At 38.5% G+C, this 72,089-nt stretch overlaps 1 protein-coding gene across 1 annotated transcript; it reads right to left on the bottom strand.

Moving 5' to 3' along the window:
• Positions 1–18,745: 18,745 nt before the first annotated feature.
• DHRS9 (dehydrogenase/reductase 9) lies at positions 18,746–49,878 on the bottom strand. The gene is made up of 5 exons (XM_069080807.1): positions 49,660–49,878; positions 40,433–40,784; positions 30,802–31,060; positions 24,210–24,373; positions 18,746–20,657 (listed from the first exon to the last, which is right to left on the bottom strand). Exons 2-5 carry the CDS (start codon positions 40,743–40,745, stop codon positions 20,434–20,436), a joined length of 960 nt encoding a protein of 319 aa, XP_068936908.1. The 5' UTR covers positions 40,746–40,784; positions 49,660–49,878; the 3' UTR covers positions 18,746–20,433.
• Positions 49,879–72,089: the final 22,211 nt, after the last annotated feature.

Below are 72,089 nucleotides of genomic sequence, written 5' to 3'. Positions count from 1 at the left end.
TGTGTGCAATATTCTACTCTCCCTATGGTTCCTCTACCTCTCTGCCAAGATGGCACAGGTATGTTTCATTATTCATTATCTAAGACCAAGATTGGTAATTACAATTTTGGTTCAACCTTCTTTTAGTATTCTTTTAATTTATGTTATTGTACTCACCCTGGGCAAGTCACTTAACCCCGATGGCCTCAGTTTCTCATCTGTAAAATGATCTGGAGAAGGAAATGGCAAGCCCCTCCAACATCTCTGTCAAGAAAAGCCCAAAAGGAGTCACAAAGAGTTAGACACAACTGAAAACAACTAAACAACAAGAACAAATCATCATGTATATTATTCTCCTGGTTTCGTTCATTTTACTTTGTATCAATTCATCCAAGTCTTTCTGTATTTCTTTGAATTCCTCATATTCATCATCTGTTAGAGGACAAAGTAGTTCATTATATTAACAAACCGCTCCTTAATCAGTAAGCATGAACTTTGTTTTCAGTCTTTTCCTCTATACTTAAACATTTTCACTTGACCCTACAATTAATTTCCTCAAGCTACTATATTATATCTCTCTTTTCTTTAATTGCCAAGTTCCTTTAAAAAGTTATTTACCAGGCAGCTAGGTGGCGCAGTGAATAGAGTACTGGCCCTGGAGTCAGGAAGACCTGAGCTCAAATTCAGCCTCAGACACTTGTTAAACTTACTGGCTGTGTCACCTTGGGCAAGTCACTTAACTTCAATAGCCTTGCTTTATCCCCTCAAAAATAAAAGTTACTTATAAATGATCATATGTGAATATGATGGAATACTTTTGTGCTAAAAGTAGATGATTTAAAAAAGACATGGAGAGATTTAAATTGACTTTGCACTATAACATCAAAATTATAAAAAGGAACAATTTTGGAGACTTCTATAAAATGATGAAGAATGAAATGGACAGAACCAACAGAACATTTTTATACAATAGCAAAACAATACTGTAAAACAATTTGAAAGCTATAAAAATGATGATGAAAACTCCAGAAGACTGATGATGAAAGAGTCTTTCTACTTCCTGACCAAGAGGTGATAGATTCAGGATGTAGAATGAGAAATGTTTTTTTCAAAGGTCAATGAAGGAATTTGTTTTGCTTGATTATGCATATTTATTGTGAGGATTTTTTTAGTAGAGTGGAGGGATAATAGGGAAAGAAAAGAGATTTCTGTTGATTAAAAAAATACTTTAAGACTATAAAACAAAGCTATCTATATTTGTTGCCTCTAGTCCCTTACCACCCACATACTTCTTAACCTATTATAATCTGTCTTTTGGCTCTCCTACTCAAGAGAAACTTCTCTCTACAATGACCTCTTAACTAGTAAATCCAATAGCTGTTGGATTTAGTCCCCAGTCTTCACCCTCCTTGATCTCCCTGTAGCTATTGATATGACTGTCTGGTTTTTCAGACAATATGCCCTCCTGCTTCTCCTACCTGTCTGGCCTCCTCTTCTTGGCTTTCTTATTGTTTTAGCATCAAAGTCCTAATGCCTTTGTATGGGTACCTTCTAGGGCTTTGCCCTGGGCCCTCTTCTGTCTTCATTCTCTCTGTGTCTTGTTATATCTTTCTTGACTATCTCAACAATTCCATGGATTTGGTTATTATCTTAATGAAGAAGATTGGCAAATTTCTATTTCCATTCCTGATCTAGGGTCTTACAACTCCAAACTGCCTCCTAAACATCTTCATTCCGATATCCCAAAGTCATCTCAAGCTTAAGTTGTACCAAACACTTTAGCTCTCTCTCCATCCTTCCCCTCCCCAGCTTTTCCTACATTCCCTGTTTCTGTCATGGGCATGACCATCTTTCTACTAACCCTAGTTTACAAGCCAGGAGGCTTTACTCTTCCTCACCCCTCCTCCCTCCCAGATCCAATCAATTGTTTAGTCTTTTCATTTCTACCTCTGTGATCTCTCTTGTATTTGTCCTACTCTCTCCAATTGAACAGTTACCATTCTAACTCAGGCCTTCATTCTCCTGGACTATTGCAACAGTCTCCTAGAAGGCCTCCCTATTTCCAGTCTCTCTCAAATCCACAGAACTGCCAAAGTGATATTCCTAAAGCACATATTTGACCATAGTATTACCACTTTTAAGAGGGATCAGTGACTTACTAATCCCTTTAATATCTAATACACACTCCTCTTTTCGACTTTTAAGAGACTTCACAGTTTTGTTCCAACCTACCTTTCTAGATTTATTTTATATGATTCTCCTTTACTCCTTTTATGTTCCAGTTAAACTGATCTATTTGCTGTTCACTGTATACAATATCCTTTGTATAGGCCTTTATCTGAAATGTTGTCCTGCCTCACATTAGAATCAGCACCCATAGTTTCCTTCAAAATACAGCTGAGGTGCCACCTCCTGTAGGAAGCCTTTCTAGATGGCACATTTTTATGTAGGTTGTTTTAACCACTTAAAGGTGTCATTGTTGACAGCTAACCTGGGTGGTGACAATATAGATTCCTCCTTTGTTATCAAAGGCATGTCTGACTTCATCCTAAATCTGTTCAGACTTCTTTGTGCTCCCCAACACTCTGTGTAGGTGTTGGTTGTTAAAATGTAAAATAAAAATATAAAATAAAATGTTAAAATATAAGCTCCTTGAGGGCAGGATCTGTTTCACTCATATTTACTTCTGTTGAAGATGCCATCATTCTTTTAATAATTCTGAGTCGTCCTTGATTCTTTCCCCTTCCTTACTGACCATAGTAGATCATTTGTCTTGTTGATTTGACATTTACATCATGACTTGTATCCATATCTTTCTCAAACCCAGATAATATTAGTCAGTGTGAGAAAAAAAAGAGCAAGAACGTAAATGAAACAGCGAATCTGACTGGCTAAGACTTGGTAACCTTAAATTATGGAGAAATAAGACAGCCGAAGCGAGTGTGCCCTCAAGGGAGAGGGAAAAGTCTCCATAGGAAACCGCAGACGAGGTGCAAATATAAGTTTCTACAGTCATCCATCTCATTACTGGCTCATTCTCCAGTGTCTGCTCTGCTCAAATGACCCTGCTGTTATGTTTCTGTGGTCCCAGAGAGATAAGACAAATGCTGCTCCTAAGACGATGTCCTGGGAAGTGAACACACATGAGGCATATCCTCTAGGACTCAAGGGTGGGGAATCTGGGACCTCGAGGTCACATGTGGCCCTCTAGGTCCTCAAGTATATGGCCTCGGGGCTGCAGGTTCCCCGCCCTTGCCATATACTCTTCACCGTTAGTATTCGTCAGGGAGTCGCAGAGAATTTAAAAAGAAGCAAGGCCAAGACCCTCCTAGTATAACCTTGATCTCACAGACTCCCTTACATTAGAGATCCTTACCAATTACCTCACAATTACATTGTAGTTCAGTCCGCCACTGAAGTCTAGATCACACCTAGGAGCTGAATTGAGGATGTTCATCCTTAAATAGAAAGGCCACAGTTAATTACCAACCCTGACACGAGAAATTAGCTCCTAGGATGTTTGAGAGTCCACACTTACCACCATCTTGCTCCCTTATCTCCAAAGTATTGGGAAGATCTGGGTTTAAATCCTGCCTTGTACATTCTCTAGCTGTGTGACCCTAAGCAAGTATTTGAATTTTCTGAATCTGTTACCCACTGTGTAAAATGGATATAATCCTAGTACCTGGCTCATATATTTTTGTGAGGATCAAATGATATTTTATACACACACACACACACACACACACAAACAAACAAATATAATACAGAGAACACCATACACACACATATATACATAATGCTGAGAACACCTTATTATATTATAAATGTGAATTGTTGTTATTTTGTTCTTATCTTTTATGATGGAGTTCTTATAGAAACATCCCTGGTACAACCCACTGGCCTATTATTCTTTTTTTTTTTTTTTGCTTTTTGGAGGGCAATTGGGGTTAAGTGACTTGCCCAAAGTCACACGGCTAGTAAGTGTGTCAAGTGTCTGAGGCCAGATTTGAACTCTGGTCCTCCTGACACCAGGGCTGGTGCTCTATTCACTGTGACACCTAGCCTCCCAGGCCTATTATTCTTTTATTCTTATTGTTCTTTGTACTGTGGCATAGGTGGATAAAAGATCCACTTTCTGTAACGGAACAAAAGTATACACATGTCAACTTCCCCTTTGAAGGCTCACTGAAAGCAGCTTCAGAATAACATTATAATGCTAGTAGAAATAGGATGATGGTGATGATGAGTTCCTCATCCTTTTCCCATGTGTTTTCATTTTTCTGCTAGGTCGTTATAATTTAGAAAACTATTTTTTGATAGCTTAGAGATTGAGTAGTTGGTATGGCAACCCATTAAAGTGCTCTTAAATCTTTATGGATTAATATTAAATCCATGAGATTGGGAGCGACAGTTCTGTTTGGTATAATAGTTTGGTTTCAGGTCAGTTTCTTGGTTAGATTCTCAGGAATATTTTGAGGTCTGTATTTTGAACATGTGGATTTGTTAGTTGTTAGTTCATGAAAGAAAGAGCCTTCTAATGTATAATTCTACCGTGTTTCCCCGATAATAAGACCTATCCCGAAAATAAGCCCTCCCCTTACTGTGTAAGATTCCTCTAAAATAAGCCCTCCCCCGAAAATAAGCCCTATTGAGATTGCTATTGTAGTGAAGGTGATCCCCTGCGCTACACGCTACATTACGGTACCTTCTGTATGCACCGTCTCCCCCCCCCCCCCCGGGTGAAACGCATGCCGCGCTCCGAGCTGCATCCAATCAGAGCTGCAGCAGTGAGCGCGTCATCCTGTTCTTCCCCAGAGATTTGCTTATTGAATAAAGGTACATTTTTTTGTTCACATTTACCTGTTTATTAAAATTGCTGTCAATGTTCATTAAAATAAGCCCTCCCCTGAAAATAAGCCCTCTGGCGTTTTTCTGTCCAAAAAAATTAATAAGACAGTGTCTTATTATCGGGGAAACACGGTAGCTACTGGTCATGTCTTGCTAGGTATTTGGTAGATGCTATTTCTTTTCTTTTCTTTTCTTTTTTTTAGGGATAGAGCAGTAGTGCAGTGAATGCAGTGGATAGAATGCCAGGGCTGGAGTCAGGAGAACCTGAGTTCAAATCCAACCTTAGATACTTACTAGCTGTGTGACCCTGGGCAAAGTTACTTAATCCTGTTTGTCTCAGTTTCCTTGTCTGTAAAATGAACAGAATAGGAAATGTCAAGCAACTCCACTATCTTTGCCAAGAAAACCCCAAATGGGGCCACAAAGAGTCGGACATGAATTTTTTTCTGTAGTCTGTAGTGATGTATTTCACAGTTATTCCTGTTCTCTTGTATAATTTGCAATGATCAATAAGCCTGGTCTCCTTGATGATCATCTGTTTGTAATTCTGGTACTGAATTGCTGTTATATTCTTTGCCTGCTACTGACACTGTGTTTACAGGAAATATTGATAATGAAAATTCTCCCAGTTCTCCTTCCAATCACTCCAAAAAGCAGATCAGCTGCAGTTGATGCTACAAGGTGTCTTTCAAAGTCAAAAGCTGATCAGTGTTTACTGAGGCATCAATGAAATTGTCTTAAATTGAGCTCTATTGTGCTATGTTGAAAAACCTCAAGGAGAAGATTGCAAGTACTTCACTGAGGTAAGGGAAAGAATTTGTAGGAACAAAAAGCAAGCCATGTTGGAGCTCGAATTCATGCTCTCTGGATTTATATGGCAAACATCTTGTTAATGTGATGATTATTATGATGGTGGTTGTTAGTAATGTAATGGAGATATGGACCCATGCTGGCAATGACTGCCAGTTACATCTTTCTCTATGTCTTCTTGAGGTTTGTCTGGTAGAATCAATTTGCATGTGGACACAAAGGGTGATAATGGGAGTTAGAAAAAGTAGCCTCAAAAAGACTCTTCAGGATGCACTAATTTTGTGTGAGGGAAGGTAGGGCACCCTGTCTATACTCTGAGGAAGGAAAGAGGTGAATGGAAAGTCAGGTGGCCTGATTCAGCCAGGGATAATGGATAAGGGCTGGGGACTATCTATTCAACTGAGATTATATACACACACACACACACACACACACACACACACACATATGAATGTATGTATGTATGTATATTAAATTCTTTGCAAACTTTTGTGTGCTATATAAATATAAGCTCTTGTTATCCTATCATGACTTCCCTGGCTTACTGTAGCAGCAAGCACCCCAAGCGTCCTCAGGGTTTGCAGCTACCACAGGTTCTTGGATCTGCTTTGTTAAAGGAAAGCAACTCAAAATGGGTTAACAAGCTTACTTTAATCAGTCAGACATATATCGTTTACCTTGTTCAGGAGAAAAGGTCAGCACCCTGAACCTCAAAGTATACAGGCATAATTATCAAGACAGAAACATCAAGTAGACAGATTTCCAAACTGTCCAACCATTACATCCATACCCAGTCAACATCTGGGTTTCCACATTCTGGGTTTTTCAAAGCCGGGGGACTCTCAACAACGGCTTCCCAGAATTCAGATCAAATCACAGAACACTTCTCAAAGTGAGTCCCAAAACAAAGCTACACATCAGGGCTTATATAGCCTTCTCCTGGCTCAGAGAATGTAACAACCTTATTGACCCACTGGCCAATCAAAAAGTATCTACTGAAAAACAAGCCTCCCTCCCCAGGCTTCTGGTGCACTTTAGCCTAGGGGCAGGGAAGATCTTTAAAATTTACATTCGCATTACACTTACTTCAAAGATTAGTTCAGATTTCATCTTCTATGAGAGGTCTTGTGCCTTTCTTCTATCTCTCCTAACCCCTCACTACTGGTACCTTCCCTTTAAAATTACCTTTTATCTACTCTGAATGTTGTTGTTCATCCCTCATTGCCAAAGAGGACCGATGACAGCACAATGTTGGGGTCAGGGTACGGTGTTTTCAGCTGTGGCTGACCAGTATGATATGAGTTCAGAAGGCTCTACCCCAGGTCAGGCACAGGCAGTCCATTGGAACGTCTGTCTCTGGATTTGTGCATCTCGTGTTTCCTTTGTGATTCTGCTTTGCCCATGGAGTACAGTGCGTTCCTTGATGCTCCTTGAGGATAGAAACCATGTTTTTGCCTTTCTTTGTATTCCTAGAATTTATCACATAGTAACAGCTAATAAATGCTTGTTGGCTGACTGATTGAAAGGTATTTTGTTGTGTCAGTTCAATGGGACAGTATGTTTTACTGTTAATCAGTGCTGGAAATACAGAGGCTGACCCCAAGGCATGGTGGCCCCTGTTGGGCCTTCTCACTAAAAGATAGGAAAACATAGCCTGTTGTCTTAGTTTATTCAAGAAGGATAGGATACTCTCAAAACTAAAATTCAAATGGCACAAGCAAAATCTATTCCTTTGTTAAAAAGGAGGGAGGGAGGATTTCCTTGAGAAGCAGATGTGATAATATCAATGAACTCAAAGTAAAAAAAATTAAATAAGATGAAAGCTAGGGGAAGTAATGACAAATTATTACAAAAGACTAAAAGGTCTCTGTAAGAAGAATAATGCCAGGAAGACTAAAGACCAGAATGAGCTGAGCCTTGCAATCAGTGCCAACGACAACAAAAGGGATCTTTTAAAAAGCTGTTTGGAAAGTTAGAGTAAGATCAAAGAAATGAAAGGGTTTCTGCTTGTAGTGAATAGAATGATGATAATGGATTAAAGTGCCAAAGAAGTAACTATGCAACTCTATTTTGCTTCTATGTTCTTTACCAGAGAGAATGTCTTCAGCAGGGGAAGCATAGAAGAAAAATAGTAATGTGAGAATTATAACCCAAGATAAGTAAAGAAGAGATGGTGAGAAAACATGTTGATGCCTTCAACAAGTTTGTTAATATAATCATACCTAGACAATCATTTGTTTGGGAAAAAACAAAACCAAAAAGCAAAATTAGGAATTTTAAGTAAACTGTAAGTTCATCATAAGCCCATATTGAGCAAAGTACTTTATTATATAATAGCTAGCATTCATTTATTTGGGGGGGGGGCTTTTTTTCTGCTTTTTTGGAAGGGGGAGGGCAGGGCAATTGAGATTAAGCGACTTACCCAAGGTCACACTGCTAGTAAGTAGTAAGTGTCTGGGGCTGGATTTGAACTCAGGTCCTCCTGACTCCAGGGCTGGTACTCAATTCACTGTGCCACCTAGCCTCCCCATAGCTAGCATTTATATAGCATATTTTGTGGTTAAGTCATTTTTCATCTGCGTCTGACTCTTGTGACCCTATTTGGGGTTTTCTTGGCAAAGATACTGGAGTGATTCGCCATTTCCTTCTCCAATTCAATTGCATAGATGAGGAAACTGAGGCAAACAGGGTTAAATGATTTTCCCAGGGTCACACAGCTAGTAAGTGTCTGAGGCTGGATCTAAAGTCAGGTCTTCCTGATGGCAAGCCCAATACTCTATCCACTGCACCTCCTTGCTGCCCTATGTAGCACATTAGGAAAGCTAATATTATCCAGTTTGACCAAATTAGGTAATATATGCATTAATCGTGGGGCATTTCAGTCACCATTGAGCTAATTACCAGCTAAAGTTATACCGAGTTAAAAAAAAGTCTTAGATTGTATTAATAAAAGAGACCCCCTGTTGCTTAGTAGATAGAGGGTAATCCTGGAGCCAAGTCCTACCAAGACATAAGTAACAAGTCAGGTAACATTTCAGAACTCTAGGCAACTCCCTAAACTGTAAGTTACAAGCCTGCATTGGTAGAGGGAGCTTTCTCACACGGGAGCTGCCTAGATTAATGAAATCATAGGTCCTGTCATTATCCGAGTACTGAATAAAAGAATAGTGCCTATAGCCCAGGAAGCTATAGAGCTTAGGACCGGAAGTGGGAATCACAAGACCATATTGCAAATACTGAATTCAATGCTGGTTACATATTTTAGGAAGACTGTTGAAAAACTGGACCCCAACCAGAGCAGGATGACTAGGTTTGGGGAAAGGACTTGAAACCATGTCATCTAACAACTGGTTGAAAGAATTGGAGGTATTTGGGTTAGAGAATACTTAAGAAGGAATGATGACCCTCTTAAGTATTTGAGGGATTGTCACATGGAATTGTTTGGCTTGGTCTCATAGGAAAGAACTGAGATCTCTGCACACAAGTTGCAACAACTTTTTTTTTTGCTTTTTGCGGGGGAGAGGGGAAGGTAGGGCAATTGAGGTTAAGTGACTTGCCCAAGGTCACACGAGTAGTAAGTTTTAAGTGTCTGAGGTCAGATTTGAACTCAAGTCCTGTTGACTCCAGGGTCAGTGCTCTGTTCACTGTGCCACCTAGTTGCCCTGCAACAACATTTTAATCTGATGAAGGAACAAATTTCTTAGTAATTTAGATCTGTGCCAAAGTAGAACAGGCTACTTCAGAAACCATCCGGTTTCCATTGAAACAGTAGACATTTATTAAGCATCAGGTATTATGGCACCAGGCATTCTGCTAGATGCCGAGGGCACAAATACAAAGAATGAACCAATCCCAGATCTTAAGGGACTTATTTTCTCATGAGAGGTTTTCCAAGCAGATTTTAGATTAAGGGCATTCATATTTCAGGAATAGTTTGATTGGGAAGATTTATGAGATTCTGTGATTTAACTTTTCCTACTGTTTAACAGGATTCTCTTCCTTCCTTTCTTTTTTCCTTCCTTCCTTCCATCCTTTCTTCTTTCTTTCCTCCATTTTTACCTTGCTTCTTTCCTTCTTTCTCCCTTCCTTCCAGCTTTCTCTTTCCTTTGTTCCTCCTTCCCTCCTTCCTTTTCTTCCTTCTTTCTTTCTTTTTTCCCTCCCTCCTTCCTTCTTTCTTTTTCCTTTCCTTTTTTCTTTCTTCCTTTATTTCTCTTTCTTCTTTTCTTCATCTCTCTGTCTCTCTTCAATATGAATTTATATCCTTTTGTTTGGTATTCTGTAAAGACAGAAAATGATTTTATTTAGCATACCTTATGAGTAGCCCTTTATATACTTAAAGATATTTAGTAAGTCACTTCTTTTATCTTTTCTCCTTGAAGTTTAATTTGGCCTGTCCCTTCTAATTTCTTTTTAATTCTACAGCACCTCAGTTCAGTGCTCTGCATACAGTAGGTGGTTCATAGATGTTTAATGACTAAACCTTTTCCCAGAATTTTTCAAAATATTTTCTTCATCACTTTTTGCTTTCTCTGGAGGCCCTTTTCAGCTCCGTGTCTCCCAAAATTGGTCACTCAGATCTGGTCCTCAGTCAATCTTGACAAACAATCAAATAGCAGATAGAGATGAGGGTTTTCTTAGCACCACTACTGTGAACTTAGCAATTGTGATAAGGCTCTGACAGAGGGAAAAATTTTCTGAGGGGTTCTTAAACCTTGGAAAAGATAACCAAGAGATAACAGCAAAACGATGATATTTTAATACCCTGAAATGTGTCCTTTTCTGTTTATCAGTAATAAACTAAACAACACTTTTTTTTCCTTATAGAATGTCATGTAGCTTGACTAACTACACCCACCAGAGGGTAGTGAAGCTATAGATTTCTGACTGACTGAACAGACACAGACTATCTATTTCTCTCTAAAAGACTTACAATATTTTAAAGCTCCATGGAAAGGTGGAGGGGCATGATTCCTTAGATAGGGTTGTGGCATACCTGGAGTAGTGGGCGGAGTGCTGGACCTGGGATTGAATCCTGCCTCTGACACTAAGTAGATATGGGACCATGGATATGCTCCTTAGACTCTCTAAGCCTCAGTTTTCTTAGCTACAAAAGGAGGGATTGGACTCAATGACCTGTAAGATTTTTTTCGATTCTAAATCTGTAATCCTATAATCCTAGTTGCAGTTAATGATGGATGCTGAAATTTGTGACAGTGTAAAATCTAACGGTATTATTTTTTTAGATGATATTTTATTCTCCCTCAATTACCTGTAAAAACAATTTTTAATATTCATTTTTTAAGCTTCGAGTTCCAAATTCTATTCCTCCATCCCTCCCTGAGATGGTAAGCAATTTGATATAAGTTATACACATGCAATCAAGTAAAACACTTCTATATTAGTCATTGTGCACAAGAAGATTTGAATAACAACAAAAAAGGAAGTGAAAAATAGTATGCTTCAGTCCGTATTCAGACATCAGTCCTTTCTCTGGAGGTGGATAGCATTTTTCATCATGAGTCACCATGAGTGACTAGATCACTACCTATCAGGGGTGAATGTTGCATTGGGTAGGACTACATGACACTCCAGACTGCACGAGTTATCAAAAATCAAGATTTCCTAAGGAATTTCCTGACGTCTTGTCATCTCATTCATATCATGAGACCTAGAACTACAAGGGGCTATAGAGATCCTTTAGTCCAACCCCCTCATTTTACAGATGAGGAAACTGAGGCCCAAGGAGGCTATATTCATCCAAGGGGGAAGATAAAGAAAGCTAATTTGGGATTTAGGACCTGAAGCCTTTTCTTAGATTACCAGAAAACGGTCATGAATAAGAATCCTAGGCTAGGTCAGGCAGGGCAAGCTGCTGATAAAAGACTGGAGGGAAACTTTTCTTTTAAACAATAGAAAGTTGTGTAAAACTTTTGTCACCTTACTATCACTGAGGATGTTGGTTGAAAGCTTCTCTTTAAAGTATGTAAAGAGAAAGAAAATTTATCTTCATATAGCTTCAGTTCAATTGAGGCATTTTTCAGTTGTCTGACTTTTTGTGACCCCATTTGAAGTTTTCTTGACAAAGATACAGCAGTGGTTTGCCATTTCCTTCTCCAACTAATTTTACAAATGAAAAAACTGAGGCAAAAAGGGTTAAGTGACTTACCCAGGGTCACACCAAGTGTCTGAGGTAAAACTTGAACTCAGGAAGATGAATCATCCTGATCCCAGGCCCAGTGTTCTATCTACTGTACTACCTAGCTATCCATGTTTCTCTAAATCTTGCTCAAAATAGTCCATTTAGAGCTCACAGATAGAGAACAAAAAGCTCAAAGCCAGGAAGACTTGAATCTGTCCCATCTTTGAGAGGTCTGTGTGACCACGGCACCTCTCAATGCCCTAGCCAGCTCTCTAAGTACAGAAGTTGAAGAGAAAACACTAACCTTCATTGGTGGAGGGAGTTTCCTCACCCAGGAGTTCCCTAGATCAATTGTTTCTCTTATCCTAATTAGTTAACGGCCTGTTCATTTAATAAAACCATATTTTGGGGGAACAATGTGTAACATTCTTCCTGATTCAGTTCTCTAAGCTTAGCTGTTTATTCCATGTTCTATGGTTCACCAAGTGGGCAGCTTGACTGCCTTAGAAGAAGTTAGCAACTTCTGAAAGACATGCAGCTCTGCAAACCCAAACTGGAAATGAAGACAAAGGTCTTACCTACAGACAGAAAAGGCCTGATAATTTCCAGTCTAGACATATGATAAAAGGAAATAGCGAAATCCTTTATGCTTTCAACTTCTCTTTGCTCCACTCTCATTTTGAAAAATGACCAAGTAGCTTCTCAATAGAGAATGGGATCTCTAATATCTGATGATTCAGGGAATGATAAAGAAAATTCCTGGCTTCTGAAAAGTGACAGATACCTATCTAACCTACAGAAGATCACTGGATTGTGTGGGATGGGGGGGAGGGAGAGAGAGAGAAAGAGAAAGAGAGAGACATGAAAAAAAAGAAAAAGAATAAGGAAAAGGAAAAAGAATAGAAAAGAAAAAAAGAAAGAGAAAGAAAGAAGGAAAGAAGGAAGAAAGAAAAGGAAAAGAAAAGGCAAGGAAAGGAAAGAAGAAGGGAGTGGGAAATGTATCCTTAAAATAGAATCTGCATTAAAACCCTAGCTGTTTTAAAGGCCCATTCACTAATATAGAAATCGTTAGCTTTTTTTTTTTTTTTGAGGAACCAGAAAGCAAAGAGAGGAAGGTCAGTTTTATTTATATCAATAGAGTATCATGATTCTATTTTTATGTGCTAAAATTAATGAAAACCTTCCTTATATGTGAACTCTGGCTTGGCTTCTGCTGTCACAAATAATATTTTCCAAATTTTTCCTCAATGCTGAAAATATAAAGGCATTTTCTTTGCACTCATGGGATTGTGATCTCTGTTCAGTGTCTCTTAAGAATGGATGTGTTTAGAAAAGTTGAGGACTCAGGCAAAATGTTAGTCATTTTTAAGAGGCTTTCTGGAACTATTTGTCTTTTTTCTCATTAAACCCCAGGCTTTGTTGCTGACATGGGCTATGGAGTTTCAGGAGAGCTTTAAAAAGATCAGAGTTTCTCTTCTTCCTGGAGTTGTTCGGATGTCATCCTGCCCAAAGGGAAATGGAAAAACTAAATGATCTCTTACAGTTCCTTCTGCTCTCTGTACTATCTAATAGCACGTGATGAAGAAGGTGGTTAGCTGAGGAGAATCATTAATCATAGATTTGGAGCTGGAAGGGATATTAGAACCCATTGCATTCACCCCTGTCATTTTATAGAAGAAAACACCAAGGCAGACAGAATTGAAATGACTTACTGTGAGTCACATGCCTAGTAAGTATGTGAGGCGGAATTTGAACCCAGGACATCCCAACTCTGAATCCAGGGCCCCATCCACTGTACTATGTAGTTATTCTGTCTCATCTGGACCCTGCCTTGTGGGGGTGATGCTCTTGGTTCTCAGTTCCTCCTTTTGAGCCATGAATTTCTCTCTGGTCCAAGAGTGCCTTTAAGACTACCCCGTCGTACATGGTCTTCTTATTAAACCTGTTGCTCTGGGGGAAACAAAGGGGAAAAAGGAAAACTGCCAGAGAGACCACCCCACGTATCAAATAAAGCCCCCACAGTCAATCAGTCAATCATTCAATAAACATTAAATGCCTACAATGTGCTAGGCGCTGTGCTAAGTCCTGGGGGTACTAAAAGAGGCAAAAGACAGTCCCTACCTCCACCTTGAAGGAGCTTGTACTCTAGTGGGAGAGACAACATGTAACCAAACATATACAAAGTAAGTTATATACAGAATATATAGGAAATAATTAACAGAAGGAAGGCCCTAGGATTAAGGGGAACTGGGGAAGGCTTCCAGGAGAAGGTAGGATTGTAGTTAGGACTTAAATGAAGCCAAGGACGCCAGTTATCAGAACAGAGGAGGGAGAGCATTCCATGCATGGGGGATAGCCAGAGAAAATGCCTGGAACAGAGAGCTAGAATATCTTGTTCATGGAATAGCCAGGAGGCAAGTACCACTGGATAAAAGAGTATGTGCTGGAGAGGAATGTATGAGAAGACTGGAAGAATAGGAGGGGGCTAGGTTATAAAGGGCTTTGAATGTCAAACTGAAAATTTTGTATTTGTTCCTAGAAGTAATAGGAAGCCACTGGAGTTTACTGAGTAGGGGATGACATGATTATAGTTCTGTTTTAGGAAAATGACTTCCATGGCTGAATGGAAGATGTATTGGAGTGGAGAGAGACCCACAACTAGCTTATTGAAATGATCAAGGCATGAGATGATGAAGGGCTGCCACAGAGCGCTAGCAATGTCAAAGGAGAGAAAGAGGTATGTTTGAAAGATGTTACAAAGGTAAAAGCAACAGGCCTTGGCAACAACTGGAATATGGGGGGTGAGAGAGTGAGGAATCTAGGAGGACTCCTAGTTTGTGGGCCTGAGACACTTGGAGGATGAGGTTGCCTTCTCTAGTTGTGGGGAAGGTACAGTCAGAGGCCATGGGCACTGGTGGATAAGAGATCGAGAATCGAAATCTGGAAGACTGAGGTGCAAGTTCCACTTCTCATACATATGACTTAAATACTCTGATAAATCCAATAGAGCAAGGACCCAGAGGAAGGAGAATGGAAAGCGGGATGAAAGACAACTGGAAAAGCTACCTTTAGGTTAGAGGAAGAAGACTTCTTCTGACACAGGAGTATAGAAAAGAGGGGTGGATGAAGATATTAGGAAGTGTTTAGATAAACAGGAGAGGTATTAAGGCAGCCTATATCTGATAATGTCAAGTTTGGGTCAAGAAAGGTCCAATAAAGTAGGAAGTAATGTCAAATGTAGAGAGCGAGATTAGACACACTCATCAAAGAGGTTTGGAACAACCTCTGTGAATTAATGCCATAAGAAGTAGCCTGCTTCTGACGCCCTGGACTTCACCACTATTCCTTTGCTACCTTCTCACCTCACAGCTTTCCTTAGAGCTTGGCCTGTGGCCTTCTCAGCCTCAAACATCCCACTACCACTGCAGCCCCTTTCTTCTATTGGTTTTCTCCTTCCAGAACCTCCATTTTGAGGAAGGGCCCCAGGCCCTTCATTCCTTCCTTCATTCAATCCTGCATTCTTTTCCTAGCTCTGTTCCTGAGTCTTTGGACTTTGCTATCATGTCCCCGCACAGAAAGGCACCTTCTCTTCTCCACCTCACCCCCAGCTTTTCAGTTACATTTAGTGTGTTGTCTTCCCATAGTATAATGTAAGATCCTTGAAGTCAGTATCTATCTTTTTTGCTTATATTCATATCCATATGGCTTAGTATAATGCCTTCTACATAGGAAACATGTAATGAAGAATGCTTGATGACTGACCGAATAGCATGTTTGCTAGTGGCATTGAGGATGCAAAAGGGAATTTGAGTGTTAGAGATCAGAGATTAACCAGCGAGGAGCAAAAGGGCTGGGATTATTTTACAGGAAGCAAAGAGAACTAGAAGCCCTTCTCTGGAATTGCTAAACCTACCTTGGTGATTAAGATCCTGACTCCTGTTTTCATTTTTGATGCAAAATATCTTCACAAAAATAAAATAAGAAGTATTCTTGAGTTGTCTTACACCATGTGATTGGATGCTGCTTAGATGTTGATATGACGACTTTGAAACAAGTAAATTAGTTGAGGAGTTGTATCCAGAGAGGTTAATAAAAATGAGGATAGAAATGCACATATGTGTTATACACACATATGCATACATAAATGGGTATGTGCACACACACACACACACATATAAACTTGACTTATCAAACGCGTTTTTCTCACAACAGCCTGTGTGCCAGGCAGTACAAGTAATTAGGTACTGCTTGGATTGCTTCCAATTCTAAAATTCTCTAAATCCATGAGTCCAAATATCTTTCTATAATCCCTTCAAACTCTATTATTCTTGCAGTTGTGGTTTGTCCTTCATTCTCCCAGAGGACCATGATATCAGGAAGAGGATGCTATGACTTGCCAAAGAATTGTATTACAGTGAGGAAGGGCTATGCAAAGTCACCAGCCTCACTCTCTCCTCCAGAGCCATCTGGGTCCAGTGGCCAGATACAGATCAGGACGACTGGAGATGGCCCAGGATGCAATGGGAGACCTCGGCCTTTGTAGCTAAGATCTTTCTGGGTTCTCTCTTTGTCTAAGGTAAGGCCCATTCAGTGATTAGGGCTGTTTAAGAAGTGAGCCAATGTAGGGCCCTTTTAATAGTAATAATAATAAAATTATTATTCTAGAGGAACATCTTGTCCAACTCTGTAGGAAATCTCCCCTGGATATGTAGGAGGGGGATTTTGTCTGAAGTTTCAATTCCTATTTGCTAAGGACCCACACGCCCTGACTCTGCCAAGCACCGTGTTGGTGAAGTATGGGAAGTTGAGGCATCATTGTTCCTTTCTCAGTCATAGAACTGTAGACAGATGTGGTTGGACACAACCAACTCCCTTCTTCTATAGAAGCCGAAAACGAGAATCAGGGGGCTAAGTGACTCCTTAGAGTCGCACGACTCATCAGAGGCAAAGTCAGGACCTTGGGCTCATAGAGAAGGAAGGGACCTCAAAACTCAGAGGACAGCTAGCCCAGTCCTCACATTTTACAGACGGGGAAGCTTGGGCTGAGAGAGCCTCAGTGACTTACTCAGGGTCACCTCAGTGATAAGTAGCAGGGACAGGTTTGGAAAGCCTTCGCCCTTGATTCCAAATTCAGTGTTCTTTCCACTACAGTCTATTGTCTAGGTTCATTCTCTCCTAGTTTTATGACCAGTCATGACTGAGAAATCTTACAGCATTAGCCAACACTTCACGGATGAGGAGCAGTGCCAACCGGCATCTGACTGTGTGCCCAAGGCTATACTACAGGACTCCAGTAGAGCGTTTCTGAGACCTGAGAGACAACAGGAAGCTAATCCTGCAATAGACTGTTTTAAATACCAATTTGGACGCAGATAGATCTGAAACCAATACAAGAATAAGAGAGACTTTCTGTCCTTCACTTCCATCTGACATCGCTGTTAGTGGAGCATTAAAGAAATTGCTTGATGTAAGTGATCTGCCATAACCCTGGGGTTCACAATTTGTCAGGTGGAGCGTGAGGTGATACACAGTCTGGCTTCTATCTGGACATTTTAAATCTTATTTTGTGCTACTTCTCTTTCTTAAGAGGTGGCAAGGTAAAGTGGATAGCATAGTGGACTTGGGGCAAAGGACCAGACCTGGAGAGTTGAGAGGGCCCCTGGATGATGCTATCTACTTTAATTCAATTTTATAGGAGAAGAAACTGAGTCTCAGAGAGGCTAAGACATGCCTAAGGTCACACAATTAGTAAGGACCCAAAGACTAGGAAGGTTAGAGCTAGGACCTGGATCCACAATCTCTGATTCCAGAGACTTATTCTTATTTTGGAAAAAAGAAACTGAATGGGTCATAAATGAACTTCCTAAGAAAAAAAATAGCACCAGGTCCAGATAGATTTACAAGTGAATTCTATCAAGCAATTAAAGATCAACTAATTCAAATATTAAATAAACTACTTGGAATTATAGGCAAAGAAGGGATACTACCAAACTTCTTTTATGAAATAAATATGATACTAATACTAAACCAAGAAGAATAAAATCAGAGAAAGAAAATTATAGACCAATTTCATTAATGAATACAAATACAAAAATCCTAAATAAAATACTAGCTAAAAGATTACAACAATATATTACAAAGATTATGATCAAATCCCATTATGATCAAATTGGATTGATACCAGGAATTCAGGCATGGTTTAACATAAGAAAAACTATTAACATAGTTGATTATATCAATAATAAAAGTAAAAAGAAAATCATGATTATATTAACAGACGATTCCAGGCTGGTTGTGGAATTCTGCTATACCATGCTGCCTCTGGAGTTTGGTCCTGCTCCTGACACATGTAATCATGGTCAAGTTACCAAACTTCTCTGAGGCTCAGTTTCTTCATCTGTAAAATGGGGATAATAATACCTTCCTTATTATCTGCAGCATTTTCCTGATCTACGAGTTTAGTTACCCTATTAAAAAAAAAAGGAATGAGGTTCTTCTAGCATGCCTTGTTCTTGATGAAGTCACTCTGGTCATTAGGGATTCTTCCTTCCTTTTTTGAGTACTCATGAGCCATACTTTTAATAATATGTTCTGAAATACACATATGGATTATACATGTATATTTATTTATTTTAAAAATTGGGACATTTATACTTCTCTAGCCCTATATCACCTCTCTTGTTTTCTATGATGTTTTAGATCTCACCTACTTGTAATATTCTACCTATTAAAGCCAGTTTGTTGTTTTTTAATTATCTATCTTATCTCCTCTTTTTGATCTGAAGATCCTCGAGGCCAAGAATTGTCTTAGATTGCCTTTATAGCTCCAGTTCATACTATAATGCCTTATATGTGCTAGGTAAGTCATAAATTTCTACTGAATTGAATTCACATGATGTATTTGAAAAAAAAATGATTATGTTATTACTGTATGAATATCACGACCAACAAGGAAAATTACATCAGTATTGTGGAAATTTTTCTTTTTATTTAGTTTGAGGTGGGTAAAGGGGTCCATTGTACAACTATTTAAACACAGAGTATGGAAAAGATAAAAACACAAATAATACATGTCTAGTCCCACTTTCTTGCTTTTCGAGTTTTTAGGCACATTCAGGGGATTTTAGAAAGGTCTAGGCTGGTAGGACACCACAGGTTGTGATGTGCTTGCCCCATTAGTGAACTGTTAGATACTCTATTTGACATATCCAGAGCCCAGGCCAATCTTCTGACTCTCAAACACAGCCTGGGGTTATAAATTTAAAGTGGATAGATTCAGAGAGAGCTACAACCACCAATAATCTCCCCATGGAGTCTATGGAGGGTCTTGATGCCTCTGGTAGCAACTGAAATGACTGGAACCTTGATGAATGGAGCAGTGGTCCAGAGTCCATTGAGTTCGGTATGAGTTCAGATTCATGTTGACACTTAACATGGAAACTCCAGATTACAATGTATCTTGTGGTTCAGAAGAGGCAGTTTGGGTAGAGAGAAAGCTTGCCTTAAAGTCAGGATGACCAGGGTCCGAGTCCTCCTTCTGAAACATATGGGCTGCATGACTCTTTTAGTGATCCTGGCAGTTCTCTAAGGGACCCCAGAAGGGTAGGATCAGGGATACCCTGCAATGGGTCATGTGTCGGCTTTGAGGGTGAGGTATGCCACAATGATTGAGGCTTGTCATTCTATCCTCGGCTAGAATAAAAATCTCCAGCTGCTTTTGTTTCCTCTTTAGGAGGAGATTATAATTACACCCTCTAATTTGGCATGGACAGCTATATTTTCAGTGGTCTGGAAAGAACAGGACCTTGATATTATCTCCCTGCCCCAGTTCTCTATGAGGTAGTTAAAGTTTATCTTTGATGTCTCCTGACTTCTATTTTGTGGTCTCACGGCCTGTCACTTTTGTCCTTCTACCCCTGCCCCTTTCTTTCCTCCCTGTGGTCTGTCATACAACCAGTGGAAGAGAATGCTTCAGATAGAAAGGGTGGGTCTTTCTCTTTTCTCCTGCCCTTTCCTACTCAGGGCCACTCTGTATCTCTCAGAACTCCATTCTGACCTGCCTTCTGCAGGAACCCATGCTCAGATATATTCCCATCCTCCTACCATCAAAAGCTGCCATCACCCCAGTGTCTAGCTCCCACCAGGTGACAAGAACTAATCTGATGAATTCATCCTTGTTAATGAATTATTGCATTACCTATCCCACTACTTAAGTTCTTCACATTTTAATAAGACCTCCTGTAGACAATGCTTTAATCAAAAAACAGTGACTCGAAAGGTAGTAAATAGAAGTACTGTGGGAGCCCAGAGGAAGGTAACATTGGGTCCTTGGAGCTGGGGTTTTCACTGACCTTCAAACAGGGTAGAGCACCTGTATTTTGGACTCACTCTGCCCAGGTAACAGCACCACCCCCTCCACCTACTCCTTGTTGCCAAGTCTTGGTTTACCATTCTTGTTTTCTTCCTAGTTAAGGCTTGAGAGAGACCTCAAGGAGTTCATCAGTGAGGGCTGAGAACACTTTGCTCATGTTGAGGACACAGGCTTCCAAATGGATCCAGAATGAATCAGATCTGGAATGATGCTGAAATCCTCATTAGTCTTTAAAATCTATCAGCCTCACTGGTCAGGAACTGAGCAATTCAGGTTGACTGAATCATACTGCCTTTGGATCAGCCAGTTTTACTTTATGTTTCTGCAACAGATAATCTTGCAACACTGCTGGCATGAGAGACAGGGGAATCCAAAAAGTCTTGGCATCTACACCAGCGATGTAATGAGTTTGAGGAAAGAGGCTTGTTAAGGCATGGTCCATGCACTTTACCACTAGTGACAGGTCTATGTTCTGAGAAAGCTTATGTTTTCCTTTTATAGCCAGACCTATAAAAAGAAAGAAGACAAAAATTTATTCTTTGCCAATAGAGGAAGATAGGATGTATGAGTGTGAGTATATATGTGTGTATATGTATATACACATATGTATATAGTATATCACACATATTACATGTATATGTATATATAATACACACGTATGTATATTTTATAGACACACATATATTATACACGTATATGTACACGTGTGCTGTATATTTGTGTGTACATATGTTTGTACTCCCACATGAGGTCATGTGTTTGGGCATAAGATGGTGGTTGTGGTACCACTCGTTATCCAGGTGATGGGGAGTTCTCTTGCTTTGTAAATATCTGTTTGTGCTATTTACTTTTATTTTGATTTGATTTGTCCTAGTTACATGAATTTTTTAACCCATTCATCAGAGTAAGGTAAGAAGCCATTTACCCTTACAGTAAAGAGGGACAGGCTCTAAGAAGGGGAAAGGGTCACTGTTTCAGAGAAAGTTATAGGCAAGTTCTGGTTCCGTTCTAGGGGAGGGATATGTTTGCAGGGATGTGTCTGCAATAGAGTGTGTTTGTAAGCATGCTGGTCCTTTAGCAGCTACAAGTAAAGAGGAGGAGATGGTGGTTCAATAATTCTCTAGGTTTGGAGGATAGATTGATATCAGTTTTTAGGTAAATGAAATGATTAAGTATTGAGAAAGTGAATCTTATTTTCAAATACTGAGGCTTATTGCTTAGAAAGGATGAAGACTGTTTTAAGAGGGAGGGAATCACTCCCTTTATCTCCTTCCCCTTTGCCTTTCCTTGCAACGATAGCTAGTATTTTACTAGTGAAATCAATAGGATGGTGTTATGGAACATTTCAAAAGAAGAGGTACAAGTGTTTTGTGTGAAATTATTAGATTGATTCTGTGTCTTTTTTTTAATTGATCCTATTTATAGTTAATTGATTTTTGTCCTGGAATTGCCTAAGTCTTGGTTCTTTGTCTCTAAACTTAGTTCAGAAATTCAACTGGCCTATAATGAGTTAAGTTTAGAAATCCAGTTCTCTTGTTAATCACTGTTCTATTCTTGCCTCAAGGGAAGCTGTTATTCTTGAAGAATGCAGATGGAGACTAGGAAATCTGGTCTAATATCTTTATACCACGAAGCTATCCTTTAAGGATGTCTGCTTTGCTATCCAAAGAACTCTGGTTCACTATCTCTAGCCTTTGCAGCTAGACTTAGTCATAGGAGGAAAGGATGGGGTTCTTGCTAGTCCTTCATTCCCAATTTTCAAACAATCCTATTGCCACTCATGCCTTAGCTCTGTAACCAATCATATCGATTTCTCCATCCATGATACTGAACTCCTTTAACCAATCATAACTTGTTCCTTGACTGCAAAGTTCTGTTCTTTATTTTGTAGTCCAAGATTATAAAAGTTGTCTACCTCATTTGGGGTCTTAGCTGGGGAAGTGGCAATCCTATTTATTGGTAAATTCATGCTTTCCTAATAAATTAATCATGTTTGGAACTTGGTGCTTTAGTCCCTTGATTTTAACTGCTACAAGAGGAACAACCAAATTTTTCCTTCCTTGTGTCAAAAGGCCATACCTGCAAAGTTTAGCTACTGCTGGCTTTATCACCTGTCCTCTAGAAATACCATGAACCAGCAATTGTGATGAGGTGGCCAGACTCCCAGTTAGGAGAAGATATGAAGCTGTTCCTAGATGCCTATAGACTTAGAGCTTCAAGAAAACTTAGAGGTCATCAAGTGCAGTCCCCTCAATTTTATAGATGAGGAAACTGAGGCCCACAGGTGAAGTTGTTCCAAGTCCTTAAAAGTGATGAGTATACATGATTAGTGAGGGCTTCCTTCACAGCTGATATTCTATATATACTCGTGTTACCCAGTCTGGAAGGCTGGGAAAGGGGCCTTAATTTTTTTTTTCATCCTGTTTTGGCATTGCTTGTCAGCTACTTTGACCTGACCCAGCATATTCTAATGAAAACAAAGAGTGCAAAGCTGGGTTCAATGTCCTGTGGTACATCTGATACGGAAACATGGTAAAATGGATAAAGGGCTACATTTAGAGTCAGGAAGAGCTCAACAGGATTTCTGCCTACCTAGGTCATTTGTTAGCTGTGTGACTCAGCATTTTCCTTTCTGAACTTCAGTTTCCTCATTTACAAAATGAGGAAACCCTCACAGGGTTGAGGTGAGGATTAGGTGGGATCAAGAATATATGACCCCTTTGGAACATTAGAATGCTATGTAAATGTTTTTGTTGTTACTCTAAGCCTTGGGCACTTTGGCAAGAGGCAAAAATAAAATAAGGAATGAGGAGCTAGGTGGTGCAGTGAATAGAGCACCAGCCCTCGAGTCAGGAGAACCTGAATTTGAATCTGGCCTCAGACACTTAACACTTACTAGCCATGTGACCTTGGACAAGTCACTTAACCCCAATTACCCCCCCCCCCTCCAAAAAGCAAATAAAATAAAATAAGGAATGAAACAAAATGTCTTCATTCCAGAATCTTAAGGCACTTCCAGAGCCACCCAGCCAACCTGGACCTATCCCAGAATTTCCATATCTCCAACAACTGGTTAATCAGCCTTTGTCTGAAGACCGTAGTGCTGGGGGAGCTTACTCTTTTTGGAAGCAGCCCTGTTTGCTTTGGAAGAACTCTAATCATTAGGAAGTGCTTCCTTAGAGCAAACCTAAATTTGTCTCTTCCCAGCTTCCACCCATTGCTCATTTTTCTTTCTTCTGACGCCAAGCAGAGCAAGTCTGTTCTCTCTTTCACCTGACATCTTCAAATCCCTAAAATGAACTATTGTGTTCCACTCTGTCTCTGTCTGTCTTTCTGTCTCTGTCTCTGTCTCTGTCTCTCTCTCTGTCTCTCTCTCTCTCTGTTTCTCTCTCTCTCTCTCTTTTTCCCAGGCTATTATTTTCCCTTTTCCTTCAGCTGATGCTTGGATTTCAGAACCTGGTTGCCCTCCTCTGGACTACTCCTTTCTGAAATCTGACTCCTAAAAATATTTTCCCCTGTTCTGTATTTATGTGACATAGGAAAGCCTGATACGTATCCTAGACTTGACTTATTGTTATCTTGGGTCATTTTCTGGATGTTTTGTGTTTATATATGTAAATATATGACTTGTAAGTAATGAGACCAATTCACTTGTGATTCCTTTATAATCATGTCTGGAACTCTCAGGCCCTCAATTAGCTTATAAATAACCTTGTAGTAAATTTTTTTTTTAATGTTACCACCACTCAGTCCTCCCACCTTCCCTGAATTGGCCTAGCGTAGTGTGAGGAGACATTGTAGATTACTCATTTAGGAAAGGTGGAGAGAGCATATGTAGCTATGATAAGGACAGAAGTAAGAAAGGAAAACCTGTAAGGGCTACTCCAGTCTTGTGCTTAAGAATCCTATTGGTTATAAAGATACTCAATGAAAAAAATCCTATTGTTTTAGTACCTTTAGGAAACCCCATTTGTTGCACATGTCTAAATTTTGATATTTTGCTGATCCCTAATATTTCTGCATGAAGCAACAATGATATAAGCAATTATGAAGGCTCACTTTTTTCAATGTATCCATCTCCATATTGTTGTTTGATGTCTGGTGAAAGTTGGTTCCAGACAGCCATTTTCTTTTCAGTGGCCTTTATGGGATCTGACAATCCTGTTTTAAACAATCCGGGTTCGATGCATGACACTTTCACACCGAATTCTTTCATGTCCCTCCTGTGAAAATAGCCCATTGGAAATTATTCTGTTACTTTTTATACAGTTTTATTTGAAGAATATTCACTTTTGGGTAGAACTGTGACTCAAGGAGGAGTAATCAGGGTGGTAAGAAGATGCTGATAGCATTTAACTGAGTTTAGCCTGTCAGTCATTCAACATGCATTTATTAAGTATTTACTGTGTGCTAGGTGCTATATTAAGTACTGGAGATACAAAGGAAGGTACGACCCCCCCCAAATAAAAATAACAGCAACAACAACCCCTTTCCTCAGAGAGCTTACAGTCTAATGAGGGGGAGAATGTGCAAACAACTATGTACAAAAAAAGCCATAGAGAGGATAAATTGGAAATAATGTCAGAGGAAAGGGGAGGACCATGAAATGCTTCTTACAGAAAGTAGGATTTTAGCTGAGACTTGAAAGAAATTCAGGAAGCTTGGAAGTGGACATGAGGAGGGAGAGCCTTCCAGTATGAGGTGCACCAGCATGTCAGTACACTTAGGTCCTCAGATCTGAGATCTCTCCTTCAATTTCTCAACCTTGTTCTGTGCCTCCCCTTGGCCCCCAACCAACTGCTTTCCCCAGGTGAATACTATGGATCTGGTCCCAGAAGCCAGACTTGCCTAGCTGTGCCTCTGTCAAAGTCTGCTTCCTTGTGAATATTTTTGCCAATAATAATTTGAATTTAATAGAATAAAATAATTAATTATTAATTAATATAATAATTTTTCTTCTGAGGGCTCAGAGCATCTGACTGAAACATCTGGAAAAGATTGCTCAAAAGGTCAGTGGCCAAGATGAATTCCACCTGAGGAATGGGAAGTTGCAGTACAAAAAAGTGACCCGACTCATTTAATAACACTTAGAGATAACTCCGAGGTGATTAACAAGGGAGTGGCCTAAGGTGTTCAGGAAGCCTGCTTTTATCATGTGCAGTCGGTCACAACAGCTTTATTCAGCTATGAGAAAGAACAAAGGTGTGCCTTGCTTTGAATCAAATTTAATATATGAAAATCTGATATAGAAACCATTCCTCTCTAATTTAGTCTTTGTCACAGAAAGTAAGTTAGGGAGTCACTACTTTATAAAATGACTAATCTCAGTAGTCTGTTAAATAGGAAACTTCCCTTCTGGGGGTGGGGAACCTGGGGCCTTGAGGCCACAGGTGGCCCTCTAGGTCTTCAAGTGTGGCCCTTTGACTGAATCCAAACTTCACAGAACAAATCCCCTTAATAAAAGGATTTGTTCTGTAAAACTTGGACTCTGTAGCTTCAAGGTCACATGTGGCCCTCTAAATCCTCAAGTACTGCCCTTTGACAGGAGTCCAAGTTTTACAGAACAAATTCTTTTATTAAGGGGATTTGTTCTGTGAAGTTTGGATTCAGTCAAAGTGTTGCACTTTAAGACCTAGAGGACACATATGGCCTCAAGGCCCTAGGTTCCCCACCCCTGCCTTATACAGTGTGTTGTGGTTAGAAAGAAGAAGGGAACAAGAGTTTATTAAGTGCCTACTGTGTATTAGGTACTTTATAATATCATATTACTTGATCCTCACAGCTCTGGGAGATAGGTTCTACTTTTATCCTCATGTTACATTTGAGGAAACTGAGTCAGGCAGAGGTTAAATGACTTTCTCAGGGTCGCACAGCTGGTAAAGTATTTGAGGCCACATTGGAACTCAGACCTTCTTGACTCCAGTCCCAGAGTCGATTTAATGTGCCATCTAGCTGCCTCTAGACCCTGGAGGAAGACCTGCTTTTCTCAGATTTGCTGTTTCCTGTGTATTCTTAACTTGTCTGAGTCTCAATTTCCTAATCTGTAAAGTTTGGTAATAAATACCTGCCCAGATTACCCCTCCTGGTGCTGTAGTGCTAAGAGAATCAAATGAAATAAAGGACTTAAGCAATTTGTAACAAGAAAATCTTACATGAGTGGTAACATCTTATAGCAATATGAGGTGGCACAGCGACTAGAATACCAGCTCTGGAGTCAGGAGGACCTGAGTTCAAATTCAGCCTCAGACACTTGACACTTACTAGCCATGTGACCTTGGGCAAGTCACTTAAACCCAATTACCTTGCCTTCCCCCCTCCAAAAAAAAGAAATATTATATTTTATGGCAACAAGGCACCTTACAGGTTCTATTTTATTTTAGCCTTGCAATAATCCTATGAGCCAGGTACTATTATTATCCCACTTTACAGAAGAGGCAAATGAAATTCTTCCTACCATGCAGGATGACTTCATAGAATATAAGCTCCTTGAGGTCATTGACTGCTTTCTTTTTATTCCCAATACCAAGAGCAGTACCTATATTTCTATCTCTTTTAGATCTTGGCATATACACAGACACCCTATTTCACTGCTGGCTTATTTCTCCTTCATTACCCACTGCCACTCTCCACCCTTCTCCTAAAGAGGGAAATCTGGCTTTGCCACATTATTTACGTTCATGACCAACCTGTATTCTAAGAGATGCTCTGTGAGCCAGTCCCATGTGAGCCAGTGATCACTGATAATTAAGTGACTATGGCCAATGACTAAGTACACATGCAACCTCACATACCTATGGAATAGGGTGAGATGGACTGAGGTTCAAGGAAGGTGAAGTTGGCCCCAACATGAGACTGGAGGATCCTATCATAATAAGACTTCAGTGTCATAGCTTTTCCTTCTTTGGAAACACAGCAGCCTGCAGTTCTTAGCACAAGTTGGGAAGTCTTGAGTTGCAATGGTGGACAGATTTCTGCGCTGCTGCCTTCGCTCAGTTCAGGGGTATATTCTGATCTTGGATCCGCAAGCTAAGCCGTTTGTACTATAAGCTGTACTATGTGTATGGTACACATCTTAGCGCTTAATAAATATGAAGATTTTCCTGATGCTCTTATCCATGAGATCTTTTCTCTTATCCCCCAATAATAGAAATTATATATATGCACACATGTATATATGAAAACTATATATTGCATATATAAGTATACAGATACATATACAGATGTGGTCTATAGCTATACCTATGTCTACAGCTGTGTCTATACCTGTCCATATCCATATCCTTACCCATCTTTATATCCTTATGCTTATCCATACCTAACCCATATCCATATCTGTATCTACATTTGTCTATATAACTATATCTAGATGTTTTCTCCTTCAATAGAATTCTTGAGGGAAGGGACTATTTCACTTTTGGCTTTCTATCCATAAGAACAGAGACAGTGCTTAGCATAGAACAAATACACAATAAATGGAGATTTATTGAATGATTGATTGAGTGAATGAACATGCAGGCAGTGTAGTACTGGGATGGGAAAAAAAACACTTAATTTGGAATCAGAGGACCTAGCATCAAATCCCATCTTGGTTCCTGAGTGAATGACTTTGGGCAAGTCGCTCCATAATCTCTGGGCCACAGTGTTCTTAATTGTAAACTGAGGAGGTTAGACTAGATGATCTATGAAGTCCTTTCTCATTCTAAACCTATAATACATGATTCTAATTCCCAGAAGACCCAAACAACTTCTAATTTGTCTCGTGTTGCCTCCAGAAACATCTGGTAAAATATGTTTAATAAATACTTTAGATGATGATGACAATGGTAGTTATGATATGCCTAGGGAGTAGTCAATTTATGAAAGTTATGAAAGAATGGTTCCTTACTGCAGAAGTCCTTAACCTACCATCTGTGAATTTTAAAGACTATGTCTTTTGATAATTGCATTTCAATAGAATTGTTTTCCTTTATAATCCTTTATATTTTATTTTATGAATTTAAAAGTCATTATTCCAAGAATAGGCTTCACTGGGCTGCCAGAGGCATTCATGACTAGGAAAAGGGTTAAGAACTAACTGTTGGCCTGGAGTTTTGCTGAGTCCCTCCTTCTATCCCACAATCTTAATTGTATGGCTGACGCTCCTATAGAACAAAGAACCCACACTTATATTTTACACATGATCATGGGTGACGGAGCTGGGATTTTTAACCTCCAATGACCTTTATCTTTGATCAGAAAAAAGGGACTGGCTAGCACTTCCTTTTGGCCAAGAGCTAAAGAAGAGGACCAAAGAATCATACTAGAAAGTCCTGTTACAAGTTCTATTCAGACACATGGGGAGCTGGAGTGCATATATTATCTTTAGAAAGTCAGTTTGAAAGGGAGACAGAGGGTCTCTCCCACTAGGGATTATAAGTAGAAGAAACCTTAGAGGTCATCTAGCCAACCCTTCATTTTACAGATGAGGAAACAGAGGCAAAAGAGGTTAAGTGACTTGACCAAGAGATCATGGACATTGAGTAGCAGAGTTTTACTAGGCAAGCGAGTATGGGCAAATCATTTACCTTCTCAAAACCTCAAGTCCTTCCATAAAATGAGAAAGATAATACTTATTTCCAGTTCTATCTTTAAAGGTGGTTTTGAGGAGCTCAAATGAGATAGTAACTTATGAATAGGGAGGGTCATCTCAAATGATTTTACATTCACAAGGTTTCTTTTGCTATCAAATCAGATAACATATGCAAAAGTGCTTTATAAGCTATATATACATCAATATAGCTTATGTATAAACTGTATTTATGTATATACATTTATATATTTGTGTATGTATAAATGTGTGTACATTTATATATATATAAATGGGAGTATTTATTTGTGTATGTATAAATATGTGCACATCATATGTATATAAATGGGACCTGCCATTATTCCTATTTTAAGTACCAAGATGTGGTGGTAAGATTTGATGAAGAGAATATCTAAAAAACTCAATAAATAAATGGTCAAAGGATATGAACAGGCAGTTTTCAGTAGAAGAAATCAAAGCTACCATTAGTCACAAGAAAAAAATTCTCCAAAACACTATTGATTAGAGAAATATATAAATTAAAGCAGCTCTGAGGTATGACCTTACACCTAGCTACATGACAGAAAAGGAAAATGACAGATGCTGGAAGGAATGTGGAAAAATAGGGACACTAATGCACTGTATGTGGAGTCATGAATAGGTCCAATGATTTTATAGAGCAATTTGGAACTATGCCCAAAGGGCTATAAAACTGCATATTCATTGACCCAACAATACCACTACTAGATCTGTATCCCAAACAGATCAAAGAAAAAGGGAAAGGACTTACACATAAAAAAAAATTTACAGCAGCTCTTTTGGTGGTGGCAAAGAATTGGAAACCGAGGGGATGCTCATCATTTGGGGAATGGCTGGACAAGTTGTGGTATGTAGTTGTGATGGAATACTATTGTGCTATCTGAAATGATGAGGGATATTGTTTCAGAAAAAAAAAACTGGGAAAACCCAATGAAGCCATGCAAAGTAAAGTGAGCAGAACCAGGAGAACATTGTACACTGTATTGGCAATATTGTAGCAATGATCAACTGTGAAAGACTTAGCTACCCTGATCAATACACTTATCCAAGATAATTCTAAAGAACTTGATATAAAATACTGTCCGACTCCAGAGAGAAAACTGATGAACTCTGAGTACAGATTGAAACATATTTTTTCACTTTTTTTGCAACATGAATAATAATATGTCTCAAATGACTTTTTAGGAATAATGTGTATCATATGGCTTGAATTCTCAAAAAGTGGGGGAAAGGCTGGAGGGAGGAAGAAAATTTGGAACTCAAAATTTTTTAAAAATCAATTTTCAAAATAAGTAAATAAATAATGAAAAATGAACAAAAAGAGAATGTCTAAAAAGGAAAAAAGCCCCACCACCAAACAATTATAACTGGGTCATAAGCCAGTTGTAGAGAAAATTAGGATCATAAGATTTAGAGGTGAAAGAGACCTTAGAGGCCATCTAAACTGACTCCTTTTGATAGAAAAAAAAAAAAAACCAAGACCAGAGAGGTTAAGTGACTTGCCCAAGGTCACATAGATAATGATTGGAAGAGGTAGGAAAGGTACCAAAGTCTGCTTTCTCTAAATCTAGTGATCTTTCCTTTCCCAATAATGTCTTGCTGATAGGTTTCAACCAGGGGGCACTGCAGAATTTGCAAATTATGGTGATGCCAGTTGTGGAACTCACCATTAAATTATTTAACTTCCTACACAACTTCCTCTTTTATCCATTTTTTAAAAAATTTATTTTTAGTTTTCAACATTCATTTCCCAAAGATTTTGAGGTACAGATTTTCTTCCCATCTCTCCCTTACCTCCCCACCCCAAGATGGCAAGCATACTGAATACCCCTTCCCTCTCCTATATCCCCCCAATCCTCCCTTACTTTCTTGTAGGGCAAGATGGATTTCTATACCCTATTGCCTGTATATTTGATCCATCTTTTACTACCATCACCTCACTACCGTCACCACCCACCATCACCATTGCTGTCATGTCTTTATTTAGAATAAAGTATAAAAAGCAAAGCTCAGATAAATATTTTCTTGTGCTGTTTTATTTTTTACCTTAAGCTGTCATTGAATCCTTCCACCGCATACTTGGATGGCGTATAGCCACCGCCAGAGATCGCAAGCCGACCGCCTATGCTGGACACGTTGATTATCCTCCCTTGGGCTTTCTTGACCAAAGGCAGCATGTTCAATGTCACATTAATGAGACCAAACAGATTTACTTCAAAGGGTTCCCTGAAGTGTTCTACTGTCAGCCAGTCGGTGGGAGCTAGTACCCCAAGAATGCCAGCATTATTGATCAGCCCCCAAAGACCTGGAACAAAGAGGAGAAAATAAACCCAGGGTAGTGGTGAGCAACCCTGAAAAGGCACGGCAGACAGACTGTCTTGTCTGGAACGCCCACTGTTTTTTGTCCAATGTTCATCAAATTGGAGATTCAATATCTTTCATAGACTGGTAGGTGATGTAGATAAGGGTCTGAGGCAGGAGTGAAACACATTTGGTTCCTTGGAAACTCCTGAACCTGGCATCCAGTCATTCACAGACTGTAACCCACCTAATTAAGGTTTGAGAGAAATGATTATTTCTCGTTTGTATTAATAACTAATTGTATTAAGACCAAAGTTGTTCCTCTTTTCTACTTCCTCACCCAGATATCAACCAGTGTGGGAAATCTTAGGTAGAGACTTACCCAGGCCAAGATCTAATCAGACAGTAAAAGAAGTTCTAAGTTTAGAGTAATGTGTGCTTTCTTGTGCGTTGTGTTTGTTTAGACAGTTCTGGGAAAATGTGGATCCTCCCATTTGTCAAACATGTGATATGGAAATTGATTTCTCTTTGACCAAGATCCAAGTCAAGTACCTCAAGATTCTTGTGATATAGCCCAGCCTCTCATGGTGATATATTCATTTTCTCATTAATTGTTAACCAGTCAGAGTTGATTGTCAGAACACCAACTCTTCAAAGGGCACATCAACTGTAGGCCCACTGCCATGAGGGGTCTTTGGTCTGAGAAAGTCAGTCAAACGAGCACCCTTTTATTAATAAATATGCTGTCCTTATTAATATAATTATTACATTACCCAGAAATTATGTTGCTTGAACCTTTTTAAATCCCAAAACTTATTTCAAACAGCTAACTCCCCTTCATGTCTTCTATATTCCAGCCAAGGTATGCTATTCACTATCACTGTTTTCATGCTGACTTTTCCCATCTGCATGCTACTCTTAATTCAGGCCCTCTTGCCTGGAATGGATCACTTCTTACCTCCGTCACCCCTCACATCTCCATCACTGAAATCTCTCCTTTCTTTCCAGACCCAGCTTGGATGCTACAACCTACTGTGGCTTTTCCAAGTAAGGTGACCTTCCCTCAGATTTCTTATATCAACTCACCTGGGTCTTTCCTTTGCATTTTTCTGACTCTTTCTTAAATCATAGGTATTTGTGTACTTGCTCATCCTCCCCTTCCCTGCTTAGTTGGATTGTAATCTTTTTGAGAACAATTCTGTGCACTTTGTGTTTTCATAGTGGTCTTTTAATCTTTCCTGGCCTCAGTTTCCTCATCTGTAAATTGAGAAGGTTTGGCTGTATGACCCCTGAGGTATCCTTGGTCTGCATGTCTGGGAACTGCTTATTGCATGAAGTTGTTGAATCAGCAACTTTAGAATTCTATTCCTATCTCTGAAGGTGGGGACTGTCCTAGTGAAGCTTAAGTCAGACTTTCTGCTGTTACTTTCTGATATGTAAAGTGATAGGAGCACAGGTGGGGTTGGTGAATCTGTCTAAGTAATGATGCCTAACATTTAGAGGGAGCTTTACATGTATCACACAGCAGTCTTACATACCTTCCCTTATTCTGACAGAGAGACTGGAGTACTAGACTTAAAGGTAGGAAGACCTGAGTTCAAATCCTGCCTCAGTTATTGATTACCTGTGTGACCCTGAGTACGGCACTCACCCTTTTCTCAGCTTCTGTTCCTTCACTTGTAAAATGAGAATAACGTCACCTGCCACGCGGGGTTGTTATGAGTACCAAATAAGATAACATATATAAAGTGCTTTGCAAATCTCAGTGCTATATAAATGTTAAGTACTGTTGTTATTTGCTCTTCACAACAACTCTATAAGTAAAACAGAATTAAGATTAAATTCCACTTCTGGTGACAAGATGGCAGGGCCAAGAAGGCACCTCTGAAGCCCTCCTAAATTCCCCCCACCCTCCAACAACTAGAAAACTGCCTTAGAATTGATCTAGGAGCAAGGAAATAGCATGACCACCATGGGTGGGTGTGAGGGGAGTCAGGTCCAAGAGGAGCAAGAGCAGCCAATCTGACAGCAGGGGGCCTGTAACAAGGCTCCAAGCCTGGGGCAATCCACCCGTGAGACCCCCCGTCCTGGAAACCAGCAACCCCCTGCACAAGTGAGCAGTCTGTGCAGCAGAGCAAGGCCCAGCTCCAGGGATCCCACCCCCGGTACAGGCTACCAGCACGGCCCTGACCCCGTGGCTGACCAGTAGTGAAGCTCTACTCCAAGCCTGGTCAAGAGTGAGACCCCACCCCTGCGGCCTCCAATGCAATCCAGCATCAGGGCCCCACCCCTCAGGCCGATCAACAAAATTACAAAAATACAAGTCATTTCCCAATTGATAAACCTCACACCCAGGTGAGCCAGTGAGGAGGCCCCTTTCCTCAAAACAAGTCAGAAGGGAAGCCTACCCTCCCAAGAAAGCAAGCAGCTAAGCCCTGAAGCCCTGTGAAAGCCAGTAGTAAGACCCAGAGCCCCAGCACAAAAAGGTTGGGACTGTGTGGGACCACAGCCTTGCTCTCACATAAAATCATCAAGTCACAAAAAAAGAGCAGAAAAATGAGCAAAAGAAAAAGGAGCCTGACTGTAGAAAATTATAGAAAGGGAGGATCAAGGCATAAACTTAGAAGAGGACAATAGTGTTAAAATGGCTACATGTGAAGCCTCAAAGAAAAATCCAATTTGGTCTTGGGCCCAAGAAGAATTCCTGGAAGACCTTAAAAAGGCTTTTAAAAAAGGCAAATTAGAGTAGTAGAAGGAAAAATGGGAAATTAATGAGAGTAATGGAAGAGAATAATGAAAAAAGAGTCATGGGAAAAGATATATAAAAATTTATTGAGGAAAATAGTTCCCTAAAAAATAGGATTGGCCAAATGAAAAGGAAGTACAAAGGCTCACTAAAGAAAATAATTCCTTAAAAATTAGAATTGAACAAGTAGAAACTAATTACTCTATGAGATATCAAGATACAATAAAGCAAAATCAAAAAAGTAAAAAAAAATAGAATATGTGAAATTTCTCATCAGAAAAATAACTGACCTAGAAAATAGATTCAGGAAAGATAATATAAGAATTATTGGACTGTCTGAAAACTATGATAAAAACAAAACAAAACAAAAAGCAAAAAACCTTGACATCTTTTAAGAAATTATCAAAGAAAGCTGACCTGATATTAGAACCAGAGGGCAAAATTGAAATAGAAAGAATCCACTGATCACTGCCCAAAAGAAAGCCCAAAATGAAAACTTATAGGAGCATCATAGCCAAATTCCAGAGCTCACATATTAGGGAAAATGTATATCAATCAGTCAAAAAGAAACAATTCAAATATCATAAATAACAGTCAGGATCACACAGAATTTGGCAGGTTCCATACTAAAGAAACTGAGGGGTTGGAATATGATATACCAGAAGGCAAAGGAGTTAAGATTACAACCAAGAATTACCTACTCAGCAAAAGTGAATATAATCTTTCAGGGGGGAGAAATGAACATTTAACAAAATAGAAGACTTTCAGGCATTTCTGAATAAAAGACTGGAGCTGAATAAAAAATTTGACCTCCAAATACAAGATTCAAGGGAAACATAAAAAGATAAAAAAGAAGCAAGAAAGATAAAACATAAGTAATTCAAAAATGTTAAGCTGTTTATATTTTTATATGGCAAGGTAATATTTGTAAATCTTAACAACTTTATTACCATAAGAGCAATTAGAATGTAGATAGAGGCTGTGGATATAAGGTGACCCTGATGGGATGATACCCCCCACCAAAAGTAAAAAGGTGAGAAAGAAAATTACACTGGAAAAAGAAGGTGTGGGGGTGGCATGGAGATTGAATGGGGTAAATTATCTCATATCAAAGAGGTATGAGAAAGCTATTATAATGGAGGGGAAGATGGAAGGGTGGGGTAGTGGTTAAAGCTTAAACCTTATTCTCATCAAAATTGGCTCAAAGATGGAATAATATACACACTCAGTCAGATATAGAAATCTATCTTACCCTAAAAGGAAGTAAAAAGGGAAGAGGATTGTAGAAGGGGGAGGAGGGCTGATAAAAGGGAAGATGATATACTGGGGAAGGTGGTGATCAGAAGTAAAACACTTGTGAGGAGAGAAAGGGTGGGGTGTAAGAGAGAGGGGGGATAAACAAATGAAAAATAGCATGGTGGGAAATAGTTAGTTATCATAACCATAAATGTGAATGATATGAACTCACCCATAAAGCACAATCAAATAGCAGATTGAATTAAAAACCAGAATCCTATAATATGTTGTTTACAAGAAACACATTTGAAGCAGAGAGATACATATGGGGTAAAGGTAAGGGGCTGGAGCAGAATCTATTATGCTTCAACTGAAGCAAAGAAAGCAAGGGCAGTAATCATGATCTCAAATAAAGCAGAAGCAGAAATAGATCTAATTTTTAAAAAAGATAAAGAAGGAAACTATATCTTGCTGAAAGGTACCATAAACAATGAAGTTATATCAGTATGAAACATATATGCACCAAATAGTGTAGCATGCAAATTTTTGAAGGAGAAGCTGAATGAGTTATAAGAGGAAATAGATAATAAAACTATTCTAGCAGGGGACCTCAACTTTCCTCTCTCAGAACTAGATAAATCTAACAAAAAATAAACAAGAAAGAAGTTAAAAGGTGAATAAAATTCTGGAAAAGTTAGATATTTTAGATCTTTGGAGAAAATTGAATAGGAATAGAAAGGAATATACCTTTTTCTCAGTAGTATATGGCACTTACACAAAAATTGTTCATGTATTAGGACATAAAAACCTCACAACCACATGCAGAAAAGCAGAAATAGTAAATGCATCCTTTTCAGATCATAATGCAATAAAAATTAAATTTAATAATGGACAATGCATTGAAATAGATTAAAAATGTATTGGAAATTAAATAAGTCTAATCCTAAAAAACAAGTGGGTGAAAGAACAAATCATGGAAACAATTGAGAACTTCATTAAAGAAAATGACAACAATAAGACAACATACCAAAATTAATGGGATGCAGCCAAAGTAGTACTTAGGGCAAAAGTTATATCTCTAATTGCTTACTTAGGTCAACAAAATAGAGAAAAATCAGATCAATGACTTGGCCATTTAACAACAACAGCAGCAGCAACAACAACAACAAACTAAAAATCCTCAATTAAACAACAAATTGGCAATCATGAAAATCAAAGGAGAGATTAATGAAGCTAAAAGTAAAAATCATTGGGCTAATACATAAAACTAGAATCTGGTTTTATGAAAAAAATTGATAAAATAGATAAGCCATTGGAAAATTTGATTTAAAAAAATCAAATTACTAGTATTAAAAATGAAAGCAATGAACTCACCACCAATGAAAAGGAAATTAAGACAATTGTTAGGAGCTATTTTGCCCAACTATATGCCAATAAATTTGACAACCTAAATGAAATGGATGAATATCTACAATAATATAAATTACCCAGATTAACAGAAGAAATAAAATACTTAAATAACCTAATCTTACAAAAAGAAATTGAACAAGCCATCAATGAGCTTCCTAACAAAAAATCTCCAGAACCAGATGGATTCACAAGTGAATTCTACTAAACAATTAAAGAATAATTAATCTCAATACTATATAAACTATTTGGGAAAATAGGCAAATTCCTTTATGATACAAATATGGTGCTGATCCCCAAACTAGGAAGAGTCAAAACAGAGAAAGAAAATTGTACAGCAATTTCTCTAATGAATATTGATGCAAAAATTTTAAATAAAATACTAGCATGTAGATTACAGCAATATATCACAAAGATAATGCACTATGATCAGGTGAGATCTATACCAGGAGTGCAAGGCTGGTTCAATATTAGGAAAATGATTAGCATAATTGACCATATCAATAACAAAACCACCAGAAAATCATATGATTATCTCAATAGATGCAGAAAAAGTCCTTGACAAAATATATTTGACAATATACTTCGTTTTGTCAAAAGTTTCTAGGAAAACTTGAAAACAGTTTGGCAGAAACTAGGTATAGACCAACATCTCGCAGAGAATATCAAGAGAAGGTCAAAATGGGTACATGATTATGGTACAGAAAGTGTGATACCATAAACAAATTAAGGGATAGTTTATCTGTCAGATTTGTGAATAAAAGAAGAATTTAGAACCAAAGGTGATATGGAGAACATTACAGAATGTAAAATATATAATTTTGATCATATAAAATTCAAAAATTTTTACACAAACAAAACCAAATGCAACCAAAATCATATGGAAAGAAGAAAACTGGAGAAAATTTTTGCAACAAGTATCTGTGATAAAGACATCATTTCTCAAACACATAGAGAACTGTGTCAAATTTTTAAAATACAAGTCATTCCCCAATTGATAAATGGTTAAAGGATATGAACAGGCAGTTTTTCAGACAAAGAAATCAAAGCTATCTATAGTCATATGAAAAAAAATGCTCTAAATTATTGATTGGGAGGTTAGATGGCACAGTGAATAGAGCACCAGTCCTGGAGTCAGGAGTACCTGAGTTCAAATCTGGCCTCAGACACACAAAAACTAGCTGTGTGACCTTGGACAAGTCACTTAACCCCAAGTACCCTCCAAAAAAAATTTATTGATCAGAGACATGAAAATTAAAACAACCCTGAGGTACCACCTCATATCTATCAGAGTGGCTTATATGACAAAAAAAAAGAATGTTGGATGTTGGAGGGGATGGGGGAAAACTGGGACACTAATGCATTGTCGATGGAATTGTGAACTGATCCCACCATTTTGGAGAGCAGTTTGGAACTATGCCCAACGAGCTGTGCATATATTTTGATCCAGCAATACCATTGCTAGATCTATTTCCCAAAGACATCCAAAAGAAAGGAAAAAGGACCCATCTCTCATCTCACCATTTCACTGATCATTCCCCATGCATGGACTGCTCTCCTTCCTTAATTCGGCATGTTAGATTAATTGGCTTCCTCCAAAACTCAACATAATCCCACATGTTCTAGAAGCTACCCCTCAGCTTTAAAGTGCTTTCCCCTATGAAATTACTATGTATTTACTCTGTATATATCTTATATGGGGGTAGTTAGGTGGCACAGTGGATAGAGTGCCAGACCTGGAGTCAGGAAGACCTGAGTTCAAATGCGGCTTCAGACACTTACTAGCTGCGTGACCCTGGGCAAGTCACTTATACCTGCTTGTCTCAGCTTCCTCATCTGTAAAATGAGCTGGAGAAGGAAATGGCAAACGATTTTAGTATATTTGCCAAGAAAAGGGGATCAACCACCCACAACCTCTTTTTTTTTTTTTTGCCTTTTGGAGGACAATTGGGGTTAAGTAACTTGCCCAAGGTTACACGGCTAGTATTGTTGTGTGGGTGTTAAGTGTCTGAGGCCGGAACCGAACTCAGGTCCTCCCGACTCCTCTGCTGGTGCTTTACTCACTGCACCTCCTAGCTGCCCCCACCCACAACATCTTGTATGTCCATAGCTGTATTTCCTTTGGAATGTGAGCTCCTTGAGGGAAGGGATTTCCCCCCTTTTTTGTATCCCCAGCTCTTAGTACTGTGCCTGACAAATAGTAGGTGCTTAAACTTAATGACTGACTTGCTTAAGGCTCTTCACTTGATTCTTCTGAAACTCATATTCAGGCTTGTGGACTCCTAGTTCTGTGTCTTTCTGAGTATGTCACTTTGCATCTCAGCTTTTATAAGGAAGGAGAAAGGTTACTCTCAAATACTCTGTTTATCATGTCACAATCTTCAAGAAAAAGTGTTTGTGAGCTCCTTGAGGGCAGAGACGGTATATTGCCTCTTTTTGTATCCCCAGCACCTAGTAATTTGCCAGCACCTGGCAAATAGTGGCCATTTACAAAAGGCTTACTGACTGACCAACCAAGTTAAAAAATTAAAAAATCCATTTGTCCAGATGGATTATCTACATAATACAAAACATTTAGGCATTTCCAAGATTATTATAGAGACGTGGAACTTGTCTAAATTTTTAAAAAATTTCTGGACACTGAAAGCCCCAACTTTATGATAAATCAATGATAGAGAATCACAAAGCATGAGTGATCTTTCTTAGAAAAAAAGTGTTGCCTGGAATTTAAAACTCCATTAAAGGCTTTAAAAACCATCTCACTTTCTAGGAAATAGCAGTTTTGATAAAACTGGGTGACAAATATGTATACCAGCATGCCATTATTATTTCATTAGACTTGTAATCATTAAAGCTCTAGAAAATGCAGAAGTTCCTGGTACTATCTCTCATCAATGCCCCATGTGTTCAGATGAGGCTATGAACTTTGTGACCAGTTTTCTTATGGAGGGGAGGGAGGGGGGTAATCAGGCTTCAAGATGGCAGAATGAACACCATGTCCACACATCATTTTGGGGTAGAGTATAAGGAGAATAGAATGTTACCTCAGACCAATCAGGAGTCGTTTCCCATACTTAAAAGAGTTGTCATTGTCTTCCCTATGATTCTAAATTTGCTTGGTATAAGAAAGAATAATGTCAGGTGGATCCATCAGTCGGATTGGACAGGCCTGTACCTGTTCTACAAGCCCATGAAAAATGTAGAGGAAAACATCTTGTATCCTCTACTGTGTTTCCCCGATAATAAGACCTATCCCGAAAATAAGCCCTCCCCCAAAAATAAGCCCTCTTGAGATTGCTACTGTAGCGAAGGTGATCCCCTGCACTACACGCTACATTACGGTACCCTCTGTATGCACCGTCCCTCCCGCCCCGTGAAATGCATGCCGCTCTCCGAGCTGCATCCAATCAGAGCTGCAGCAGTGAGCACGTCACCCTGTTCTTCCCCAGTGATTTGCTTATTGAATAAAGGTACATTTTTTTGTTCACATTTACCTGTTTACTAAAATTGCTGTCAATGTTCATTAAAATAAGCCCTCCCCTGAAAATAAGCCCTCTGGTGTTTTTCTGTCCAAAAAAAATAATAAGACAGTGTCTTATTATCGGGGAAACACGGTACATTTTTCGAGGGTCACCAGAAATCCTTTGGCAGGCTGCAAGTTGTCTTGGCCTGAGATGGAGCCTAGAAATTTATATGTAGGGCAAGAGTTCTTAATCTGGGGTCCAAAACTTTGTTTATTTTTTAAATTGATAACTGTGTTTTTATAACTTATTTCTTTTGTAATCCTATGCATTTTTTTGTGTGTTCAAGAATATTATTCTGAGAAATAGCCTGTTCATGGCCTTCTCCAAACTGCCAAAAAATCTACGACACACACAAAAAAGCTTAAAAACCTGTTCTGGTGGGATAAACCAAACAGATGGGGGTACCAAGTCAAGAATGCATATTCAGAATTTATTGCTTCAGGTAACACACCATGTTACTCACCTTTCTCCCCAACCTCATCTTTCACCCACTGGGCTGTCCTTTTCACATTGTCTGGGTCTGTCACATCTAAAAGCACAGTTTGAAGCCTTCCAGAAGTTGCTGCCTTTAGAGCTCTGGAACCAGATTCTGTCAGACAGGCAGCAAGAACACGAAATCCTTTTTCATCAAAAGTTTTTGCTGCTAAGTTTCCAAAGCCTGTGTCACACCCAGTGATGAAGATGTACTTATCATTTATGTCAGCAATCCTTAGAAGTCCTTTGCAATTCCACAATAAACAGAATATGATTAGAAAGGCTAACATCCAGAAGATCATTTTTTTTTCCTTTTGGCCAACAGGGAGACTCCTTTTCCCCTGTAATAAAGGAAAATGATGTATACTTTAAAATTTGTGTTTAAGCAATTAAAAGTTCAGATAAAAAATATGGCAAAACAATGCTAGCCATTATGAGAAAAACTTTAAAAAAATTTTTTTTTAACTGAATACATATGCTTGTTGGCAGTGTGTATTGATAGTGCGGTACTTCGAATACTGAAAAATACTTCCAGTGTAAGGCAGAATCCAACTGGAGACAAACATTGTTTGAATGGTAAAAGTTAGTGAAAACTCCTGTCACTAAGTTGTGCCTTGTCTGAAGGCCACTATGAGAACAAGTGATAAGTTTTTCACAGGTCAGTCCTACTGATGGGGATCACACAGAAGTAAAACCCCAGGAGAAGAGAGTTGGGATGAGGAGAAAAGTAAATTAGTATTTCTCAGAATGGGGCCATGGATAATGGTCGTTTGAACAGAGATATAGATTGGAGGGTGGTTCTACTGAACTATAACTTTATCTGGACCAAGACAAGGGAAGCTTAAAAAAAAGTATGTTAAAATAGAATCTGTGTGTGTGTTTCTTGTGTGTAAGGTCTGAGTTTCAGGTCAGATAGCTTTACAAAAAAACAAAAAAGACCCACACTTTTACCCCCCAAAAGGCTTTATAGCATAAAAACAAATTTAACAATAATAATATTGAGTGATAATGAACTGAACTCTATCTCAAAATGGAAGACAGTTCAGAATTTATTAGAAAACAGAAGTCAACAGATTTTTGCCTATAAAAATACTTTTAAAACATAGAGAGACATGTAGAGTTAAAGAGTGGAGATAAAAACTTATTTTGCTTTAGCTGAATAACACAGAAATTGCAATCAAGATTTCAGATAATACAACAATAAAAATGTATTATTAAGAAATATGAATGGGGAAACTACATCATGATTAAATGTATCATAGAAATGGAAATAATATCAATAGTAAATATATATGTGTGTATGTATATATATACATAAATGTGTATATGTATACACATGTCAGATTGCAAAGTTGTTACATCTAGGAAAACCTAATGATATGCAAAAAACCTAGATAGTAAGAGACTAATTATAGGGGAATTTAGTACTCTGGAGGACTTGAGAGATCTAACAGAAAGTTTTTTGCCTTTTATTTTTTTGAGGGCAATTGGGGTTAAGTGACTTGCCCAAGGTCACAGTGATTAATCTTGATTATATGAGATTATAAAGCTTTTTGCAGATATAAAAATGGAGTTAAAATATGATGAAATTATATGACTTGGGAAAGTATTTTTGCCTTAAACATATCTTTATCATCGATAAATCTTTATGATTGAAAGCCATTCATTCCCTAATATATAAATGGTCACAGGATAAGAATACAGAATTTTCAAAAAGAAGAAACACTATCAACAACCATCTGAAATAAAAGGTTAAAAATGATAAATAACCAGAAATGGTATTTGCATACAACTCTCAGGCATCATGGAAAACCTGTCAAATTAGACAAAGATGGAAAGATGGTGGCAAAACTCTATGTTGAAGGAGCCATAGGAAGTCAGACTGATTCTTTGTTGGTGGAGCTATGAATTGATCTGATTATTCTAGAAAACAACTTGGAATTATGTAAGAAAATCCACTAGCTGGTTCATGCTCTTTGACCTAGTTATTTAGGGTCAATAAAAGCAAGAAATGGGTCTGTGAATTTAAAAAGACACATAAACAATAATGTTTGCAACGAGAGGGAAATGAACCAAGCACCTAACAGTTGGAGAGTGGCTAGATAAATTATAGTATACATGAGTAATGGAATATTATGGCTCTGAAAGGGATGTAGATCAGGAATTCAGAGAAATGTGGGAAGACTTCTTTGAAGTAATAGCAAGAGAAGAAAGTGGCACTAAAAGAACAACACATACAAAGATTATAATAATGTAAATGAAGACAACCACGAAATTCAGAACTCAGATTAGGTCAGGTGAAGTATAACACAGAACTCAGGTCAAATGTATAAAAAATAATAATGATACCAAACCAAATGTACTTCCTTTCTGCTAAATGATAAACTACAAATTAGTTATTATTCAGTTAAAAAACATTTATGTAATTTATTAATTTACTAAATTTATTAGTATTTATTAAATAGCATTTATTAATGCATTTATTTAAAATTTATTTATTTATTTTAAATAAAAGCATTTATTAAATACTCCCACTTATTAAGTGCCTACACTAGCACAGAATTAAGCCGTGGGGATAAAAAGAAAAACAGAGAGTCCCTGCCCTCAAGGAGCTCAGAGTCTAACGGAGGAGACCACATGCAGACAGCTATGTACAAGCAAGCTATATAAAATTGGAAAAAATCAACAGAAGGAAGGCACTCACATTAAAGGGGCTCAGGAAAGGCTTCCTGTTGAAGAGAGGACTTAAGCTGGAAGCCAGGAGATGGAAATGAGGAAGGAGAAGATTGCACGTGTGGAGAATAGACAGTGAAAATAAAAAGAGTTGGGAGATGGAGTGATGTGTGCACAATCCCATTTCACTTAACTGTTTTTGAAGAATGTATTTTGGGGAGGGGGTGTTGGTATTTATGGGTTTGCCGGTATGTCTGCTGTTCAGATCTTACCAATTAAAACAATTTAAAAAACAAGAAGAAATGAAAATATCTCAAAATAAGTAATGGGATGTTAGAAGTTGGGGTGAGTAGAGAAGGAACAATGTCTTTTTTTTAAGCTTCTGGGGAAGTAGATAACCAAGAAGTAGTGATACATTAGAAGGAGTGGGGCCTAGAAAATTTTGGGAAGTGAATTTGCATTCCTAGCTCATCTTCTCACTTTCTTCTTATGTCTTTTTTTGGGGGTTCCCTTCTCTACCTAATGTCTTCTGGTTATAACCCATCTTGATGTGCTTTCCAGCTTTTTCTACATTGCTACAGCAAATCTGGACAGCTTAAGTATCATATAAGAACAGATATTTCTGTGACCTTGTCACATTGTTACCTAAATCACAAGAAAGGAAAAACTGCCCTTTAACCCCTCCATTTGTTGAATTCTCACTTATCTTTGAAAACCTTACTCAAATTTCAGTTTCACCAAATGTATCTATCTCACAGGGTGGCTGCAAGGACTAAATACCTGGCACATAGTAGGGGTTTACTAGATGCTTATTACCTATTCCTCTCTGCTATTCACCAAATCCCTTGTCAGAAATGACCTTTCTTCACCCAGCATTTTACTTGAAACTTTATAATAAACTAATCGTGTTTCATATATCAAGATAGGAACAAAGGTGACTCCTAAAACCCCTTCCAGCTCTAAATTCTGTGATTCTAAAATTCGAGATTATAGAATCTTAGCTTTGGGGCAGATCAGGGCATCTGGTCCAAGCCATACCAGAAAAAAAAGCTCTTTACAATGTACCTAACAAGTGGTTATCGAGCCTTAAGCTTAAGGATCTCTGTACTGAGGGGTGATTCACTACCTCCTGAAACAGCTAATTCCATTTTTCTATCACATTTATTGTTAGAAAGTTTTTCCTTGAAACTTTATAATAAACTAATCATGTTTCATATATTAAGATAGGAGCAAAGGTGACTCCTAAAACCCCTTCCAGCTCTAAATCCTGTGATTCTAAAATTCTAGCACAGAGCAAGATTCTTACATTGAGATTAAATCTTCCTCTTTGCAACTTCTACCCGTGGCTCCTTGTGCCCCCCTGAAACTAAGCAGACAACTTCCATTATATTCCTGATAAAGAGAGAGAGACAGAGAGACACAAAGAGAAAGAGACAGAGAGAGAGACAGAGAGAGGAAGAGACAGAGAAACAGAAACAGAGGTAGACAGAGATAAAGACAGAAACAGAGACAGAGGGAGAGAGAGAGAGAGAGAGAGAGAGAGAGAGAGAGAGAGAGAGAGAGAGAGAGAGAGAGAGAGAGAGAGAGAGAGAGAGAGAAAGAGAGAGAGAGAGAGAGAGAGAGAGAGAGAGAGAGAGAGAGAGAGAGAGAGAGATTTCTTTTTTACCATTATTGTGAGGTATATATTATATATGAATTCTACAGGTCCAGGAGCAGGGAAAGTTGACACTGTAGTGACCCCAGTCTACACAAAGTGGTACATTAAGTTGGTAGCATAAAAAAGGTCTCTGTGGGACAGTACAGCTTTTTTTTAAACCTCTCTTTGGGTTAAGATAAAAATACTTTATTTTTTGTTGTAGAAACAAACCTATTTTCAGTGTTTGATGTTCTTGTTAGCTTGTGTGCTTGCAGGGAATCTTAGAGGTCCTTTCTGAAGAAAGGAAAACAAGCCAGATATGGACCTTCTTAGTTTTTTTTCTCTCCCCAAATGGGGGAATGAGCCAGAGATATTTTTTGAGAGGCACACAGAGAATATATCTTCGTCTTTGTTTTGCTTGACTATGTATATTCATTACAAGGCTAGAAAGGAGAAAATAATTGTCCATTGAAAACATTAAAATTTAATTAAAAAGAGAAAATTATTCTTGAGCTTCATGTTTGGAGAGATGAGCTGACACCTAGATTACAAATAGCTCATGCTTCATAAATATTGCAGAATTGAATTGAATTAATGTAGGCAATGAAGGGGCTATAATTCCTATTCTTCAGACGAGTACCGAGTCACAAAAAGGTGGAGAGTAACTTATTCATTGCTGTGAAACTACAATGTTATAGTGTTTTACAGGAGAGAGGGGTGCCCAGCAGAGAGAGGAAAATGATACCAGAAGACAAGAGAGAATGGAAACATTGAATCAAGGTTATAGAGTTATAGCCCTACTACATGTACTGCTGGGCCACTTGCTAAAGAATGTGAAAAACCCCGAGGAAGGCAATTTCCCTTCATTTGCTTTACAGAGCGTGTGACACTGATTACTTGTCAGCAGCTCTGGCTGTTCATATCAACTTCTGCTTCTTTTAACTGTCTCTTCTGTAGTTCCTTATCTTGATTTGATTTTGAAAAACATCCTCTGCTCTTACTTCTTGCTACTCACTCATTGTTTTTTGTTTTTATTTATTTAATAAAAGAAAATGAAAAACTGCTCCTGCCATCTCATTGTCTCCTCCTGAAGAAACTAAGAATTAGGGCTGGCTTCTTTCTAGAGAGCACTTTAGTCCTTCTAGCTTTAATTTTTGCTTACTAACTTTATACTTACAAAGAGTGCATTTCCTAGTACAAATTTCCTTTGAGAAGCATTAAATCACAGTAGCAAGAATTTAAACCACCTCAATTTATTGCTACCAGTTTATCTGATCAAGCAGACTTGCTTCTCATCTGAGTTGGACCACTAGGTAAACTGTCTACCAGATAACCCCCAACGTGGAATACTGAGTAAAGAAATGGTTCTCTTATATGACTATATATCAGAGGGTGACTCTTGCTAACTAGCCCTTAAGAAGCAAGCCTTCTTTTTTCATTTATTTGTTTATTTTTTGTTGGCAACATTCATTTCCACAAGATTTTGAGTTACAAATTTTCTCCCCGTCTTTCTCCTACCCCCACCTCAAGATAGCAAGCCTATTGAATATCTCTTCCCCTAATCTGTTCTCTCTTATATCTTCCCCCATCCTTCTCCTAACTTTATACTAGGGTAAGATGGAATTGTATACCCCAGTGCTTTTATATCTTATTTCCCAGTTGCATGTAAAAGAAACAAATTTCTTTTAACATGAAACAAACCTTCTTAAAAATACAAAATATTTTATCTGTGTTCTCTTGTTTCCTTTTGTCTCTTTCAAAATATTCCCTGAATTTTGTTCTAGCACAGAGCAAGTTTTTAATAAATTCTGAAATGACCTAACTGCGTCATTTGATTTCATTATTTTGTGACATTTTCTCTCAAACTACAGCATCAAAAGATGTGTCAAATCAAAAATTTGTCTCCATTTTGTTTACTTTCTCTTGCTTCTCTGGAAAAGTCCTTGAATGACCTACCCTATTAGCTCAGTAATCTCACTGATGTGAGTGCCATCTCTACCCCATCCAGGCCTCATTGACTATCTTATAGGACTTTTGGCCCTCTACAACTCTGGACTGTAGAATTTAATGGGATTGACTTTCAGGTTTTCTTTTTCAATATTACTTCCTGCCACTGTTACTTTATACTGACTACCTATAAACTTACTGTATTGACTAGAAAGGGATGGTGATGGTCTGGGGGACCAGAACAAGAAAAAATTTTTAACACATACATAAATTAGCAGCAAACAAATTTCTTTTTTCTACTTAAAATAGGTATAAATGGTCACCCATAACCGAGGCAATATTTTACGTTTTTTGACATTGGTATAAATCTCTTCCTTTACACTAAAACATGTTTTCTGCCTTTTTCATCATCAACTGATCCTTATGAAAAAGATCCTGAGGAAGATAGTATACCTAATATATAATCTGGAGAAAAGAGACTGAATTGCCCAGAAAAAGATCCTTCTAGCTGACCACAATAAACTTTAGGTTACATAAGTGCTTCACATCATGAGTTAGAGTTTTCTAAAAGTGGAGGGAGCTGGGTGGCAGCTTCTCCCATATTATAGAATCCTTGAGTAGCTGTATGACTATGTGCCTACCAGACTCAACTCTTCTACCTACTTTCCCTTTCACTGTAATTTATATTAATATCCCATAATTATAATTTCCAATATTCTTATATATTTGCTTTGACATGACTTTATGACTGTTTATTACTTAATTTATCATCTATCCATTCATTCATTAAACAAATGTTCACTAAATGCCCACTTTGGGCAAAGGCACTATTGTTGTTCAGTTTTTTCTGTCATGTCTGACTTTTCCTGACTCTATTTTTAGTTTTCTTGGCAAAGTTACTAGAGTGGTTTCCCATTTCCTTCTCTGGCTCATTTTTCAGATGAAGAAACTGAGGCAAACAGGATTAAGTGACTTGCCCAGGGTCAGACAACTGGTAAGTATCTAAGGCCAGATTTGAATTTGAATTTGATTCCTGACTCTAGGTCCTGCCCCCCTTCCACTGTGCCATGTATTTTCTATGAGAGATAGAAAGATGAAAAACAACAACAAAAAAATAGACCCACAAGGATCTTACAGTCTAGTTAGGAAGGGCAAAACATACATATAGCTATACTAAGAGGAACGATGAAATCTTTTATAAAGTGGAGGGAAAGATCACTTTCATCTGGGATGATCAAGGAAGATTTAAAATCATAGAATTCTAGAATTTCAGAGAGGGAAGGGACCTTAGAGATCATTTAAAATAAATCCCTTATTTTATAGAGGAGATCCAGAGAAATTAAGTGACTTGCCCACAGTCACACTGTAAGTTAGTGTCCTCTTCTTGGAGAAAATGGTCATCTTCAAGACAATATTTGTATTTTAAGGAACTATTAAAGAAAATAATGATCATTTTTAAAAAATTCAAGCATTTGAATAAAAATTCCAAATAATACAAGATTATATATTTTGGATGTCTTACCTACCATGGTTTTAGGCTTCTGACAAATCTTTGGGCATGAAGGAAAACTAATGTTATGTGGATATACCAAAGGCCAATGTTAATGTTAAAGGTTAGTGTTCCAATGTTAAGAGCTTTCTCCTTTCCTACAAACATCCTTGAACAGGAAAAAGGCACCTGAATTCATGAGAACTTCAGCATGATGAAGAAGCTTCCAAGTTAGGATTCTTCTTTAAATTCCCTCTTTCACTTGTTTGAAATATGTAAAAGCATGATAGATATTAATCTCCTTAGGCCTAAGGTTTGTTTGACAAGTAAAGGACAATTTAAAAAATTCAAATAAAGGATTAAATATCATTTCAGTGTGTATCTTTCCTACTAGCCAATTTAAAGTTGTTTGTATAGCCCCATGATATTTTTTTCTAATATTTTCCCTAAACTCTTCTAAATGTTCATGAAAATATCAGAAAGCAAATATAGTAGAGACATAAACTACCTCTTCCATAAATCATAGGGTTCTTCAAAATGTTCAAATGATTCAGAAACTGAAACCACAAGACTTCGGAAAGAAACTCACTCTCCTCAGCCCTACATCATTTTGGTCAGTGAAATTGCAAACGATTCTCACCCTCACCAAGTTTTCATATGTAAAAGACGTGTGACTTGGCATCTTCCAGCTCTGTAGACCACCTGCTGATAAAGGTGGAGTGAGTACAATAAAATCAGCTGTAAAAATCAGCTGAGGCAAGTGTATGGCTCTCATCTCATCTTCAAGGCCTCAGTGGCCATCAGCATTACATACATCCTCTATGTTTTAGAAAGTATTTCTGACCCCTAATTCCCTTCAATTTTCCCCCTTTTACCTTGTTTTTGGCCAACCTTCTGTGCCCAGTTTCACATCTGAAAGTTAGTTTGTGTGTTCTAGCAGTAAAAATGTCAGATCTTCAGCAAAAACTCTGACCCATGTTACATTGTTGTTCAGTCATTTCCATACTATATGTTATTTCAGTGAGCCAATGACCTGAGGCTCACTCTATCCCAAGGCTGATTTTTTTTTTTGCTTTCATTTTCTCATCAATTATGAAATACCTAGCTGCTGCCAGATGAATTCTGCCAGTGTAAGCAAATAAAAGTAAAACATTTATGAATATAATATGTTCTGTAACCACAAACAGAATCTTGGTCATAATCAGTACAATAGTCAATATTCTGGGTAAAGATCCAGCTAGAGTGCTTCCTTTGCATACCCATCTGCATCACAATTGTCCACAGAAGGGCTCTTTCAGATACAACATACTATGGACTACTTTACCAATTATGTCATTAATTGATGCCAACTTGAAAGATAATCTTACTTTTTTTTTTCCTAAAAGAAAGAAGACTGAAGAAAATTTCAATGAGTGTTTTGAAAAAACTGAAGTATTAGGAGGGAAAATTACCCTCAGCTGTTGGTAATTACCTTCTCTCCAGATGAGCTGGCTGGCAGAAGCTAGCTATTCCTTCACTAACTCCAGGCTTCTTCTGACCAGAAAAGGAAGAGAAGGGTGGACCACAGATACCAAATGTTGCTGCTCTCTGGGTTGGAGTGGAAGAGGCCGAAGCAGCTCAGAGCATGCTGTGTGAGCTGCTTCTGAAGCTACAGGTCTGCTCTTTTATTCATGAATCACATTGGTTGTGACACTCTGATGACTCAGGCATATTCTGATGGGTGAAGGAAGCTAAGAAACTGTGGGGCCACGCATCACAGAAAAGGACAATATTTTTACTACATTTATTTTTAGAATTCCTAAGAAGTGAACTAAAAAATAAATTCCCGAAAGGCATTCTAAATCATGAATTGTTCATATTGTTCATGTTCTCAGACTTCTTTTTCTTTCTCAGTTTACTCTTACTTGTGGCATTTTATCATTAATTTTGCTGAATAAAAAGAAATATACAAAAACTCCTTATAAACCTTAGCTAATAATATCATCATTATGTAGGAAAGGGGATCAAAAAAGCTTTTATGCTTTTTATTTTTTTGCCTTTTTTTTTTGGAGGAGGAAGGGGGCAATTGGGGTTAAGTGACTTGCCCAAGGTCACACAGCTAGTTTTCGTGTTAAGTGTCTGAGACCAGATTTGAACTCAGGTCCTCCTGACTCCAGGGCTGGTGCTCTATTCACTGTGTCACTTAGCTGGCCCCCTTTTATGCTTTTTAAAACATATTTTAATTTATTTTAAGGGTTTCTATGTCTTCAAAAAATGTTTATTAAAATAGACAGATGAAAAAATTGGTTCAAGATGTAGTTTTGTGGGCACTGCTAGGTGGTATGGTGAATAGAGCACCAGCCCTGGAGTCAGGAGAACCTGAGTTCAAATTCTGCCTCAGACACTTGACACACTTACTAGCTGTGTGACCTTGGGCAAGTCAGTTAACCCCAGTTGCCTTGCCTTCCCCCCTCCAAAAAAAAATAAAACATGCCATTTTGAAATTCTTGGTGGGCTTTAATATTTCATTATTTCCTTTAGGTTTCAGAATAAGGCTCAGAAGGAGTCCCAAGACAGCTCACTGAAGGAGTTCCTGAAATTTTCCCAAGGGTCTTCCTGACTGAGACAGGATCATTGGAAAACCCAGAAGAGAATAGCATATCAGAAAGGAGGGGGGACCCTCAGATTCTCTACCATTTGACACTACTCCATGGGAGAAGCTTGAACAGACACTGACCTCTAAAGGCATAGGAGGGAAATGAGGTTCCCTGTGGGCCCTGCCCCCCATTTGTGTTAGTTACAAAACACCTACAAACTCTACACAGAGTGCTTTCCTATAAATCCCTTGCATTTCTCTAGGTCTTTCTGCACCCCTCCAGTTTCCTAGAACTCTTAGTTCCTTTACAAAATGTCTTTTTAAAAAATTACTCATCACTGATTAGTTTGGAAATAATACATTCTTCTAATTCTTGATTCAAAAATCCATCTCTCCTTCTGTCTTCTGCCTTGATCAATTTCCTAAAGATATTAGGTAAAAATAATCAGGGACACCCTTATATCTGATATCAAAGTCTTGTAGCCAGAGACTTTTAAAATCACACACTCTAACCCCTTCCTATTATAGAGGAGGAAACTGAGGCTGGGGTTAACCTCTTTAAAGTCACACAGTGATAGAGTTGGACTGAGGTTTCGGGTCCCTTGACATCTTGGTCACTATTCTTTCCAGACTGTTACTTGTACTAGGCGCATTTGCAGGGATGACACAAAGACCCCCATCCCCAAACAATCCCCGGCTTACTATCTGTTGCTTGCTTGAAATTCTTTCAAAGTCAACAAAACTTCATTCCATAAAATTAAAAAAAAAACTTAATATGCAAATACCATGGTGGTAAGAAGTTACTGACCAATTCACACTAAGTGAATGACTGACTGTAGATCCTTTTCTTCAGTAGGATTTGATAGGAGTCAGGGTGGAGAAATCCTAAGAACAACCAGTGCCTGAAATGGAATGGAGGTGGGAGGTGGGAAGTGGGAAGTGGGGGTGGAGGTGGGTAGAGAGAGATGGGAAGGGAAGAGGGGTACTGCTTTGGAAGGGGGAATGAAAAGACTTCCAGAATGTCAAAGATAAACATTGCCTATTTCACAACTGAAGAGGGAAGGACCCTGAGGGTGCCAAAGATAAATATTGCCTATTTCACAATTTTGTTGTTCTGTAACCCTATCTCTAAACCTAATTCTGTTTCTAACTGTAACTCTTAGATATAAAAGCCTAGTATAAGTTAGTCATAACTAGATACCTTCTGTGTGGTTTCAAATATTAAAAGTGTGACCAAACCAAATTTTTATCTATCCAGTACAATACTGCCTACTCAATCATCTTTATTTTCCATTCTGAGCCATTCTTATTATTTGTCCAAATAATTGAATCGATTCTAACCATCCTTAATCATACTGGAACAAATACTGACCTTTGTATTATAATCTTCACACCTCCATAGACATGAAGTTCTTAATATGTCTTCAATGTTTCTTAATATTGAGTTATTATTTTGTTTGAAACTATCTTCCCATATTTGATTTTTGGTCAAGAAGGAATGGCGGCAGTAGCAGCAGCAGCAACACCACAACAAAAAAGGAGCACCTGGACCTTTGAATTTCATTGGAACTCCAAAGGGAGGAAATGCCTTCTACCAAACAATGGTCTGCACTTTCTCTGAAATTAGTCATGGGAAGTTGCCCAGAGCACTGAGACTTACCCAGTGATGTGCCCAGTGTCACATGACTAGAATGTAGGTGTCAAGGAAGCACTTGACCCTAGACCTTCCTATTTTTAAGGACACCTCTCTATTCACTGCACTGAATTTCCTCTCTAGTAAAATTTGTTGTTGTTTAATCATTTTTCAGTCATGTTCACCTCTTTTTGACCCCATTTGGAGTTTTCTTGGCAAAGATACTGGAGTGGTTTGCCATTTCCTACTTCAGCTCATTTTATAGATGAGGAAACTGAGGCAAACAGGGTTAAGTGACTTGCCCAGGGTCATACAGCTAGTAAGTGCCTGAGGCCAGATTTGAACTCAGATATTCCTGACTCCAGGCAGAATGCTACCTCACTGCCCCTAGCAAAAATACAGAGCCTCTAAACATATATAGGTATATATAGGTAGATGGAGAATAAAATTTTTTTCTTTTTAAATTTGCTAATAGCAAGTTGTAGAGTGGTTGGTTTTTCTAGATTCAGGAAAGTACAAAGGATTCCAAAAGACGGAAGAGACAAACCCAACTCATAATTATTCAAAAAAACAAAACAAAACAAAACACTTAGGTATTGACAAGAGACAGAATGATTTTGCTTTCTAAAACTATTAAGCACTTGGAAAATGGGCTTAGAATTACATAGTAGTAGCATCTGGTACGCCTCTAAGGTTTTAATGACAGCAAACCCCTAACGAACTTTGTCCTCCTTTTTTCCTCCATAGACACTATGTTGTTTCTACGTTTTCCTCTACTGCCCTGGGGGAGTTTTCCACACTTTTTCTGGAGTGAAAATTGAGGTAGTATCAAAGCCACAACTAGGGTGAGACAATCTGAGCCTTGCTTCAGGGTACCAGATTTGGAGGGTGACTATATAGCAAGGCCCTTTAGCAGCATAGAAACAATAGTGCTTAGTACCTGGCAGACAAGAACAATTCATAAAACAGGGAGCTACCAAATGTCAGCTTTCTTTTCTACTTGAGCCTCACAAGCACCCTATGAGGTATGTACTACAAGGTGGATTATACTAATTTTGTTTGTTGCTTTTTTTTGGAGGGGGGAGGGCAGGGCAATTGGGGTTAAGTGACTTGTCCAAGGTCACACGGCTAGTAAGTGTTAAGTGTCTGAGGATGAATTTGAATTCATATGCTTTATTTACTGTGCCACCTAGTCACCCCACATTATATTAATTTTACAGATAAGGAAATGAAGGCTCACAGAAGAAAGTGTCATGCCCATGGCCCCATGTTCAATAACTTATCAGAGGTGGGATTTGAATCCAGGCCTCCCAAACCTAGGTCCATCATTTTATCCAGTATATCCCACTGACTTTCTGATGGATAGTGTAAAGTTCTTCATAAAAACTATTGATTGGCTTTCCTTACAGCATTATAACTTGGCCATTTTCACAGGATTGTACCTCCCTCTCTAAGATTATTAGGAGTACCTATGGACTGGATCTGTGACTTCTTACTACTAGAGGGGCCATATTTCCCTATATGCTTCCCATTACTTCCTGAAAGTCTCTGGTTTCCAGTATAAAAGTAATCCATATGTCCTTGGGTCCTCTTTTACTTTGTTTTATTTTTCTTCTTTCTTCCTACGAACCATTAGCCACTTGTACAAGCATTCCAACAAACGCTGTGTGTGACTACATCGTTGGCTTCTTTTCACAATGGAGCAGCTTTGTTGCTCTTTGGACTCTTCTCAGACATTCTTAATGTAAGAGGAAGTCAGACAAATGTTTCAAGCCTGTATTAGAACTTCATGAGGTACCCAACAGGGACTGGTTTGTTTTCATGACTGAGTCTTCTACGTCATTGACAGTTTCTTTGTATAGAGGCGTTTTCTTTCCTTTCAGGGTGCACAATCCCCTTAAATTAAGTAAATATATTAAAAGCTAATCCCCCCAAAAGGTGGGGCTTAGGGTAGGATAGTATGGGAGACCAGTTCAGGAAAAGGTAGTTGGTACTAGAGAAAAGATGAGAGATTTGGGTGTGTCTGAAGAGTTGATAAAAGCATCTAACTCCGTGGTCTGTGTTCAGCTGTGGTTAGCAAGTAAACATGACCTAGTGAACAAGAATAATGAAAGAGACAAAAGGACAGGAGAATGGAGAAAAGGAAAAGAGGAAATAACTTTCTCCATAGAGTCTTTTTTAGTTTGATCATCAGGAGATCACCAAAGATGCCCTAACTGCCAGGACTGATGGTCTTTTCTGTAGTATTTGACACTGGCCCACCCCTCTTTCTTATTATTTCAGTTTTCTGAATACACACACTATTAAGTTGCTACTGAAAGTAAATATGATGGGACTGCCTCTTTTCATGTTGTCATGTTGACATTCCCCACTACCAACCCTTCAATATGCCATTGATGAGGGATGGCTCACAATAGGTTTAGCAGGAACTCTGATCTTAAGACCAGAAAACCTTCGATTCAGTCTGGAAAGAATTCAGCCCAGGCTAACTTGGAGTCAGAATTGTAAACATTTGTTTTACGCTTTACAGCGGGCAAGGGTTATTAGGCTGTACAGTGGGCAAGAGTCCTTTAGAGGACCTGCAACCTCAAAGGGGTAGAATTAAGATTTTTATAGGGTAATCCATAGTAGAACCTGTGCCAATCATGCTAACTAGGTGATTAAGGGTGGGATTATGGAGGAGTTAAGGTGGGGTCAATGTTTAAAGGGACATGCATTTTTAATGTAACTGTGTAGGACTATTGCCCATGATTCACTGGGAAAAAGCCCAAGGGGGGGCTACTTGGAGGTGTGGTTTTAGGCTTGAAACATCACTAAGTCAGCTAGTTGTCAAGGGCTGACTGAGAAGTGCCCAGTCTGACACCCATCAGTGTCGTGTTTGACAAGATTGATGTCTGGGAACCAAGACTAAAGGAAACTCAGTGTGTGGATAATAGGCTAAGGAGTTAACCCAGACATAGGGTCCTGAAGGATTCATTGAGGCAGCCAAGGAGTCAACCTAGAGATGCATGGGGGAGATAATGGGGGAGATAAGCTGGATAAGATAATGGGGGAGATAAGCTGGAATGTTTATAGATACTTTTGTGAAGGATTCATAAGAATAGCTTGTTATTGTTCCAAGCTGAGATAAACAATTCATGAGCTGTTGCTGGGCAGAGTTAATGCTCTGAAGCTAGGGGCTGGGGGAGGGGGGGAGGGGGGCAGAGTTAATGCTCTGAGACTGGGGGTGGGGTATGATTTTACAGACCGATGTTACAAAGTGGTTTTACAAATTGATGTTACAAGTATAGATCCCAAGCACCACATCATTACTGATGTTAAAAATTGGTATTACAAATTGAGTTTACAAATATAGATCCCAAGCACCCCACCAGCATGATTGTTTTTTGTGACTTTATGTTTCAAAAACTCTAAGGTTCCTTTTAACCTGATTTTTTTTTTTTTTGCCTATACTAACATATTGAGCAAGAGGAACAAGGAGGCATGGGGGAGGGGAAAGGAGAGGGAAGAACCTAGTGTGATTTAGACAGAATTCTCCTTTCCCCAAGCAGTAGAGACTATCCCTTGGAGATGGATGGTCTGGCCTTACTATTGGGTCATGTCTTTGATCTTGCACTCAAGATGTTAAAAGAAATGGTAAATGGAGTACTAAATAATTTTTTTACAAGGCCCATCTAATCCTTTCTCCAGAGCAATATATTTAGATCTCTATCAGAAAAGAAGAAATATGTATGCAGAACTGCTGTTCTTCAGTCATGTCTAACTCTTTGTGACCCCATTTGGGGTTTTCTTGTCAAAGATACCAGAGTTATTTGCCATTTCCTTTTTCAGCTCGTTTTCCAGATGAGGAGACTGAGACAAACAGTGTTAAGTGATTTACCCAGAATCACACAGTTAGTAAGTGTCTGAGACCAGATTTGAACTCAGGAAGAAGACTCTTCCTGACTCCAGACCTGGCACTCTACCCACCGTGCCACGTTAACCGCCCCTAAATGCAAAATAGCTGTCTTCTAAATTGCCAAAGTCTAAGAGATGTGAATACTAATTAACAAACATCACACCCAGACTGTGCTCAGTAGGGGAGGGTGGGGGGGGGGAGAGAAAAAGAGAAAGAGGAGTAATGCATGGTCTCTGCCCTAACACAGTTAACAGTTTCTGAAAAGGGCCAGTCATTTGTAGCTAAAACAAATTGGGGAAGAAAACGTCTGTTTCATTTGGCTTCAGATCACTTTTATTTTAGTGCATAAAACTGGTAATTTATTTTATAACGATTGTAATTTGTGAAAGACTATTAGTGATTTCCTACTTTTCTGGAAATAATATTCTTATTCTATTCAGATACAGAATAGGAAGTGATGTAAAGCATTAGTGAAATGTTTCTACTGTGGTAAAGCTCAGACCCAAACCCAAACCCAAGTGCTGCTTTTCCATAGACCAGTTTGAGTGTTTTCAGTATGTGAGTGGATCCAAGTTGCTAAAAAATCACCCTTTGAGGAGAGAGACATGTTTGAAGTATGAGGAGGTGTGGCCAGCCAAACCCTCGTTCATGGCTCACCCTGGCCACAGTTTCCCGGCGATTGTCCAGGGACAAGGAAGGAGATCAGCCTGTGTTGCAGCCTGCTTTGACTAAAGTTTAAATGTCCCCCCCTACACACACACACACACACACACACACACACACACACACACACACACACACACACACACACACACACACACACACACACAAACACACACACACATAAACACATACACACACACACACACACACACACTGTTCTTCATGCCCCATGTACTCAGGACCAAGGCCAGAATGATCCATTCGACCCTCCTGTTGTATATTCAGTGTATCAGCAGGCATCTGTAAGTGAGCGCCTATGTATTTCCAGAATTCTCTTCTCTCCTGTTCCATTTGAAGGGAATGGTCAGACACCCCCTACTGCCAGCTCCTGAGTCTCTTCTGCTGCTTTTAAGGGAGGCAGCATTCCTGGAGTGATGTCTGGGGCAGATATCTGAGAACAGCAGAGGAGGAAAGAGCTAGTCCCATTGTCCCTGATGTCAGTTCTCTGCCCTTTATATGTTGAAAGGCTCATTGATAACTAATAAAGGGGACATAAGTTAATGACCTGGGGGACAAAAATCTTAATGCTGATGATTGCCTAAAAACAAACAAACAAACTCTTATGTCCAAGAGTCCAATAGCATGAAGGACCCACGTTCATTTTGCAGGCTTTCTCACTTCTCTAGTTCATGATTTGACACCAAGGACACCCATGAAAGTCAATACCTGGCACTAATTCCTTAAGCAAACACAAGCAACACCAAAAATTAAAGATAGAAAGTGCTGGGAGAAGAAGACAAAACAGGACTAAAAAGAGAACCCCTTGAACATCAAAAGGAAATTAGTTATCTTGGGAAATTAGCAGTCTTCCTGTTCGCCTCCCTCAGTTGGAGGAGTCTTGTCCAGCAAATACTGGACAATCATTGTTGAGGGCATGGTAGAGGAAATTATTTTTCATTTCTCAGTCGACCAATGATTTTTATTTCTCATCTGTAGAATGGGGATAATAACAATCATATAATAAATAATAATTATTGATAAAATAATATAATAAATAATAGTATAATAATAGCTCTCAGGTTGTTGTGAGGATAAAATGAGATATTTGTAAATCACTTTGCAAACCTTAAAGCACTGCATAAATGCTAATTATTATTTTCCAAGACACTTGTGAAACCTCCGTTATTTATCGTTCAGAAGAGGTGAGCTCCTCCCTTTTTGTAGTTCTTACTTCTTCCCGCACATTTCATCAGGCATTATTTGTCATCATGGCGTATCTTCTCAAGTAGCTATTAATTGCTTCCAATAAATGTTTGGAGATTCTCATCCTAGACTGGGTCCAGGTGCCCAGGTAGTGAGAATCCTGGCATCTGGACCATGAATCATGCGTTCACTCACTTGTGCAATCTAAAAAGTACTTATTCAGCACTGTGCTAAGCCCCGAGGTGTACAACAACAAAAGTGAAACAGTCCCTGTCCTCAAGGAACTTACATTCTATTCAGGGGGAAAGCATGTGACCATATAAATATATGCAAAACATATAAAGAGTAAAAACAAGGTACTTTTTTAGGGAGGGGTTGAGGAACCACTAGCAATTGAGGGGATCAGGAAAGGCCTCCTGTAGGTGGTGGTATTTGAGCTGAGCTTTGAGGGAAGAGAGAGATTCTAAGAGGCAGAGGTGAGGACAGTGTTGCAGGTATAGAAGAACATAATACAAGAACGAAAAGACAGGATGTGAAATGTCAAGTGGAGGAAAGGGGAGAAGTTTGTTTGGATTGTAACACATGTGCATGAGAGTAAAAATGCATTATAAACCTGGAAAGGTAGGGGGATCCAGGTTGGTAAGGAGTTTTAAATGTCAAAGAGAGGAATTTGAGTTTGATATTATGGAGGTGTTAGGAAGACATTGAAGTTTGTTGAGTAAGGGAATGGTGTGGTCAGACATGCACATTAAGAGAGTCACTTTGGCAGCTTGTGGAGGATGGATTGGAAAAAAGAGATTTGAGGCAGGGACTTCCTGTTGTCAAGAGGCAGGTTTAATTTTGATGCCAAAAAATGTCTTAAAAATTAGAGCTAATTCATATCCAGAGAAAGAACTATGGAATCTGAATACAGACCAAAACATACTATTTTCACTTTTCTTGTGTTTTTGTTTTTCTTGGTTTTTCCCTTTTGTTCTGTTTCTTCTCTCACAACATGACTAATACAGAAATATGTTTAACATGATCGTGCATGACTAGCTAATATCAGATTGCCATGGCCGGGGGGTAGTAGGGAGGAAGGAAGAAAAATTTGGAACTCAAAATCTTATTAAAAGTCAATGTTGAAAACTATCTTTGTTTTGAAAGCTATAGTTTGAAAACTATCATGTAATTGGAAAAATAAAATACTGTTTACAAAAAAACCCCAGAGCTATCCTAAAGGGAAATTACATACCTTGGGATATAATCAGTCTTCCTGCTCCTCTCCCTCGGTTGGAGGAGTCTTGTCCAGCAAATACTGGACAATCATTGTTGAGTGTATGGTAGAGGAAATTATTTTTCATTTCTCAATTGGACTAGATAGCTATTAAGATCCCTTTCCAACTCTGAAATTCTGTGATTTTGTGAATCTTGACTAATGGAATTTTAGGCAACAATCACAGTTTAGTAGGGGACATTTTGGCACAACATGGACTTCCCATTATACCTCAAATAGACATTCAAAGACAGATCTGAAGACTTAACAGGTGGAGGTTTGACCAGAAAAATTACTCAGACACTCAGATTTATCTGTAACCATGACAATTGGGATGTTCCTTTTAATGATGCAGATTGCATCTTTGCAATCTTTAGCTCTTTTCCATGCTCTTCCATAGGACAAGTTCATTTTTCTTTCCTTTTTTCCTGAAAAAATTTTAAAGTGTTTTTTTTTTATAAGCAATCAGGGTTAAGTAACTTGCTCAAGGTTACACGGCCAGGTGTTTCTGGGTGGGTGTTAAGTGTCTGAGCCCGGTATTCGATCTCCAGGTTGTCTGGACACTGGAGCCGGTGCTCTTACTCGCTGTGCTACCTGGCCGCCCCCTAAAGTAAGTGTTTCTTACAATGATGTTTGAGGTTTTTATCTATTTTGATATAGTTCTTGTCATAGTAGAAAGAAAATCAGATTTGAAGTCAGAAGTTAGGTTTCTCTTTATCTAGTAAAAATCACTTCTCTAATTCTCAGTTTCCTATTTTTAAAAAAGATAATGATATTTCACTACCAATAGCATATCATGGAGTATATTTTGATCTGAAGATTTTTTAAAGTATATGAGATTTTTTTAAACCAAAAAGGTTAGACAAATGTACGTTATTCTTATATTATTCAATATTATATTATTCAAATATTGTATTTATTACATTTTAACTACCCTAAGTAATTTCCACAATTTTTTATACTAAGAAAATAAAAATGTACAGCTCCCTGTAGCGTCATATTATTACAATTCTTATACCCTGAAACAAATGGTACAATGCAATTCTGAAATTTGAAAAAAAAATCAAAATATATTTCTGCCTTCAAGGGTCCTGTATTTGCCCAAGAGAAGGAAAATAAAATCAGTGTTTTCTTTGTGTTTATTCTTCCTCTTACTGACTTTTGATTTAGAACTTGTTACATAAATCCCTTCCCTCCTGCCTAGGTCTCAGAAGATTGATAATCGCCCCTATTTACTTAAAAGCAGAAGAATAAATGAAGTTTGACAAGCTACTGAATTTCATTGAATTATTCTATAAAACTAAGCAGCATTCTCAGGACTTCCCACTGTGGGCAAGGACTTTTAAGAACTGATGAATATGGAGCACCCTCAAGTGTTTGGTCTAGGCCAAGATACTGCCAAACTTACTCCTCCTGCAACCTGGCAGCAAGATCTTTGCATGTCACAACATGTAATTTTTGCTTCTTGCTTGTTTTCTAAATTGTGAAAGAAATTGATCTCTCTTAGAAATGCTAGCATATCCCAAAATAGATTAACCTGTAAAAGATTATTAACACAACTTATCTCAATTCAGGCAAAATTTCAGTTACCAGAAGTTCCAAGAATTATAAAAATGAAGTGGCAGAAATAGGAAGAGATAACTAAGAAAAAGAAACATTAGACAAAGTTCTTTTTTTACTCAGTGGCTTACAGGCACGGGCAAACTCAGGAGAAAGCACTATAATTAACATACAACAGAGAAGTAAGGGGATGCTACAGATGGCAAGTGCTGCTTGCCCTTTCAGAATAGGGTTATTGCATTATTAGTTTTACATTTATTTTGTTACAAGAGACCTCCTGCAAAGAGATAGTAATTTGTAAGTGTTTGTAATGTGAAGATAAAACATATCAATAAAGCATTAAAAAAAGAAAAGCACCATAATGAAGAGAACCTGGGGATGGTGGCAAGAGATGATTGCGTCATGTAGTGGCATGGACCAGCAATGAACTGAGAGACTTTGGGACAAAGGTCACCACAGAATAGAAATTTTTGCTCTCAGTTCCCTGGGGTAAAGCCCTGTTGACCTCATGCTAGTTATAGACAGAAAACACCATTCCTTTCTTCATTTTATCCTAATATTGATGGTTTCTTCCGTTTTCTCAAGTTTTCACATACTTTTCATTAAATGGCAAAAAGAAAGTTTCCTTACAGTTCCCTATCTTGTATTTCTACTTGTAACAGATGTCAAAGCCATTTAAAAGTCAGTTCAACAATCATCTTATAATGGAACCAAGTTATAAATTAATACCCAAATTAACTACGAAGGACCTATGAAGGAAGACGCTATCTGCATCCAGAGAAAGAATGTATGCATATAATTATATATATATATATATATATATGTATATATATGTATATGTGTATGTGCATGGTAGAACTGGGGATGAGGAAAGATAAAAAGAAAGTTACATGATAATTTTAATATATATTTAAAAAGAGATAGCAAGTTGTACATAATGGATTTGCAATCATCTTTTTAAAAATATTCTACTCTGTAATGGAAATGCTTGTTTTGTTCAAGTTTAGAATTAAAAAAAAAAACAAAAAATGGACAGTACTACTTCTTCAGACTGCTATTCACATTGTCTCTTGCCTCCATAAAAATAATTGCACGTGATGAGGGACATTCCCACTTAGGTAACCCTAAGTGTGACAACATCCACAAATGCTCCAATATTGTGTTATTGTGACACACACAGTGAACAATACATTGGAGTACATTTATGGAGTGCCTAAGTGCAGGCAAGAGAAAAGACTTCAGAGTTTTGCAAAGGAAAACGGAAGTGTGAATCCTCTAGGGGCCAGGGTTTATATTTCTATCCCAGGAATTAAGATAAAAGGATAAATAGTTCTTCACCAGGATCAGAGTGCATCAAATAGGGTCAGAGAAGAAAATATTTGCCTGGAGACTTGTGAATCTTATCAAAGGGGCTCCTCAAAAAGGAAGAAATACTCTCTAAATACAATCACTTAAGCAAGCTGCTACACTGATTAGCAGGTATAATACAAGAGGAGGAAAATAGTGGAGTAGATCAGAAATTCAGAAGAAATAATATCATGGAGGAATGTCAGTTATATAATTCATGACTTCATATGTCGATAGACAGATGTGTGGTTAATAAATAAACTAAAGACATTAATGCAACAAGGTAGATTCTGTCTTCTAGGTAGTTCTGAGACTTGGTTAAAATATATCAATGGAAAGCAGGACTGCTGGTGAATGTTTAACAATTGGCTTTCTGAAAATGATATGATATACTTCAAAGTTTAATCTGCATTATTAACATTTTCTCAATCACTTTCTCAAGTCCATATGATCAACAGAACAATAAATCAAACTTCAGTTTATAACATTTGCCAGTTTTGTGGTATAAATGCTCACAGTGAAAATTTAGCACTCTGCTTTCTTGGCAGGTTGTTTTGAGTTGACTGAAGACCATGCCTCATCAAAGACATACATCATTCAAAAGACTCAGGTAAACTAAAAGGTGTTGTGGAGTCGCTCCTGTGTGGAAATCCATGAACAGGCATGGAAGCAATGTAGGAATTCCTCTTCCCTCTCCAGTTCAGCCCCTGCACAGCTACCAGTGTGAAATTCCTAAATCATAACTCTAGTCTTGTCCCACCCTTGTGCGACAACAAACTCTGCAAAACTGCTTTGCAAACTCCAATTTTTCCCTGTTACTTCCAGGATCATATTCCTGTTGGCATTTAAAGTCCATCACAACCTAGCTCCAACCCCTCTAGGCTTCCTCTTCATTTCTCCCTGTGTCCATTCTTTGGTATAGCCAAAGAGGAAGAAAAGAAGCATTAAAGTGCCTCTAGGCACTAGGCACTGTGCTAAGTTCTTTACAAATATCAGCGCATTTGATTGTCACAACAGCCTTGGGAGGCAGGTGCTACAATGACTGCTATTTTACAATAGAGGAACTGGAACAGACAGTGGTTAAGTGACTTGTCCAGTTTCGTGCTTGGTAAGTATCTGAAGCCAGATTTGAACTCAGGTTTTCCTGACTCTAGACCCCGTGCTCTATCCACCATACCACATGGCTGCCTTTAAGATGCACTCTGTTCTGACTTGGGCTTAGGAAGATGGGTTCATATCCTGCAACAGACACTTATTGGTTATGTGACTCTGGGTGAATCACTTAACCTTTGTCTGCCTCAGTTTCCTCAAGTGTAAATTGAGGATAATAATAGTGACTATTTTCCAGGGTTGTTGTGAGGATCAAATGAGATGATATTTGTAGAGTGGTTCAGAAACTTTAAAGTACTACATGAATGCTAGCTGTCATTGTTACCATCATCACCATCACTAGCAAAATGGGCCTCCATGATGTTCCTCGCACATGACATCTCTTATCCTTTGGGGTCTGCACAGTCTATGACCTGTACTGAGAATGTTTTCCTTCCTCTCTTCTACCTCTTAGAATACCTAGCCTCCTTCAAAGTTCAGCATTACTTCCTACATAAACTCTTTCCTGATTCCCTCTGGATACCCTCCCTACCCTCCAACTCCAAAATTACTTGATTTCTATTTTGCATAGACTTAAATGCATGCATATTACCCCCCTCCCATAGAATACAAAGTCTTTGAGGGCAGGAACTATTTCATTTTTATCTTTGCATCTCCTAACACAATTTATGGTACATAGTAGGTGCTTAATAAATGCTTGTTGGTTGAGAAACTGAAGAGATAGTGTGTTAGGTATACATTATCTGCTTGGTGACCTAAGGGGGAATTACATGATAAATTCCATAAGCAGAGCAGTGATAGGGAAACATAAACTCTCTCAACATTTGCTGAAGGTCTGTCTCTGCTAAAAACAGAAAAATCATGGAATCCATGACTTGTATTCATAATTTCATCATTCGGGAGATGGAGGTAAGCATATTGGAATCTGCTATTCCAGATCTGATTTTGACCAACAAGGACTTGTTGCAAAAGCAGAAGTGAAGGGAACCTTAAAAGGAAGGAAGGAAGGAAGGAAAGCTTAAAAGAAGGAAGGAAGGAAAAAAAGGAGAAAGGAAAGAAAGGATGGATTATAGATAAAAAAGGAAAGATGGATAGAAAGAAGGAAACAATTTATTAAACATTTACTATGGGCCAGGCTCTATGCTTTGAGAGCAAAAAAAAATCTTTTTTTTTTGCCTTTTTTTTTTTTGGAGGGTAGTTGGGGTTAAGTGACTTGCCCAAAGCCACACGGCTAGTAAGTGTGTCAAGTGTCTGAGGTCGGATTTGAACTCAGGTCCTCCTGACTCCAGGGTCGGTGCTTTATTCACTGCGCCACTTAGCCACCCCTCAAATAAATATCTTATACTCAAATTTGTGATAGATAAGGAAGGTGTTCTGAGCCATATTTTGATACTTATCCTTGGGTCTCAGCTTCTTCATCTGCAAAATGAACATAGGGAAACTAAGAATTTTCACTGGCTAAAACATAGCACCAATACAATCGATCTTTACTGCTGACATATATGCAGAACTAAAAAAGGAATGTACTTTCAATCTTATGAGACTAGATTTTTAAAAAATATTACTTTATTCATATTCTAAATTGTGAACATCAACAAAAATTCAAACAGAAAAAATTTGAAATAATCACACATGAACTGTAAATTTTAGTACTTTTGTTTAAAATCTTTATTTAAAAGGTACATATTAACATGGACAAATGCCTGTTTGTTTCTGTAATCCCTTCTAATTTTTTGCTCTCTGTATTTTTTCATTTAGCTGCTAAGTGGTCTATAAGGTCCCTTTCTCCTTTAAATGTGTGATCCTCTGAAATTGCAAAGAAGTGGAGTTAGCTCAGATATAAAGAGAAACTTTACAGAAATGAGAACTAGAGAAACTTTCTAGAAATGAGAAATGTCCCAAACCAGAACAGGTTGCCTCAGGAGAGTTTAAAGGCTTTCAAACAGAACTGGGTTGACCATAAAACTAAGTACATCAAAAATAATATTCTTTCTTAGATATGGGTTGGACCAAATTAACTCTGAGGTCCCTTGGAACTCTTTAAGTATTCTATAGAAGAGATAAAGTAAAAGCTTTCAAGAAAGGAGGGAATATTTAGAGAGGAAAAAAAGCAAGAGCATTGGATTTGATGGATTTAAATAGAATGATTAAAAATTAAGAAACCTTGAGGAGGTTTATTTGGGAGAATGATATTTCTCTGGTAAGATCGAGACAAGGATGAATTTTTATCTATGTTGCATAATAAAATGACATCTTGATGACTATACTGATTTAAGGAAGAATAAACGATAACGGGAAGGTTATGATCATGAAAGTATTTAGATCACTGATAACCCAGTCAGGAGTAGGTGGTGTTTAGGTCCTTTGAGGTCTTTTGGAAATGACCTTGATACATCCGGAAGAAGAGAGGTAGGATGAGAATTCTGCAAGAAGAAAGAGGAAGGTTAGTCACAGCAAGGTCATCATTAGTAGGTAACATGGTGAAAGGCTACTGGAAGAAGAAATGGTAAGAGTAATCATGAGAAGGAACACCATCACTCAGAATAACTGAAGAGAAAAGTTGATTTGCATCATCTTCTCTTCTCCCTATACCTTCTCCCATAATGGATTCAATTTTCATTGGGCCATCCACCCTGGTCATTTTGCTGTTAGCCTCATTGTTGCTACTTCTCTGCTTCTCCCCATCAACAATAGTGTCCTTCCCCCCTGAAACATGGAGCAAAGGGGTAGTTAATCCATTCAACTTTAGAACTCCTTCTCTGTGGGAAGAACTGACTGGATTAGTCAAGAGGGAGTGTGAGCTCACCTGGGCCACTCCATCTAGCTGGCCCCAGATCAGACCATGATTCACCCCCACACCAGTCATCTTTTCATTTGCCCTGCCAATTATCATGTATACATGCCACCCTATCCACCTTTCATCCCTTGCTCTAGGCCCAGAACTAGCACAACACCTGGTACGTTGTAAATGATTAATAAATGGTTAGTGATTAATTGATTGAATTTAAAAAATGCTACCATTGAAGGAAAGGAAGTTCATTGACTCCCCGTCCTTGTGACTTCCCAAACCAAAACTGTCTTCCCAGTTATTTTCCTCTGTGTATGTTATCTCTGCAATTAGAATGTAACCTCCTTAAGGACAGATGAAATGTCTATATTCTCAAAGTTTAGCACAGTGCTTGACACATTTCTTGTTGTTTAGTCATTTCAATTGTGTTTGACTGTGTCACCATTTGGAGTTCTCTTGGTAAAAATACTGGAATGCTTTGCCATTTACTTTTCCAGATTATTTTGCAGATGAGGAAACTGAGGCAAACACAATTAAGTGACTTGCCCAGGGTCACACAGCTAGTAAATGTCTATGGCCAATTTTGAGCTCAGGGAGATGTGTCTTCTTTACTCCAGGCCTGAATCTATCCACTAAGCTAACTAGCCGTCCATGCCTGGCACATAATTAGTATCTAATCAATGATTTTTCTTTCATCATTCATTTAATCAATCATTCATTCATCTCTATGTCCAGCCATAGTGTTTCTCCTGATCTCCAGGCTCACATGACTAATTGCATATTGAATATTTCAAATTGGACCAGTCCTCACATGAAGATCTTCAAGAATCTTTGCTGTCCTGGTGCTTTCCAGAACACATGCTCTAACCCATCAGTTTCCTTCCTGAATGGCAGTACCTAGAACTGAACACAATGTACTAGCAGATGTCTGACAGGGGCAGTTACAGTGGGATTATCTTGTTCCTGTTCCAACTAGGATCAATTATCAATCAAACAGCTAGGATTAGTTGCCAGATCCCACCAAGGGGAACAAGCAAGAGTCTCTGTGCCTAGCACCTCATAGATGGGATCTCAATCTATTCTCACAATAATTCTGGGAGCAGCTGCTGTTCAGATTCTTTTTATTGTTGAGATGGGAGTGAAGTGAGTGGCTCACATAGCCAGTAGGTATCTAGGGCCAGATTTGAACCAAGGTTTTCCCGATTCAGGGGCAGCTAGGTGGTGTTAGTAGATAGAGTGCTAGGCTTGGAGTCAGGAAGACTCATCTTCCTGAGTTCAAATTCAATATTAAACACTTATTATTTGTGTGACCCTGAGCAAGTCACTTAACTCTCCCTCTGTTTTCTCATCTGTGAAATGAGCTGGAGAAGGAAATGGCAAACTATACCAACAACAAAACTTCCTGATTCAACACTCAGTTCTCTATCCACTGTTCCACATAGCTACCTAATTAAACATCACGTACTCATATTGGATCTGTGTGTTTATTTTTTTAAAAAAATTTCCTTCCCATTATTATGAATGTGACAAATATTAACAAAAACAAAGTTTCTTGCATTAATAAGAACAGAAAAAGATGGCCACATATGGAACCACAATTCTCCACCAGGTGTCATTTTGTTTTTTTTTTTAAGCAATCGGGGTTAAGTAACTTGCTCCAGGTTACACGGCCAGTTATTTCTGGGTGTGGTGCTGAGTATCTGAGCCCGAATTTGATCCAGGTCATCCCGACACTAGAGCTGGTGCTCTTACTCGCTGAGCCACTTGGCCGCCCCTAAGCAATTGGGGTTAAGTAACTTGCTCAAGGTTACATGGCCAGTTCTTTCTGGGTGTGGTGCTAAGTATCTGAGCCCAGATTCAATCCCAGGTCATCCCGACTCTGGGGCCGGTGCTCTTACTGTCTGAGCCACCTGGCCGCCCCTAAGCAATTGGGGTTAAGTAACTTGCTCAAGGTTACATGGCCAGGTGTTTCTGGGTGGGTGCTAAGTGTCTGAGCCCTGGATTCCATCTCCAGGTCTTCTCAACACTGGAGCCGGTGCTCTTACTCGCTGTGCTACCTGGCTGCCCCGTTTTGGGTTATTTTTATATTACTCACATTAATATGATAACTCCCACACTGCCTTGTTTGTCTGGGTTCCCTTGTCAGTTTCATTCTATTTTGCTCTGTTAGTCTTTTTAAATATTTCTACAATGTTTTTTTTTTCTTTTCTTCTTTAGTATCATTATCTTTAGTATCACCAGGTAGTGAGTTGAGACAGCAGATAAGATTGCAGGCCTGGAGTCAGGAAAGGCTAAGATGAAATTTGACCTCAGTCACCAACTAGCTGTGTGACCCTGGGCAAGTAACGTAACTTCTGTTTGCCTCAGTTTCCCTAAGTGTAAAATGTGGATAAAAATAGCTCCTACCTCCCAGGGTTATTGTGAGGATCAAATAAGATAATAATTATGAAAGTGCTTACTATGTGCTCAACACATAGTCAGGGTATATTTATAAATGTTAGCTATTATTATTAATTATTACTATCACTTCCCATCTCTATTCCCTCCCTATTTCTCTTCCCCTCAGAAAGAGAAAGTGAGAGAGCCCTCCATTGTTACAAACAAGTATAGTCATACCAAAAAAAATCCACACGTTGACTGTGTCTGGAAATGTATGTCTCATGCTACACCTCTAGTCCATCACCCCTCTGTGGGGATATGATTTATCATTAGTCTTCTGGAGTCTTGAATGATCATTGCATTGATCAGAATTTGTTTTTTCTTCAGGGTCCTATAGTCATCATATAATTCATTATATAAATCGTTTTCCTATTTCTACTCACATCACTCTGCATACATTTATAAAATTCTCACTTTTTCCCCCAAATCCAAACTTCTGCCATTTCTATGGCATAACAATATTCTATTACTTTCAAATACCATGATTTGTTCGGTCGTTCCCCAGCTGATGGATTCCCTCTTAAGTATTCAGTTCTTTGCTGTAACAAAAAGTGCTATTTAAAACATTTTGCATACATGAGTACCTTCTTTTTTCAGCCAGCCAATAAACATTTAAGTATCTGCTATGTGCCTAGCACTGTGCACATAGTGCACTAACAATACAAAAAAGGTAAAAGTTCTCAAGGAGCTCCCTGTCTGATGGGGGTGATAACATGCAAACAACTACATGCAAGCAAGCTGTATACAGGATAACTGGAGGTAATCAACAGAGGGGGCACAAGAATGAAAGGGGATCAGGAAAGGCATTTGAAAACCTTCACAATTTGGGTCCAGCCTATCTTTCTAGGCTTATTACATATCACTCCCATCCTCATACACTACAATTCGATCAAACATATCAGTTCATCGTACATGATGTGCCATGTCTTGCTTTGGTGCCTTAGCAATAATATTCTATTCCTGAAATGTATTTCCTCCTTAACCCCACCTCGGAGAAATTCTGGCTCCTTTCAAAATTCAGTTCATTTGCCACCCCTTCCATAAGATATTTCCTGGCCTTCTTAGACATGACTGTCTTCCTCTTCTCTACCCCAGTCCCCGGTATTTACTGGATATGTCTTCTGCATTTATATATCTATGAAGTAGAGTGCAAGTTTTGTCAAGAAGGGAACTCTCATTTTTGTTCTGTCTAGCATAAAGTTGGCTATATAGTAGGCATTTGATATATGTTTACTTTTGGGCTGACCAAATTTAGCTAGAATCATTCGCCCTTTTGCTGTTATTTTCCTTTCTGGATCTTGAATGTTTCTATTTTACTTTTTTGCTGAAAAAAGTATCCCTTGCCAGACAAAGCAAAAAGTTCACTCTCTATCATAGAGGCAGTTTATAGGGTTTACTTTTCTCATGTTCTGATACTTCTGGGAACAGTATTTTATATCCAGTCATCTTATAAGAAACTATTTAAGTGGGCAGCTAATTTATTTTCACGGTTTTCTCAAAGAATCAGTTTTATACCATTCTTAGGACATATATCTCATACTAGGAATCATCATTACTTAAAGGGTAATAGATACCAAAGGATTTATGACAGTGGAGTTAGGGGGCTCCTCACAGTTGTGTGATAAATGACACAAGGGTTTCCATTTATTAATTAAAAATTTAAAACTCAAGAAACTTGCTTTAACCTACACTTGAAAGCACACTTAACTTCATGAAACATCTGAAGATACTGAGTTGATGTCTCTAATTTTTTTTTGTAAAGAAATACCTTATATGCAGTAGATTTACACACCAAGAATGAAATACCATGCTCACTTTGCCTACAGTTTGAACAACACATGCCTTATAATCCATTATCATTTGGCACAGACACCAATGACTTGCTCATGTATCCTAGCAAGAAACCACTCCCTCCAACCTATAGAATGAAATTCTAAGGCTTATATGTCATTTCATAGAAAAGGGAGGAACCCAGAATAAGCTGAGGCATGCAAATGGACCCTCCCACAATCCCAAATGGAACACAATGTCACTTGGCGACTCAAATGAATACCACAATCCCATAGTCATGGCATTTCCTTAATAAACAATGTGTTGTAGCAGATTTTTTTCTCCTCCTTTCTTCCTCTTTGTCACTTCCTTCAATTTTTCCTTTTATCCTTCCCCCACCCTTCCTGATGTTCCAGGTGACTCTCCATTTCCCATTAGCACTTTGCTTGGTCCATGAGACGTTATGCTTCCCCCAAGAGAAACTGATCACCTGAAATATCATCATGCAGGTTGATTCAGTTTTTGATAATCCACACCTTCTTAACACTCTTAGATACTTCTCTTTTTTGATTGGAGGGTGCAGAGGATGGAACAGTAAACTTTTTCTAAGCCCTCCTTCATAGAGGACTCTGCACTTACAGAACTTTCCAGATATTTCTCCATTTTCCATCTGCAGCACCCGCTGGTGCCCTTCTTCCTACTTCCCCTTTCAGCTTGCTTTTGTGTATTATTTTCCTTCGTTAGATCTTAAGCTTCTTGAGGTCCAGGACTGTCTTTCTTTTTCTTATTTGTATCCACAGGATCCCAGTGTCTGCCACTAATAGGTGCTTAATAAAGGTTTATTGAATTGAAATGGAATTGTTCTTTGGAGATTTCTTTTAAAATAAGTGATCAGGTAAGTTTCTAGGAATGAGCTATTGTATGTAAAAGGATTAAAGTCATAGTCTATAAGTCAGTTTGTTTGTCTTTGATAAGCAGCTTACCTTATTTTTTAAAGTTAATTTCTATTATTTATTTTTTCAATTAACAAACACTTTTTATTAATCTTTCCCTTCTACAACTGCCTTCCCTAATTGAGAAAAAAAAGGAAAAAGAAAAAAAAGCCCTCAATATATAGCTATATAGCCTATCCTCTCCCTCCCCCCCAAAAGAAATCCCACATTAGCCATTTATAAAAATATTTCTCTGTATTTTAAATTGATCACCTTGATCAGGAGGCAGGTGGGGTGTTTCATCTTCATTCTTTTGAGAATGGAGCTCATCATTGCATTGATCAGAGTTCTTTCAAAATTATTTTTTCTACAATGACATTATCATTGCAGTGCCGACAGCAACTGTGAATATACCCACATAGGTTTCAATCATAAAATATAACAGACTCTCCATATAGAAGACAGAAGCAAAACACTTATTCAGACACCAGAAAGCCAAATCCCAACACCAGGAAACTGAATCCATCATAGCAACAAAAAAGGTACATATCACAGCACAGCAGGGAGCCACACCATCCTTTAGTCTTCCCACAAACACTCACAAACCTGTAATAGCAGTGGGCAAATAAACCCTCACAAGCCTAACTGTCTCCTTGGGTGCATCCTCTCCTCCCTCCAGTTCTAACTGCTCTGACTCACAGTTTCCTGTGGCCTTTGCTCAACTCTTT

The sequence above is a fragment of the Petaurus breviceps genome, unplaced genomic scaffold (assembly GCF_028583685.1).
Source record: "Petaurus breviceps papuanus isolate PSGF00001 unplaced genomic scaffold, PetGlider_PUasm1.0 91133, whole genome shotgun sequence".
NCBI lineage: Eukaryota > Metazoa > Chordata > Mammalia > Diprotodontia > Petauridae > Petaurus > Petaurus breviceps.
Note: the sequence above shows the minus strand (reverse complement) of the source record. Positions and strands in the feature narration are given on the sequence as shown.

Coding starts and splice junctions, on each gene's coding strand:
- DHRS9 (XM_069080807.1), bottom strand. CDS start 40,745: ATGATCTTCTGGATGTTAGCCTTTCTAATCATATTCTGTTTATTGTGG. Junction 31,061..40,432: donor AGATGAGGTTGGGGAGAAAG/GTGAGTAACATG, acceptor TCTTTGTTCCAG/GTCTTTGGGGGCTGATCAAT. Junction 24,374..30,801: donor GGATTCAATGACAGCTTAAG/GTAAAAAATAAA, acceptor CTATTTTCACAG/GAGGGACATGAAAGAATTCG.